The following is a 72089-nucleotide window of genomic DNA, read 5'->3' on the forward strand; positions in this document are numbered from 1 at the left end:
CTGTAATGTTGTAGGTACAGTATAAGCTACAGTAGGATTAAAGAGAGATTGGCAGGGGTGCCTGCTAGCCTAGCGGTCCAGGTGCTTAACACATAGGCTCTGATGCCTGACGGTGTGTCGTGTTTCGAGTCCCGACGGCCTTTGCTGCATCTCTCCCCATCTCTCTCCCTGTTTCCTGTCTACAGTACTATAATAACGATAAAGGCAGAAAGCCCCAAAAATACCTTTAAAAGAGAGAGAGAGATTGGCTAGATGATAAACAGTAACATACCGGTATGCATTTTAACTCAGGCAAACAGCTGTACTCAAACATTTGACACTGTTTAAGACATACATTCCAGTTGTTCGATAATTATATTTTCTACCTTCATTGATAATAAACTGAAGAGAGACAGTTCTAGCTTTGTTTTTGTTTTTACTGTGAAACACTCATTCTCTTCTCATGTGTACACATTTACTCATTGAGAGAATTATTTGTTTTGGCATCTCTATCTAACCCTATTAAACAGTAACATGGCATCTCCACTACTGTGCATAGTGAATGAATATTCAATCTAGTTACACTTTGTGGACTTTAACTTCTGGCCCACTGGCAAGAAGTTGCAGAGTAGCCTAAGCCTACAGTAGCCATATCAGACTCAGAAGCTGTCCCATACATGTCAGCGTTGTTCAAATCCCTAAAAGAAACTTTTCAGTACTTGTCAGTACTTCTACTTCATCTCAAGCAATATCTTAGTATTTTCCATCTTCAGACAGTAGCCATCTCTGGAGATAATAGCCCACGTAATGGCAACTTTCGATGATATCTTGGAGGAGGTCGGCAACTTCGGACGCTGCCAGAAACGCCTCTTCGCGTTATTGTGCCTCGTGTCGCTGCCGTTCACGGGCTTGTACGTTGGCGTGGTGTACCAGGGCTTCACCCCGGAGCACTGGTGCCGTGACCCGACCGTGGTGGAGATGAGGCAGAGCTGTGGCTGGAGCCTGGCGGACTCACGCAGGCTCACCGTCCCCCTGGTCAACACCTCTGGAGAGCTGCTCCACAGCACCTGTGAGCAGTACGACCTGGACTGGAACGCCACCGGACTCACCTGTGACACGCAGAAGATGGACCTGAGCAGAGCTGGCCTCACGGCATGTAAGGTTTGTACCGCTTTCCTTATCTGTTCTACTAAATAAAACCCAGTTTTCTTCCTCTAGGTCTAAGATACAGAATAGTATGTTTTTTTGTACATAGTTTACCTGCTATTCTATAGAGGGTATGCGCATGCATAAAGTGAATGGCAAATCGAGTGGCAAAGTGAGTGGCAAAGTGAGTTTAACGTTGTTTAACATCGTTTAATGCAATCAGATAGGACTTTTCTGTCTGGATGTATGGGCTGTCAAGGCCATAAAGTAGTTTTTTGCTACTCAGTACTCGTTCCAGCATAACTTCCGGGTGGGAGGCTCTCTCCATTCCGACATGTCGCCACTCCGAAATTGACTTCTTATTGTCGGAGTGGCGACACTCCCATGGGGGTTCGGTTTAGGGTTAGGGTTAGATATAGGGTTAGTGTCGGAATGGAGACATGTCGGAAAGGAGAGATGTCGGAGTGGAGAGATGCACTCCTTCCGGGTATGATGATGATGTCACGCGCATACCCTCTATAGCTACTATGATGGTGTGATTAAATGGTGAGATTGGTATGTGTGCGTGTGCTCATGTCAGCTGTTGGCTGTGGGGCAGTGATACCTGCTGTTGCTATGGGAACCAGGTGAGCGAATGGCGAAAACCCTGCAAATTTCATTGGCCACTGCGTGGGTCACACCACACCTGTATGTGCCGCTGCAAATCCAAAGGCGTTTCCCGTGGCGGGTGACATCATAAAGAGATTCTAAAAGTGAGACAGAGACAGTGGGGGTGGACAGGGAGGCAGGGAGAGAGAGAGGGAAGATGGAGATTGGAGAGAGAGCCTGTTTGACCCATGCAATAACCGCTGCTGGGTACCAGAACCTGAACACGCTGCTGTCTGCTATAACACTGGGCAAGATGAAAGATGGACAAAATATTAAAGACTTTTCTCTAAACACGTATTGCACTTCTTCCTTCCTTCCTGAAAAATGCGCTATTGTTTGGAATTTTACATTGACCTCTTATTTGTTGGAAGATAGGCTAAGCTACAGTAACCAAAAAGTGTACCTATACCTTTCTGTAACAGAGACATTTGTAGCATTTGTGGCACCCCTATTTGTGTACTGTAACCATAATCGCTTTTGGCTTTGTGTTTGAGGCCCCTCAATGTGAGGATCATGTCCAGGGACATGCTGGGCCCCTGATTCAGCCCGGGAAAAAGAGTTGGAGAGGCCCTCATTGCGCGCTATAGAGAGAGATCTCTCTCTCTCTATAGCGCTGCTGCTACTCAAAGATTTGCCATTTCAGATCATGACAAGTGACAAGCCAGTGGGCCAATTACATGAGTTATATTTTGTCGTTGTCGGGTGGAAACCTTGTATGTCCAAAACCGTTTGTTTTGTATTTATCATTTAAAAAATGATTTAAACTAGTGAAAACAGCCGATCTCCTGTTTTCACTACTTTTGTGCAACGGCCTTGTATATGATGAAGCAGGGCTTTTACAAATTTGAAACTTGGAGATACAAGGTTTCTGCCCGACGAGTGACGATTTACTTTGTTGGCCGCCCAGCCCCCAAAATGGAACGAAGGCCGACATTTTATTTATATTGTTTTCCTAATGGCCGGCCTGGATCGGCCGGGAATGAACCGGCCGTTCGGGAGTTGTCCCGCTTTTCCCAATGGCCAGCACGTCCCTGGTCATGTCTTATTGAAATTTGGCCTCTATGTGCGTTGCAGGCTCATCCTTGGCGCTGTGAGCTTGTATATCTGCTATTTTTCAATAGTTAACATTCATGGGGGGCCCGCAGTGAATCCTTGTACCCAGGGCCCAGAATTTGGTGTGACGCCCATGTGAGTGGATAAGGTTGTGGGTGCCAGGCTGCCGGCAGGGCAAAGTTTACACAGTTTCCTGCTGTAGGCTCTTTGATCACAACAAACTGGGAACTCAAAAGGTTGAAGTTGAACTCACAGACTACGGTAGGTTAGAGACTTTTTGGACATTTTGAAAAGACACAAATCTTGTGAAAAGTACAATATTACATTATAGTCATATTGGTACCACTGTGGCACCATATAACTACACTATAGGATAGGGGTGGCACTGGCACTGCAAAGCATTCATTAGGCTATAGTTGGGTCCATTGTACTTCTTGAAATCTTCTTAAATGAACGAATGTTTTTTTTTTCTTGTTTTTTTTTTCATAAGACCCATCCCTTGCAAGACATCAAAAACAAATAATATCACATTCACTTCTTGGAAAATAGAAATGAATTCACCCATTTCCCCAACACACTATGGTGTGTGTGTGTGTGTGTGTGTGTGTGTGTGTGTGTGTGTGTGTGTGTGTGTGTGTGTGTGTGTGTGTGTGTGTGCGTGTGCGTGTGTGTGTGTGTGCGTGCGTGCGTGCCTGCTTACATTGGACTGTCAGAATCCAGGAGATTAGAATTGTAACTTTACTAACTGACGGCTAAGATGAAAGGACACATTAGCAAAGTGATGGTGTGGTGGTCTAATCATCAGACTCCATGCACAGAGATTCCATGTTCAAATCCAGTCTTCCTGGAGTTCACCGCTGGAGTCTTTCAGCTTAAGTTTAATAATTGAAGGTAACATACTAAAGAACACTTCAACATTACTAAGAGATGTGTGACTGAATGGTGTAGTAGTCTAATTATCACACTCACAGCACATACATTCCACTTTTAAATCAGCAGTTTAATTTAATCTTAATAATTGAAGACCAACATAAAATAGGACTAGATTTAACCTGAAGAATGTGTTTGAGTGTTGCTGTAATGGTCTAAGCAACTGATTTTATGTGCAACCAGTCCTTGTTCAAATCCCACACCTCCTGTTATTTAATGCTGGAGTTTCAACTTAACTTTACTAACTGAATGCAATCAATTCAATTCAATTCAAAGGAGCTTTATTGGCATGAGAAAATACTTCAATTTCAATCCAAAAGCCGTTGTTGCGACCGTAGGTCGCATTTACTATCAAACCCTGCACAAACTGTGAGTGAGTCCGTCAGTCTGTCTGTCACACCTCACACGTCACACTCTTGCCCTGCTCATATCTCCGCAACCGTTGCCCCGATCCATGCCAAATTTTGCACACACACTCCTTACCTGCCAAACTACAACCTCCAAGAACCTCCGGAGCTCCAGGGACCCAGGTCCCTGGGGGACCCCCAGATGTAAAAAATGACCAAATGTGCTAAACTGACCAAATGACCACCCCAACGGGGCTGCTCACGGGGAATTCCCGGGGACCACCGACTCCTGGTGCTCCAGAACGGATGCAAAAGTGGTGGCGCCCCCAGTGGAGGACCCCCTACACTGCAGCTCACATACAATGCCGTAACTCCGGCTAGGAGCGACCGGGACAGCCGGGGCCGGTACCTATTCGTCCGCCTTGCCGGCGCGGAGACCCCACCCCTCATTTCTCACATGGCCCTCTTCTAGCGCCACCATGAGGCCGATTCTTGCAAAACACATTTTTGGACACTGCTCCTACAATTTTTGCCCTAAAATCACGCAAATCGGTACACAGTATGTCTACACTCATCCCATCAACATGAATCTCTCCCATATAGCGCCACCTCCAGGCCGATTTTTAAAAACACATTTTTGGACACTGCTCCTACAGATTTTGCCCTAAACTCACGAAAATCACTACACAGTATGTCTACACTCATGTCATCAACATGGATCAGGAAGATTTTGGCAAAACACATTTTTGCCCTATTTGTGGAGATAAGTGACCTACGGTCGCTTATCTCCCGATTAGGGAGCCTTACTGGTGATATTGCATCTGCAATGGCTTGGAATTAAAGAAAGATAGAATATGAAATTTAAAGATATAAGTGGTTATTTAGGCCAAAACCATATTATGGACCAATATTAAATATATTTTGAAAAGCATGGTGGGACATGCAACCTCTATGCTGGGAGTCTGACCTTCAGACCGCTACACTGTCCCTAACTGCAGCTAAATATTGGTGCTTGTGAAAAAAAGTCTATAGTTACAACCAGTGTGGATAAGAGGTCGTCAAGATACAGGCCTTGAACACAGAAAGTGATGATTCAAAACCAGTATTACATTTTCTCCATCGTTTTCCTGGCTTTTATTTTTTATCTATGATTTCAATAAATAGCAAGACAGAATACACTACAACTATGCACCACAGTAGTGCAGTGGTAAAGATATAGGAAATATAACTCAAAAGTCCTCAGTTCAAATCCAGCAAAGACATCTTGACAATTTTTACCTCTATCTAAAATTTTAACATTAAATAAAAATGTCTATGATTGGAATCCACTCATTCTAGTTGAATAAAACATAATGATTCGGAGAATGATACCTGAGTGTAACTCAATTTTATCGAGTAGTTTATAAGGCTGAAATATTGTTTGAATCCAACTCAGTTTTATAAAGTACTTTTTATAGAGCTGAGTAGTTGACTCACCCCTTTCCCTTGATTGGTCAAATAAGTTGGTTACCTGCTATGCAAAGCATGCTGGGAAAAGCATGCTTCTATGTTTCCAGGGGCATTTTCTAAGCGTTTGTGAGCTAAAAATGCTATATGTGTTTGCCTTGGCAAGCTGACTGACACACGTCGGAATTTGATTTGTCGGTATTTGAGCCTAAACCCTAACCCCAGCTGCTAGGGTGCTAGGTTAGGGTTGAGCTCCCTCACCCAGTATTTGCAGACAAGAATAGTGCCTTGTCACCTTAATAAATTGATTATATTACATTTGTCTGAATTAACTCAAAAGATATGAACTATTCCATTGATAATATTATGTATGATTTTAGCCATAAAATGGAACACTGCCTATACCTGGATTTGGTCCTTGAAAATAAACCTAAGACAATTTGAAATGTGGATATACAAATGACTTATATTGAAAAAACACAGGATTAGAATATAAATTACTCACATTAAGCGTGTAAATTAAATTAATTAATATGAGTTATATAAATTGAATTACAAGCCAAGAATATTATTCAGTAATACTGATTGTAAATACTGGCCATAATTGTATTAAGTAGCTTATGTGTAATGTTTTAACTGTAATTTTTACTACAAAGTGCAAAATTTAATAGAACATGATAAATTCAGTGATTAAGTAACAGTCCTTGCACATAGAGGGTTCTGAGTTCAAATCCAGCGTCAAGTTTTCTCTAACTTTTACATAGCTCTTTTACCCCATGAAATACAAACTACAGGTGGTGCAGTGGTAAAGGCATAGAATTAGCAAAGCAGCATGAACATTTTCCCAAGTTTTACCTGTCTCTAACCCAATTCTTTTGCTAAAATTACAATTTAAAGTCATAACTTCAATGGTAGAGTGGTTAAAAACCAGTCCTTGAGTATAGTAGGTTCTGAATTCAAGAGATGGAACCATGAGGTAAAGTGGTACTAAAATTGGCTTGAATGGATTGACTATGTAGGTTCTTTCTAAGTACCTTACCAATCTTCTCTGTATTGTTCCAATTTTAGCCCAAATATATTGTCCTGTTGCCAACAAAGGGCATTTTGGCGTGGCATCCGAAATGGCTTGAAATTAGAGACAGTCAGAACATATTTAAATATCTGAGTGGTTGTTAAGGCTAAAACCTGTATACAACTATATTATGATACTTTAGTACCCTGACCAATATTTATATAAGATATTTTGATAAGCATGGTGGGGCCATTTTAAAAAACTTACAAGATTAGTTTCATTGAGTTAACCTTGATGTAGTCATGGTTATCATGGCAACAATCACCAGAAACCATGGTGGAGTAGTGGTTAAGAAACAAGTCTCTAATGGTGGTGGTTCTGGGTTCAAATCATCTGAGCATGTTTTTCCAAGTTCAAACTGGAACTACCACAAGCAGAACTATTTGTTGATTACTTTTTATTTTATTCTAAAGCAGTGGTTACAAGCCCTGTGGCTTGCAATCAGTATGTTCTTGGTTTGAAACCAGCAAGAACATTTTCCCAAGTTTTACCTGGCTCTCAAAACCCAATCTTTTACAAAGATATCCACATAGCTGTAGAAAAGAAATAACTTCAATGGTGTAGTAGTTCAGCTGCAGCTCTCTAGTACAGAAGGTTGTGAGTTCAAATCCAGTAGTGACTATACTCCAACTTTTACCTGGATCTTTTACATTTATCTAAACTTACACTGAAGAACACACAAGAGAACAATATAATTGTGGGCTCGCCAGTACCTGGCGAGCACACTTTAGATATTGTCATTATTGTGGGCTCGCCTATAAGGCGAGCACACTTTAGATATTGTCATTATTAGTGTGGTTGCCCTTACAGGGCAACACACTATAGTTCTAGGGAAACTTTATTTATAGTGTAACCAAAAGTTTGGCGCGAATCTCCTCCCACAGTTTTTGCGCCACACACTCGCGCCATATGTCAAATTGACCGGGTTAATCGGGAATCGTGTGCTATTACTTTTCTAAGAGAAAGGTTGTATCGTTTAATTGATATGAATTTATTAGTGAATTAATTTTCCCCATTGACTTATAATGGGAATCGCTAAAACTCAAATTCAATAATTTTTCTCTCGCAAACCATAGGGGCTACAGTTTCAAAACTTGGAGAGGAGATTCATAATAAGGGTAAGAATTAATAAAAAAATAATTACATCAGTCGGCCACATGGTGGCGCTATAACACCCCACTTTACCTTTTGCCCTATAACTCTTGAACCGTAGGTCGGAAAATTAAAATTCCTTTTTCCCTGGATTCCTTGGGTCATGACGCATCTCCTCATATAGGCCACGCCCATTTGCGTCAGGATAGATTTTCCGCCATTTTGAATTTTCTTCAAAACACACTTTTTGCTCCTTTTCCTACATATTTACTCCAAATGTCACAAAAATCAGTACACATGATCTCTGGACCCATGCGATGAACATATTCAAGCGATATTTCGATAGTCCATACCGTTCGTCCGTAACAGGGTTCCAAAGTTAGCGGGAGGGGCCAGTTTCGCCAAAAATAGCCATAAATAACAAACGAAACATCCAGTCAACACCAAATTTTAAACACAAGTCGCGGGTGGGATATTCAACAAATCCCCAGAAGCATTTCCACTTCGACCCTTAGGGGGCGCCACAAATGCGCAAAACGTAACCGTTTCAGGCCAAAACGCGTTTTTCAGGGGGAACAACCCTCTCAAAACGAAACACAAATGATCTCGGGAGCGACGTGACAACATAATCGCCTTGTGAAACTGGGGCGGGGCGGGCAACCACACTCGCAATTTCCCAAATTGCACATTTTCTAGTTGTGGGCTCGCCAGTACCTGGCGAGCACACTTTAGATGTTGTCATTATTTATTTATTTAGTAAGTAGACGGGATTTTCGGTTCCTTTCTACTCCTACATACTTAGTGAGAAAATGAAAATAAAAATATCAATGTGTTCAGCTTACAGTGGGGAAGTGTGCTATTACTTTTTACAGCAATCGGCCAAATGGTGGCGCTGTAGGAAGCCTTCGAAAGTACGATCTTTGAACAGGTATAGCTCATGCTGTGTTATACATACAGCCATGAAACCTGTATACACGTATGCGTCTCCTCATGCCGAACAACTTTTACCCTCTGACTTTTGACCTCTGACCTTTAGGTCTCCCACAATTTTGAATTATATGAAATACAGTAAAAATCTATCTCCTCCTGGGATTTTTGAGTTAAGCGCACAAAACTTTTTTCACATGGACTTTGGACCAATACCTATACAGTCTATGTGGTGAGAAGTTTGTACGTTAAACCATTAATTTTTAATAATTCAATTCATATTGCGGTTTTATGCAAATTATTATTCTGCCTCTAAATCAAACATGCAAAGTGTTACTTTCATGGCATTTGGCAAACATGTAGAGGGTTAGTCCAAATATCCCTGAAACCAATCTTATTCCAATTGGCCAAAGGGGGGCGCTATACGAAGCGTTTGAAAATTCAAACTTCAAACGGACATAAGTCTTGACTCGTTTCGTTTGAAGACATGCAACTTGTTACACGCGTGCTTTGACTCAAGCGGAAGACATCTGTGTCGTTGTTAAGTAAGCTCCGCCCTTCGATTTTCCGCCATTTTGAGCAGTTTGTAAAACGCGTAAACCCGCTTTTATTCTGGAATTTTCGCGTCACGTGCACAAAACTTTTTTTTACGTGAACTTTGGACCGATATCTAAAGATCTGTCAGATCGGATTTCTTTAACATTGGAAACATGCTTTTTTAAATAATTCAAACAATATTGCATTTTTATGCAAATTATTCTTCTGCCTCTAAAACATACATGCAAAGTCACATTTTCATGACAAAATAGTGTAGAGGGTTAGTTCAAATATCACTGAAACCAATCTTACCCCAAATGGCCAAAGGGGGGCGCTATATAATTTTGAGCAGTTTGTAAAACGCTTAAACCTGTTTTTATTCTAGGATTTTTTTTGCAATTTGCATGAAACATTCTACACGCAATCTAAGGACCTTTATCTAACATGCCTATGAAGTGCACACAAAAAAATTATAATAATAATAATAAATATAGCTGCAAGCAGCGATAAAGTGTCCAAAGCCAAAAACACCTCAAATCATGAACACAGCCTGGGATGTGCGTGAAATCTTGCAAGCACATTCCCGATAGGTCAAGGAACAGATACCAACCTTCTCACATTGGCCTGTTATAGCGCCACCAGCGGGTCAACTTTTGCATAACACATTTTTGGAACAAAATGGACCAATCTTTGATGTCAGTAACGTCAAAGAGAGCACTGCCTGCGATCTTGACATTTTGTGCTTTTATAGCCATTGTTTTCTGGCTTGAAGCGAGCCCACAATTGTTTCGAAGGAACAATATTTTTCTAGTTTCTATACTATACTAGTCATATCAAGTTCTCCTCAAAACTTCGGTTCCTTTCTACTCCTACATACTTAGTGAGAAAATGAAAATAAAAACATCAATGTGTTCAGTTTACAGTGGCGACGTGTGCTATTACTTTTTACAGCAATCGGCCAAATGGTGGCGCTGTAGGAAGCCTTCGAAAGTGCGAACTTTGAACAGGTATAGCTCATGCTGTGTTTGAGGTACAGGCATGAAACCTGTATACACGTATGCGTCTCCTCATGCCGAACAACTTTTAGCCTCTGACTTTTGACCTCTGACCTTTAGGTCTCCCACAATTCGGAATTATATGAAAAACAGTAAAAATCTATCTCCTCCTGGGATTTTCGCGTCAAGTGCACAAAACTTTTTTCACATGAACTTTGAACCTATATCTACACAGGCTATGTGGTGAGAAGTTTGTACGTTAAATAATGATTTTTTAATAATTCAATATATATTGCGGTTTTATGCAAATTATTCTTCGGCCTCTAAATCATACATGCAAAGTTACACGTTCATGGCATTTGGCAAAGATGTGGAGGGTTAATCAAAGTATCACTGAAACCAATTTTATTCCAATCGGCCAAAGGGGGGCGCTATACGAAGCGTCTGAATATTCAAACTTCAAACGGGCATAAGTCATGACTCGTTTCGTTTGAAGACATGCAACTTGTTACACGCGTGCTTTGACTCAAGCGGAAGACATCTGTGTCGTTGTTAAGTAAGCTCCGCCCTTCGATTTTCCGCCATTTTGAGCAGTTTGTAAAACGCGTAAACCCGCTTTTATTCTGGAATTTTCGCGTCACGTGCACAAAACTTTTTTTACGTGAACTTTGGACCGATATCTAAAGATCTGTCATATCGGATTTCTTTAACATTGAAACATGCTTTTTTAAATAATTCAAACAATATTGCATTTTTATGCAAATTATTCTTCTGCCTCTAAAACATACATGCAAAGTCACATTTTCATGACAAAATAGTGTAGAGGGTTAGTTCAAATATCACTGAAACCAATCTTACCCCAAATGGCCAAAGGGGGGCGCTATATAATTTTGAGCAGTTTGTAAAACGCTTAAACCCGTTTTTATTCTAGGATTTTTTTGCAATTTGCATGAAACATTCTACACGCAATCTAAGGACCTTTATCTAACATGCCTATGAAGTGCACACAAAAAAATTATAAAATAATAATAATAAATATAGCTGCAAGCAGCGATAAAGTGTCCAAAGCCAAAAACACCTCAAATCATGAACACAGCCTGGGATGTGCGTGAAATCTTGCAAGCACATTCCCAATAGGTCAAGGAACAGATACCAACCTTCTCACATTGGCCTGTTATAGCGCCACCAGCGGGTCAACTTTTGCATAACACATTTTTGGAACAAAATGGACCAATCTTTGACGTCAGTAACGTCAAAGAGAGCACTGCCTGCGATCTTGACATTTTGTGCTTTTATAGCCATTGTTTTCTGGCTTGAAGCGAGCCCACAATTGTTTCGAAGGAACAATATTTTTCTAGTTTATTTATTGTGGGCTCGCCAGTACCTGGCGAGCACACTTTAGATATTGTCATTATTTATTTATTTATTTATCTAGTAAGTAGACGGGATTTTCGGTTCCTTTCTACTCCTACATACTTAGTGAGAAAATGAAAATAAAAACATCAATGTGTTCAGTTTACAGTGGCGAAGTGTGCTATTATTTTTTATAGCAATCGGCCAAATGGTGGCGCTGTAGGAAGCCTTCGAAAGTGCGAACTTTGAACAGGTATAGCTCATGCTGTGTTTTAGGTACAGCCATGAAACCTGTATACACGTATGCGTCTCCTCATGCCGAACAACTTTTACCCTCTAACTTTTGACCTCTGACCTTTAGGTCTCCCACAATTCGGAATTATATGAAAAACAGTAAAAATCTATCTCCTCCTGGGATTTTCGCGTCAAGTGCACAAAACTTTTTTCACATGAACTTTGAACCTATATCTACACAGGCTATGTGGTGAGAAGTTTGTACGTTAAATAATGATTTTTTAATAATTCAATATATATTGCGGTTTTATGCAAATTATTCTTCGGCCTCTAAATCATACATGCAAAGTTACACGTTCATGGCATTTGGCAAACATGTGGAGGGTTAGTCAAAGTATCACTGAAACCAATTTTATTCCAATCGGCCAAAGGGGGGCGCTATACGAAGCGTCTGAAAATTCAAACTTCAAACGGGCATAAGTCATGACTCGTTTCGTTTGAAGACATGCAACTTGTTACACGCGTGCTTTGACTCAAGCGGAAGACATCTGTGTCGTTGTTAAGTAAGCTCCGCCCTTCGATTTTCCGCCACTTTGAGCAGTTTGTAAAACGCGTAAACCCGCTTTTATTCTGGAATTTTCGCGTCACGTGCACAAAACTTTTTTTACGTGAACTTTGGACCGATATCTAAAGATCTGTCAGATCGGATTTCTTTAACATTGAAACATGCTTTTTTAAATAATTCAAACAATATTGCATTTTTATGCAAATTATTCTTCTGCCTCTAAAACATACAAGCAAAGTCACATTTTCATGACAAAATAGTGTAGAGGGTTAGTTCAAATATCACTGAAACCAATCTTACCCCAAATGGCCAAAGGGGGGCGCTATATAATTTTGAGCAGTTTGTAAAACGCTTAAACCCGTTTTTATTCTAGGATTTTTTTTGCAATTTGCATGAAACATTCTACACGCAATCTAAGGACCTTTATCTAACATGCCTATGAAGTGCACACAAAAAAATTATAAAATAATAATAATAAATATAGCTGCAAGCAGCGATAAAGTGTCCAAAGCCAAAAACACCTCAAATCATGAACACAGCCTGGGATGTGCATGAAATCTTGCAAGCACATTCCCAATAGGTCAAGGAACAGATACCAACCTTCTCACATTGGCCTGTTATAGCGCCACCAGCGGGTCAACTTTTGCACAACACATTTTTGGAACAAAATGGACCAATCTTTGACGTCGGTAACGTCAAAGAGAGCACTGCCTGCGATCTTGACATTTTGTGCTTTTATAGCCATTGTTTTCTGGCTTGAAGCGAGCCCACAATTGTTTCGAAGGAACAATATTTTTCTAGTTTATTTATCTAGTAAGTAGACGGGATTTTCGGTTCCTTTCTACTCCTACATACTTAGTGAGAAAATGAAAATAAAAACATCAATGTGTTCAGCTTACAGTGGGGAAGTGTGCTATTACTTTTTACAGCAATCGGCCAAATGGTGGCGCTGTAGGAAGCCTTCGAAAGTACGATCTTTGAACAGGTATAGCTCATGCTGTGTTATACATACAGCCATGAAACCTGTATACACGTATGCGTCTCCTCATGCCGAACAACTTTTACCCTCTGACTTTTGACCTCTGACCTTTAGGTCTCCCACAATTTTGAATTATATGAAATACAGTAAAAATCTATCTCCTCCTGGGATTTTTGAGTTAAGCGCACAAAACTTTTTTCACATGGACTTTGGACCAATACCTATACAGTCTATGTGGTGAGAAGTTTGTACGTTAAACCATTAATTTTTAATAATTCAATTCATATTGCGGTTTTATGCAAATTATTATTCTGCCTCTAAATCAAACATGCAAAGTGTTACTTTCATGGCATTTGGCAAACATGTAGAGGGTTAGTCCAAATATCCCTGAAACCAATCTTATTCCAATTGGCCAAAGGGGGGCGCTATACGAAGCGTTTGAAAATTCAAACTTCAAATGGACATAAGTCTTGACTCGTTTCGTTTGAAGACATGCAACTTGTTACACGCGTGCTTTGACTCAAGCGGAAGACATCTGTGTCGTTGTTAAGTAAGCTCCGCCCTTAGATTTTCCGCCAATTTGAGCAGTTTGTAAAACGCGTAAACCCGCTTTTATTCTGAAATTTTCGCGTCACGTGCACAACACTTTTTTTACGTGAACTTTGGACCGATATCTAAAGATCTGTCAGATTGGATTTCTTTAAAATTGAAACATGCTTTTTTAAATAATTCAATGAATATTGCATTTTTATGCAAATTATTCTTCTGCCTCTAAATCATACATACAAAGTAGCATGTTCATGGCATTTGGCAAAGATGTAGAGTGTTATTCCAAATATCACTAAAACCAATCATACCCCAATTGGCCAAAGGGGGGCGCTATATCATTTTGAGCAGTTTGTGAAACGCTTAAAACCGTTTTTATTCTAGGATTTCTTTTTAGCAATTTGCATGAAACATTCTACACGCAATCTAAGGACCTTTATCTAACATGCCTATGAAGTGCATACAATAAAATAATAAAATAATAATAATAAATATAGCTGCAAGCAGCGATAAAGTGGCCAAAGCCAAAAACACCTCAAATCATGAACACAGCCTGGGATGTGCGTGAAATCTTGCAAGCACATTCCCAATAGGTCAAGGAACGGATACCAACCTTCTCACATTGGCCTGTTATAGCGCCACCAGCGGGTCAACTTTTGCACAACACATTTTTGGAACAAAATGGACCAATCTTTGACGTCAGTAACGTCAAAGAGAGCACTGCCTGCGATATTGACATTTTGTGCTTTTATAGCCATTGTTTTCTGGCTTGAAGCGAGCCCACAATTGTTTCGAAGGAACAATATTTTTCTAGTTACAGACTACAGTTGGTGCAGTGGTAAAGACAGAGTTTCCAACTTTAACATCCTCGGTTCAAACCCAGCATAGATATCTGCCTTCTTTTACATTACTCGTGCGCCTTTATTTACTCTTGTAGTGAAAAACATGCAAAAGACACTGCAAAGTGTGAATCTTGATGGAGTAGTGGATATGAAATGGGTCTTGTTGACAGGAGGTTGTTGGTTCAATCCCAGCAAGAATCTTTAGTTTAGTTTTACCAGCCTCTTTTACCCTTGTCTGATCTTTTAATCAATAACATGCCAAAGACAAACAAAGCAGTGTGGTGGAGCAGTGGTTAAAGAGCAGGTCTTATCATCTGTGGGTGGTGAGTTCAATACCAGCAGGTATATTTTTCAAGATTGAACCGGCATTACCACAAGCAAAACCATTTGTTGTTTATTTTATCTTTCTTTATGTCCTCTTTTTACCTGGATTTCTGATATAGTGGCTAAGATACCGGGCTTGCAATCAGGATGATTTATTTGAAACCAGCAAGAACATTTCCCATGTTTTGTCTGGCTCTAGTAACTTAATCTTTCATTAAAAACTACAAAATGCAAATAAAATGTTAAATTCAGTAGGCTAGTGGTTAAGCTGCAGCCCTTGTATGTACAGGGTCGTGGGTTCACAACCAGACAGGAATTTTCTCCATCTTTTATCTAGTTCTTTTACCTTTATGTAAGCTTGAAAGAAAACAGATTAATAACTCCAGTGGTGCAGTGGTAAGATCCCTGACTGGCAATCCATAGGGTTCTGGTACGACTCCAGCAAAGGATTCTGTTTAACATTTATCTTATTCTTGCACCTTTATCTGATCTTTTACTGAAAATGTGCAAGAGAACGGAACCTGTACAAATCTTCATGGAGTAGTGGTTAAGGTGAAGGCTTTGTGGCTAGAAGGTCATCAGTTCAAACCTGGCAAGGATGTTGCTCAAAGTTTTAACTGGCTCCTATACCTTTAACTAATCTTCAATTAAAATTGTGTAAGAAAACCATTACTGCATGAGCTGTGGTGGTGCAGTGGACAAGATGCAGGACTACCAAGTAGAAGGTTCCTAGTTCAAACCCTGAAGAGGGGTTTTCCGAAGTTTTACCTGGCTCTTGTACCTTTACCTCTGATCTTTCACTTAACAGCTTGCCAGAGAACAGATTAAGTAAGATCCGCAGTGGTGCAGTGGTTAAGAAAATTGCCTCAGAGTTCAAACACTGCAAGTTCAAACCTCACCAATGGTGAAGGGAACAGTCTGAAAGATGGTTCAAGGAACGACCCTGAAAGATGGTTCAAGGAACAACCCCGATAGATGGTTCAAGGAACAACCCCGAAAGATGGTTCAAGGAACAACCCTGAAAGATGCTACGAGGGCAAACATGCAAAAGAAAAACCCGAAAGTTGACACAATAGAGATTCCCACAATACAAACCCCCGAAAGATGGTAAAAGACAGTATACATCAGAGTGTAAAGATCAGCGACACTAACGAGATTCCGAAAGCAACATCTCAAGCTGCGCGGTGACGAAGGGAAAGGTGGCAGAGAAAAGGAGACAAAGGGAAAAGCAACAAAATAAATATTTTAATTTTATTTAAATTTTAAGCCCCTCCCTCTACCACCTGAAGGAGGCGGGCTAAATCCATCCAACTCTTCTTATGGCCAAAAAAAAGAAGCTACTATTGCCCGGATTCAAACCCCCAACCCTCTGCTTTCAAGTCCTGTGTGTTACCTCTACACCACCAGGTCTTTCACACTGAATATATTCTGGGTCATATTTGAAGTCGAAGCAAGAGACGGCAAGTCAAAACATAAAAATATTTAAATATTCGCATATTTAATGTGGTGTTCTGTTTTTTCCATCATAAAGCTCATTGGAGAAAGGTGATATATAAATGCACCATTCACCATTTATATTTAAGTAATTTGATAAGTTAGCAAAAATAGAAAAGTTATTTTCTAATCAAACAGATAAGCTCTTGGGTTTTTACATACATTTTGGTCGTTACATTAAAATAATGAATGGCTATAAGGTTTCAGGCGGTGTCGTACTACACCCAAGCGTACATGTTTAACTGAAAAAACATCAGTCATGGCATGCAGCATATCACATTAATGAACAATTATAAGCTGAGCCACATAGTTATCAACTGCATTCAGTTTTTTAACAGATTTAAACAGCATCCCGTTTTTTTTTTACTGATTCTAGACAGCATTCTGCCTGTTTGACTTGAAACTTACATAAAACAGATTCCAACCGCTTCCATTCCATGACTTTGTTACAACATAAAAATCTCACCTCAACCATTAATAAAGGCTATGCGCATGCATAAAGTGAATGGCAATTTGAGTGGCAAATCGAGTGTCAATGTGAGTGGCAAAGTGAGTTTAACATTTTTTAACGTCGTTTAATGCAATCAGACCTTTTGTTTGGATGCATGGGCTGTCAAGGCCAGAAAGTAGTTTTTGCCACTCAATAGGCGTTCCCGCGTAACTTCCTGGTATGATGATGATGTCACACACATACCCTCTATATAGTAAAAAAAAACTCATATCATAAGACACAACATATCCTGTGACAACATACTGTAATAGTACTGTCAAAAACATGAACCAATAATACTGTCAAAAACATAATAATAACTCAGATTTATATAGCGCTTTTTAAAGTACCCAAAGACGCTTTACATGGGGGCAATTGAAAACTAAAAACTAAAAACAACTTTATTAGAGAAAACACCTTAAAACTAAAGGATAAAACCATTTAAAAACAATAAAGAAAACATGAACCTAACTAAACCTATGTCGTCAAAAATCACGACAAGGTGGGTTTTGATTTAATTTCTTTATTGACACAAATGTATATTAATAAACGCCTGTCAAAAGGATTTAGTAGTGTGTGTGTGTGTGTGTGTGTGTGTGTGTGGGTGTGTGTGTGTGTGTGTGTGTGTGTGTGTGTGTGTGTGTGTATCTGTTGGGAGGAGAGCAGATATAATTATTACAGGAAAACAAAATCAATAATACATTAATTAATAACATTTCCAATTAAAGGAGCTATAGTCAACGTTTTCATTGCAGGGCCGACACTTTGTTTACATCCTAGTCTATCCACAAGTTTCCAACATCCCATCGTGCATTGCGCAGAAATTGGACGGAGCTTCCGGCGCCGCAGCCGAGTGTGATCTACAAGCTCACAACGGCTGCATCTGCGACACGACGTGAGCTTGTATGTCTGCTGTTAACCGGAAGTGTGGTGCAGTGTGGTGCAAAACATTCTCCAGTAAATTCCCGCGGAAAGAGGTGGATAGACTAGAATGTAAACAAAGTGTCGGTCTGACAATGGCCAAAATGATTATTTTATCATGATTTTACGCTTTTTGTGGTCATTTTTTAATAGAAACACATATATGAAGCTTATTTTTTTATAAAATATTTTCGAAACATTTTTATTTTAGCATCCGTTTTTCAAGAAAAAGTTGACTATATCTCCTTTAACCATTCAATTAAAATAACATTAACGATATGGGCGTATAGAACCCATTTTCAATGTCCGAAATTGTTTTGTGGTGTTAAGGGCAGTTCACACTGAGCACCATGAAATACAGTCATAGTTATAGTGTGAATGGCCCTTTGATGTTAGGGTAAGTTCTTGTGGTGTATGGTGTGTGGGTTAAATTCATACCCTCTGGTAACACTCTTAACATGGTGTGGTCTAGTAGAGAAGGTGGGCATGAGGATCCTGATCCACTCCCTCAACAGTGGATCCACCCTGAACGTCAAACACAAAGGCCACAGATCACAAACTTATGCACAGTGATATTTATTATCACTTCATTTCAACAGTAGAATAATGATCAGATCCTATAGCTATAGACAGTTATATCTATAATCCATCTGAGGACAAAATTTGAGCGCTTTGTGCCAAGATGTAGGCCAGATGTAGGCCAGATGCAGGACAGATGTAGGCCAGATGTAGGCCACGCTTCAGAGCCCGGACAAAGCCAGATGTTGGAGCTACATCTGTCCTACATAGCCTGCACTGGGGCCGTAACGCTACAAAATAACATCACAATCAAACAATAGATGAAAACCTGGCAGCTAGCAGATACTCTAAGAGCGACTTACATTAAGCAAAGTAAACACATACATACACACACACATAGAACGTGTAGTGTCTCAGTAAACTAGGATCACATAGAGACGGCGTAGTCATGTGTCAGTAAACTAGGATCACATAGAGACAGCGTAGACATGTGTCAATAAACTAGGATCACATAGAGACAGCGTAGTCATGTGTCAGTAAACTAGGATCACATACAGTAGAGACAGTGTAGTGCTAAACCATGGGTCTTCAACAGGGGGTCCGGGACCCTAAGGGGGCCACAATGTCTTTGTGTGATAACAACTTCTTTTTGTTTTTTTACATTAACCACCTGAACCCAATAGCATCCCTATTCTGGTGGGTCCCAAAAATAGCCAATTTACTCACAACACGTCGCAGAGATTTGGTGAAGAGGGGAAAACCAATGTGAGAACGAATACAAGTAGCCAAAGGTCATGTTAAATGTCTGAGAAAACACATGAACATGAATCCTACACAACAACGATGACAGTGCTGTCAAACAAGTCTATGAAATCCATCAGAAGGTTTGATCTGTACACTGAAACTATGGGATAGCAGGTAAACAATGAACCTAGCATCAGTCTGAATAACATGCTTTCTAAATGACAATTCTAACATTGTGGTCAAGAAAAACAAGCCTAAGTAACAAAAACAAGAATGACCAGCATAGGCGATTCTAGCCTCTTCTAGCAGGGGGTGCAAGACTGGGTTCCTCATGCAGGCACGCTTGCACGCGTACGAACATTTTCGGATTTTGGTTTATTTTTTACCTAATTATAACACAATATAAACTGTGCTTTTTCTAGACACCAGGAGCATATGTCTGTATGATTTATGTACTTATTTTTCCAACAACTTGTGTGTAAAATACATTTAGGAGAGAGGTCTTTAGGAGCAGTTCACCACCAAATTCGCCACCAGAGCTAAGATACAGACACCTTTTTGCACTCCCTGGCGGCCAGGGGGTGCAAGTGCACCCATAGACTATGATGACCAGCATACATGTACATCTGCATGGTCGTCATATCTAGGTCAGTCACTAACATCAATCCAGCACAATGTGGAAGGGAAACGCTCTCTTCTCCTCCAGGCTAGTTTGTTAGTCCAGTGGTTCTCACCCGCGACACCCAAAATAATCATATTTGAACTGGGGATCCCCCACCCTGACAAGCACTTGGAATTGTAGGAGTTGAGGCATTACATTTTGTTTGACTCGGTTCCACAGATATTAAATATTGTGAAAATAGCAGATCGACAAGCTCAAAACGTTGAGCGTGTCAGCGTGGAGTATTGGGCGGGAGGAGTAGGACGAAGACTCTACCTCTAGTTATCAACTGGCATAATACAAGTAATCTTGTAGATTGGTTATTTTCACAATATTTATCTGTGGAACTGAGTCAAACTAAATGTAATGCCTACAATTAAAGTGCCTGTCAGGGTGGTGAGGGCCCCAGTTCAAATGTGATTATTTGAGGGTCACAGCCTGAAAAGTTTCGGGGACCCTTGATATTGAGTGTAAACCTACAGGATCTGCAATCCTGTGCCTTGCAATGTGTGCCTTGAGTGAGAGCTGACTGTCCAGGACAACACCAAGGCTCTGAATGAATGAATGACTGTCCAGGACAACACCAAGGCTCTTGGCTGTTGGAACGGAAGTCACCGGAGATAGAAACAGTGAGATCCTGCATGGGGCAGGACTTACCTGGGAAGAAGAGAAGCTCAGTCTTGTCAGGGTTCAGCTTGAGGTGGTGAGAAGAAAACATCCTCTGTGAGATGCCAGCCAGACATGCAGCGATGCACTCTTCAACCTGAGTGGTAGAGGAGTGGAGAGAGAAAAACTGTTGACTTACAATCAACTAATTGTGACCGTAGGTCGCATTTAATAAACAAAATCCCCTTTATGCCCATATATGGAGATTTCTGATGTCATCAATCCCAGGCCCTTCAACCTGAGTGGTGAGTGGAGAGAGAAAAACTGTTGACTTACAATCAACTAATTGTGACCGTAGGTCGCATTTAATAAACAAAATCCCCTTTATGCCCATATATGGAGATTTCTGATGTCATCAGTCCCAGGCCCTAACTGACCTAACCTGCTTTACTGAAAATGTTAATATTAAGTCCATATATGTATATGGATATATATATTGATAAAGGATAAAATAAATAAAATGAAGTGCCCATATATGGAGATCCCCAGGCATCAAACCCAGGCCCTAACTCGCCATGGCCCTGCTTGGCTTTACTAATTAACATATGTTTTATGCCCATATAAGGAGATCCCTGTCCCAATGTCATCAATATTAAGGACATATCTGGGAATGTCCATATTTGGTAACGCCCATATATTGGCATGTTTTGACAACATTGTTGACTATCATGCAGGAGTCTCCATAAATGGGTAACTGGTCAGATATACATCACTGGCCAGATGGCCAAGAATTCACTCTTTGTCAAGTCCCGCCCCATGTCGCTCTGTTACTAGGTGGGACAAAAAAAGCCAGGGAAGACTTTTTTGTCCATTCACTTCCATTATAAAAACAAGATTTTTCATAGCCTCATTATTGTTACTTAAAGTACCAAAAGAAAAACATCTAGGTGATATTAATTAAAAAGGAACAAAAAAGTACAGTAGTTACATTGCAAAACTGGCGTTTTCCCCCGAAAATACATGTTTTAATTCGTTTAACCAAAATAAATGCTCTGACACAGGCAGAGGGAGAGAGCCCCATAGTGCATTGCGCAGACGTTATACCGAGCTTCCGGCACCTCAGCCGAGTGTGATTTACAAGCTCACAACAGGCTGCATCTGCGACGCGACGTGAGCTTGTATATCTGCTGTTAAACCGAAAGTGTGGTCCAAATAATCTCCAGTAAACTCCCGCGGAAAGAGGTGGATAGCCCTGCCCTCAACATAAAATGTATTTTAATTGTAATTCTGCCCATTTAAAATATATGTACCCAATCGAATATCTTAGTTACATCGAATATCTTAGTTACATCGATATCGTTCATGTGAACTAGTTTGTTGAAACATATTCATTATAATTCCGTCTGGAATTCAGCCTTCAACCACCAGCAGCGGGGGTGAGACTTCCGCATCAGTCACAATGCAGAAGTCTAGCAGGAGATGTCTATGCAAGACTAGTAATCTACATAGCGATTTTTTTTTATCATTTCAACACATATTCACTGTGTATTCACTCCATTGTGTTCCAAAATGTTACTATTTATCAAGACAAAGAAAAAATAAAAATAAATATCAATATCAATTTAAAACTACACTCTTTCCATGTATGTGAACGAAAGAAAGAGGACTTTGTCCCACTGCATATCTCCACCCCCTGTAGCAAAAGAGAAGGATTTTTCTGGTTGGCCAGTCAGGGACCAATCAGAAGGCTGACAAAGGGTGAATCGGCGCGACCTCACCCTTTAGGGCGAGGTTGCATGTCGCCCTGAGGCGTCTTACTAGTTAGTATGAAAACCTGCAGATCATGTGCGTGCGTGTGTGTGTGTGTGTGTGTGTGTGTGTGTGTGTGTGTGTGTGTGTGTGTGTGTGTGTGTGTGTGTGTGTGTGTGTGTCAGTCAGTCCGTAACCCTCCATATGTGGCCAAGACAGCCTTATATGGAGGTCCCTGATGTCATCAATATTAAAGGAGTAGTTCACCCCCAAAATGACTTTTTTTCTGTTAAGTATGACATCATTTTGTAGGCAGTGGAGAATTTCTGCCCCCAGTTTCCGTGAATCTTTTTACTATTTTTACTATTTACACATTTTTCTTCTCTTTGTTGTTGAAAGGAAAGTGTTAGAATTATACTTTAGTCGTTATTTCTTAGTCGTCGTTTTTTTAAACTAGCCCTTAACCGTTCAAAGATATGAGCTCCGAAATGATGTGCAGTGTGTGGGTTATACGATGTGCACTGTGCACACAGTATATGAGGGATGGAAAGTAACTTTAACTGGTGCTTGCATGCTAATATGTAGGAGCATCAATGTAAGAAATACCCGTTCCATTTAACGGCTACAGAGATACTGTGTACCGATCTGCATGATTTTTTGACAACATCTGTAACAGGGCCAGAACCCCCCCCCGTGTGTGTGATTGTGCATGGCCTGAACAACAGCGCCCCTCCCTTAACATGTGTGGTCACAAAAGGTACTGTAGGCTAAATAGATATAGATACAGCATAAAAATGCTAATATACAGCATACGATTTGTGAAAGTGACAAACGGGCTTCACAGTTATGTCAGGTGTGTTCATATGCTAATGGTGATGCGATTTCAGATCAATTGCTCCAGCCACTGAGGAGAAACGCTGTGACAGACACTCACTCACTCACTCACTCACTCACTCACTCACTCAGACAGACATTCGCAAAATTATAGTATAGATAGCGAGGGACAGAAAATGCTCTGGGGGCAGATTCTCCTCTGCCTACAAAATGATGTCACGGCTTAAAAGCCCCAATGATTACTCATGCCATGGAGAGTAGAGTTCAATAATATTTTTGGGTTTTTGTCACATTCCTAAGACAAAAATTTGATTCAAGTAAATTTACCCCCATTGATTCCGGATGGGGACCCGTTTCGAAACGGGTCCCCATCCGGAACGAATGGGGGTAAATTTATTGTTATCACATTTTTGTCTTAGGAATGCGACAAAAAACTACAAATATTATTGAACTCTACTCTCCATGGCATGAGTAATCAATAGGGAAAAAAAATCATTTTGGGGTGAACTACTCTTTTAAGCCCATATCTGGGAATGCCCATATATGGACATATGTGTCAGTCTGTTGTTTCAGCACAACCTCGTTTCTCGCCCTTAGGGCGTCTTACTGGTAGTAAGGAGTATACGGATCAGATTGTAGATCAGTGTCACCATCGTGACATTTTGCATAATTGCACAATAATTTAATTGAATTTGTCCTTGATCATTGGAAGGAATATATAAATGATGTTTCTGTTTAGCTTTTCAAAATAAATAATAAGCTACGGCCAAAATAGGCCATATTTAATAATTAAAAGTAGTGGATATAGCCGATCTACAAGCTCACAACGTGACGCATTGTGATGCATAGTGAGCTTATAGATCAGATATACCGGTACATAGCAACATGGAGACGATTATGATGGTGATTAAATCATACTTGTGACAGGCCTATCAGTGACATTTCAACCAACCAATAGTAACAATAACATCTAATGTAACTGACTGATTTACGGCAGCATCACAGATGTAAGAGAGAATCACTCTGCTTTCATTTCTTAATGATTCTGACAGGACATGAAGGACCCATCCAGTCCAAAAGAACATTTTAAACGTTAGCTTCACAAACCACTTTTGTTTTTTTGTCCTGAATGCTTGGATTTTTAATCCTCAATGAAAGTATTGTCTGTGCTCAGAGTTCCTCTGAACTGAAAACTTTAGACAGACTGCTGCCAGCAACCAGTTTACCAACAAGATGAGGGCTGAGCTGGAGAACCAGGTACTGACTGACTGACTGACTGACTGACTGACTGACTGACTGTCTGTCTGTCTGTCTGTCTGTCTGTCTGTCTGACTGACTGTACCTGGATCCTCTGATATGCAGTGACAAGTCCTGATCACCTTTACTGCACTGCACAGCTTTGGTAGCAGGTCCTATAAGCACACTATCCAAAACACCACAACACTGTTAAAGGTCCCACTGTAATCCTAGAGTGGCTGTGATATTACATTCATTTAATGTATTCCATATACCATATAAAGCCACAGCTCACTCCTATGCCCTCCTGTGTTGGTGACATTGTGATATGTAAGTGATATCATCACAGCCATTCTAGGGCTGAATTATCAGATAGCCTCCATACTCACTCAGAAACCTGTTGAAATGTCTCCCAAACACTCTCTTCTCCTCCAGGATAGTGTGTGTTGGTTGACCAGCCAAAGTCCATGTGGTAGTTATTAATGTCAGCTGGTTATGGTAGAAATACTGAGTGAAACCCCAGCTCCAAACACACAGACATGCTAATACATCCACACTGGTTTATTATCCCTTGCCCGCTTCATTTGGTAACATTTACCAGATTATTTAATTCATAAACATCTCTGTTTTCAAAGATTGTTTCCCTTCCTGCTTCTTTTAGCCCCACCCCCTCTTGTACCTGCGAGGTTGTCTAGAGTTGATTGACACCTGAATACCCAATGACATTGACATTGCTTCCATGATCTTGGAATAAATCTAACACATATCTGACCAAGTATGCATGTGTGCCCCCTAGTGGACATGGTGCTTTAGAGCAGCTGCTGACCAACCAATCCTGGCCGTGACATCATTTTGTAGGCAGAGAAGAATCTGCCCCCAGAGCATTTTCTGTCCCTCGCTATTTAAAAAAATAACGACTAAAGTATAATTCTAACACTTTCCTTTCAACAACAAAGAGAAGAAAATGTGTAAATAGTAAAAATAGTAAAAAGATTCACGGAAACTGGGGGCAGAAATTCTGTGTGTGTGTGTGTGTGTGTGTGTGTGTGTGTGTGTGTGTGTGTGTGTGTGTGTGTACGACTCTATGATCGTATTCTGTTTCTGGACTAATCTCTCGAGACAGACCAGACAGACAGACCGATAGGTGTCGCCCTTTCTTTGACGATGGGTTCCCAGATTGCTGGACGTTAGAATCGAGACCCGCCCAGGCGCCCACTGACACACTGTACAACTATGTACAGTACACTTCGTACAGTGTTGGAACTGTATTGGCACCTGGTCAAGGATCTCTGCTGTTCGTTTACATCAACCAACATGCACTGCGGGTTGACTTTCTGCAGTTTCTGGCGACGGAGTGGACTGACAGTTGACACCTCAGTCCTGTAAAGTCCTGGGCAGTGAACTGGACAGACGCTGGGACAAGTAAGACAGATTTATGCACTATAAAACTCCCAACCGTTTTATTATTTATTTATTTATGTATTTATTTATTTGACTTTAGTCCAACTTTGTGAGCTTTAGCTTTAATGTATAGAATGACTAATGCGCTTGGTAAGCCTTGAATCAAGGCTATCACAGATTTATCGACTATCGAGTCTGACTTTTGCATCTATGAAAGTAAAAAAGTCAGTAGGCCTACACGATAAAATACATGATACTAGTAGGCCTACACGATCAAATAGATTCCTACAACCTAGATTTGACAAAGTGCATCAAACAGAACCTGTTTCTCAATTTCTTCAGTCACACTAGAAATGTAGGCTAAGCTTTCCTTTAAAAATAATGCATGGAAAGGGAAAAATACAGTAGGTTAATGTAATGTACAGACGAGATAGTCTACTTTGTTTAATAGCAGCAATGCAATCTGGAGATCCATCGTCAAAAAAAGGAAAACAGCGCCCTCTGCTGTTAGCAGCAATGTACATCACATTGCTGCTAACAGCAGAGGGCGCTGTTTTCCTTTTAATAAACAAAGTATCTTTGAGTCTTTTATGAGGAAAATGTGAGTGTTCATTTGCCTTCACTTCCTTCTCCATCACCCGTCGTTTGAATTGTTTAATTTACTTGAACTTGGTCTATAGACTGTCACTAATGTCTACCTACTAAAGGATCTATTCTACACCCACCTGGAGTGGGCCCTGGCCCGGAGACACAACAAATCATATTCTGTGACTTTCCTGTGCCCTCAACTTTAACACCATCCAACCACTCCTGCTGGCTATCTGCTGTACAGGTGGACCATAGCCTGGTGGCCTGGCCTGGATCACTGACTTGTGTACCTCACTGCTGTCTCCCCTCCTGTTCACCCTCTACACATAGTCTACACCTTCCACTTCCGTGTCAACTCAGAAACGTGTCACCTCCACGGGTTCTCTAGTGACACCATCGTTGTCAGCATCACAGGGCACAACACGGACCAACACGATGGATGAGAGCTGGAGGAGAGCTTCGTGAGGTGGTGTGACTGACAGTAACCACTTTTGGCTTAACGCAGGCAAGACCAAGCTCCATCGCCCTGGCTGGTCTCCAACAAGAGGCTGCTACCCTCGCTCTTGGAAGCAATATTTGATTGGGGTCAAATTACATTTAGGAATGAACACTGGAAGCTGCCTACTTTTCATTAGGCAATATTAATTAATGAGTTAACACTTAATTACAGCACTAATAAAAAATCTAATCAGAAATCAATTTATTGCCACATCCCTATTTTCCATCTTCAGACAGCCTCTCAACACACTGCGGTGATATTATATCCTATACGTGATGACAACCTTTGATGATATGCTGGAGGAGGTGGGGACCTTTGGACGCTGCCAGAAGCGCATCTTCGCGATGCTCTGCCTCGTGTCGCTGCCGTTTGCCGGCGCGCTCATCAATGTGGTGTTCCAGGGCTTCACCCCGGAGCACTGGTGCCGTGACCCGGCCGTGGCGGAGACCAGGCAGAGCTGTGGCTGGAGCCTGGCGGACTCACGCAGGCTCACCGTCCCCCTGGTCAACACCTCTGGAGAGCTGCTCCACAGCACCTGTGAGCAGTACGACCTGGACTGGAACGCCACCGGACTCACCTGTGACACGCAGGACCTGAACCTGAGCAGAGCTGGCCTCACGGCATGTAAGGTTTGTACCGCTTTCTTTTTATATATGGATACACGTATACCTGTGTAGTTACTAGTATATATTATATTAGTATAGAAATGTACTTATGCGGTGTCTAATGGACCCTAGCTCCTTTCGGAACCCCTCACTCCACTGCTACGCAGCTCCGAGATGGGGTTCCTACTGGTCGCATGCTAGAATCTTCCGGCTGGGTGGACGATCCACCGTTAGCGATCACTTCTTACCTTTGGTGAACATTCTATCCAAAAAGTGACGGGTTTCTGTTAATCTATAATCATTTTACTTCTTTATCGTGGAAGAAAATCGAAGCACTGGGATGAAATAAAGACTTTATATCGCTCATTAGGTCAGTCGGTCCCATGTTTTTTAGACATTCCGGAAGTTGCGGCCGCATAGGAAAACATTACTGCCTCCCCTGGTCACGTGGTATATACACAACGGGGAAAACACAGAACCGGCTGACCTAATGAGCGATATCCTTCCACGATAATAAAGTAAAACGATTATAGATCAGCAGAAACCAGTCACATTTTGGATAGAATGTTCACCAAAGGTAAGAAGTGATCGCTAACGGTGGATCGTCCACCCAGCCGGAAGATTCTGGCATGCGACCAGTAGGAACCCCATCTCGGAGCTGTGTGTAGCAGTGGAGTGAGGGGTTCCGAAAGGAGCTAAATGGACCCCAAATTTGAATTGCATGTTGAGGATTCTCCAAACAACGCAGAGCCAATCATAAGGGCAGACAGATTTTTCCCCCCTTTATTTATTTATTCACCAAATTAGTTGCACATGACTGGGAAGGGTCTATTATGGCGTTCTATTTACGCCATAATCATGAACACATCATTAAATCTATCCCAACTTGGAACCGCCTGTTGGGGGGCCTCTAAAAAGTAAGTAAGTAAGTAAGTAAGCCTTGCCGAGCCATGAGGCTCATAGGGTAGGAGCCTATCTCCTGTTTCTGTAGCGTGAGGCAGCTTGATGTACAAGTACACCCCCTGGACATGACGCTAGTATGTCGCAGGGACTTCTAAAAAGTGCACCGCCAAAACTGCTTTCACTTCTACCAATATAGGGGGTCGACACGAATGTGAAGTTGAAATGTATGTTGTAGAAAAGCCATTTCCCATGCAGCTGCCTTGGGTCCTGATGGCTGCGACGACTTGCACAGCCCTGGGAAGGCCACCCGGCCTGGCGTTGATATGCTAGTTATACCCTGTTACTGAAAACCTTTTATCCTGGCAGAGGAAGAGAAAGAAATGTGAGTCACATGACACCGAAGAAATAACATCTTCACGTGACTTCAGTACTAACATTATGGTTATTTCTCTTTTCTGTTTTCCATATTATAGCGAACGAATTAACAGAGGGGAGATTATTCCTCAGTCTGAAAGGACTTTGACTGTCTGTCAAAGGTCATGTACAGTAGGCCATGGAATGTCATGGAATGTATTGTTAATTAATTGCAACCCTGTTACTGTAAGTAGAGTAATAGGATCGGGTCGCACTACAGCAGTCCTTAGAAAAAGGAAAAAAAAATAACAGTATTGAACTTGATATAAAACCATTTGTGACGTGAACATGCAGATTTGGGGATTACATGGGATGTTTTTCAAGCTTTTCATCATCATTTAGTTTACATTTCTGACATTGTTGTTTAATTATCATTCTAGGAGCCATTAGAAGAAACTTAACTCGAAGCAGATGACAGAAGAACATGCTACCTGAAAGGGGCTTCAGTTTGGGATAGGGGACAAGAACTGCGGCCAAAAACCTATTCTGTTGTATTGCTCAGCATGTTATACTGTCCATGCCTAACAGAAACAAACTTTACAGTATTACCCGTATTGCGTCCAAGATCATCGGACTTCCCACACCCACACTTGCGGAGATGAATGATAAAGCCATCACACGCTTAGCACTCTCAATAACAAATGACACTGATCATCCTCTGTATCGCTACTTCGACCTCTTGCCATCGGGCGTAGATAATCTGCTAAGCAAGCGCCCCCGTCGCTAGGATGGTTTTCTGTGAATAGTGGGGACCTGATGATCTGTCTTGTGATGTTTTGTATTATATGGTTTTGTGTTGTTTTTGTGTTGAACAGAAGACAAATTTCCCCTCGGGGACAATAAAGATTATTATTAAAGGGCAAAGAGTGAGCATAGTTGAACATACAGTAGAGCTTCTGTGTGAAGTCAATGTTATTAACTTTGTATTTCCTGTTGCCATAATCAAATGTGTGATGCCACAATGTTGACATCATACTATAACTGAAATCTTCATCAGGGGGTGACATTGTTTTGATGTTGTGTGCATACTGTATAAGAAAAGGCACAGGGGAAAGAATGGTGAAAACCGAGACTGTCTGAGAAGCTGAGAACACAAATCAGGGCAAGAATGCAAATGACAGCAGCCTTGTCTGTAACAGTTTACATAATTATAAAGTAGTTAAAGCAGGCAAGCAAAGCATGGCAACAGCTGATCTGTCTGATACGATGGTTGTATTCTTTTCAGTCTGTGAAAGTAATATACTGTAGACTAGACATTTTCAAGGACATGCATGTGTGGTTGGTTGGCCAAACGTCAAGACCTGAGGAATCTGCGGATGAAAAGTAGTGTTTCTGTGGAATACGGTTCGGCGTCACATTTGTGGTGCTCCCAAGAGGGTCAGAAGTGACATTGCTTTTGGAGGTGCTTGCATGCACGTGGATATTGTTTGTGCTTGAACGTTAATGCGCCTGTGTGTGTGCGTGCGTGTACTTGATGTGTGTGTACAGTACTATATCTGTGTGTGTACTTATGTCTACAGTACAGTACATTTGTGCAAATGGCTACATTGTAGCTGTTACCTGGATATTACAACTCCATCTTTCTAATAAACCAAAGGGACAGGTTGCAACTTTTCAATGGTGACTGGGAATCAATGTGCAGAAATCATCAACAAAATGAATGGATATTGGAAAATGCAACACTGTAATGATATATACCATACCTGCATTTAACGTGAGCTTACTGGTTGCTTAGTATAAATCAGGCTTTAGCCTCTGAGTGAAGTTGTACTTAATGTAGGCATTAATCACATTAACGACCCACATTGGAGAAGTGATACTTTCACTGTCCTTTTTCATTATACCTGCCTACGGCATAGATCTTCTTTGATAAATCAAGGTCTATTGCTTAATTGAATTGAATGTTTTGTTGTCCTTGAAGGATGGCTGGGAATACGACTATGAGGGGAGGCAGTCCATTGTGACAGAGGTGAGTGACAAACTGTGACCTGACTGAAATGCACTATTGATATTGTGACAATGAGTAAAACTATAATTGCACCATAATTCTTCCTATGCCCATTTTCTTCCTTCTATTCTGTATTTCTATTTAAATGCCTTTGTAATGCCTTATGTAAGAACTTTGAATTGTCTTTGTGTATGAAATGGAGGATACGTTAGTACAGTGTTTCTCAACTTTTTTTTCTGCATGGGCACACTTTTCATGTCCCAAGAATCCATGGGCACACCAACATAATACGGGGGTGTAAATATCGTCACTGTCGGGAAGAAACCTTGCATCTCCAAGTTTCAAATGTGTACGTTTCTTCACAAAGTAAAGCCCTGCTTCATCATACAAGGCTGTCGGACAACAGTAGTGAAAACAGCAGTTCTACAAGCACACAACGCCTCGCACCGCGAGGCGTTGTGTGCTTGTAGATCGGCTGTTTTCACTAGTTTAATTCATTTTTAAAATGATAAATACTGGCTTTCAAGCAGTTTCAAGGGGCACACTTGACCCTTCTCAGGGGCACACCAAAGGTCCCCAGGCACAGTGGTTGAGAAACACTGCATTAGTAGTATGCAAATAAACCCCATGTTCTCTTGGTCCCAGTTTGACCTGGTGTGTGTTCTCTTGGTCCCAGTTTGACCTGGTGTGTGTTCTCTTGGTCCCAGTTTGACCTGGTGTGTGTTCTCTTGGTCCCAGTTTGACCTGGTGTGTGTTCTCTTGGTCCCAGTTTGACCTGGTGTGTGCAGATGCCTGGGTGGTGGACATGTACCAGGCCACTCTTAATATGGGCTTCCTGGTTGGTGGCATCGCTACGGGCTACCTGGCTGACAGGTATAACTGTCTATCTATGACATACGTATAGCTTTATACATTGAGCTTTGTGTAAAAGCATTCTCTTTAAAATGAAGTATTCTGCATTGCGTACAATTTAACCCATTTTCAACAATTTTCAAATGTAAGGGGTACATTATATAACATATCAAATAACACATTCATTTTTTATTGACCTGCATTATTATAATTCTACGATGTATCTACTTACATATGAATGACTCCGGTTCGATTCCCAATTCCCGGTTCGATTCCCGCCCGCCAGTAGGCCAGCGGGCGCCCCTGAATGACTCAGTTTTAACAGCCAGTTTTATGCACCAGAATGAGTTCACACCATCAACAGTGTTCTGCAGACACAGAAAGACAGCATTTGAGACACAGTTACATTCTATTATGAAGACAAATGCCTGGTTTCCATTAGCTAAGAGGTTTACAATAACTTGTCTGATGTATGCTGCTGAGCCTACTTGTATGGTGACTGAAGGTGAATCACACAGGACTTTCATATTATAGTATAGATACACTTTTTTTTGCCACGCTACTCTCACCGTTTTGGTGGAATTCGGGCTTCATTGGGAATCACTTCCTTGCATTTTGCTAAGAGTATATTAATATAGTTTAATTTATATAAACTATATCAACTAGTCCTGTGCCCGGGTGGGTGTGCACAGGGAAGTGCACAGTATCTGAGGGATTGAATGTAGGAGTCTCAGAAGTAATGTTGGGCAGATCTTTATGCCCATATAATGTCTCTGTGCAGGTATGGCAGGAAGATGGTGTTCCTGGTCTCCAACGTGTTCAACGGGGTAGCAGGCATCCTGGTGGCCGTGGCTCCTAATTACACCTGCCTGTTGGTGTTCAGAACCATCTGCGGCTTTGGTGTCAAAGGAGGCTGGATGGTCACATACGTATTACGTAAGGACAACGATCGTCTATAGCTTAAAGATTTAGCAGGGTTTTACTCACAAACAGAGCCAGACTAATGAACTCCTCACGGTACATGAACAGACAATAACAATTACAAAGTACCTACAGTATGCTGCTACCAACATCTATGCATTCTATCACTCTTTTTGCATTGAGAAATGTCATTGTACACTTGTGTTCCAAGTGTACAATTAATGTCACATCCCATGATTAAATTAGTAGTAGCCTATTCATTTACTCTCCAAAAGCTCATCTGCTGTGTCACTTTGCAGTGACAGAGATAGTTAACACTTTAAGCACGTGTGCTGTGTCACATTCCAGTGACAGAGATAGTTGGGGTGGAGTACAGGAGGACGGTGGGCATTCTGTACCAGATGTTCTTCAGCGTTGGCATCCTCCTCCTCCCTCTGTTGGCCTACTTCATCACAGACTGGCGCTGGCTGCAGGTGGCCATCGCTGCACCCTACTTCCTCTTCCTGTCCTACTACTGGTGAGAAAACAGTCTCGCGTAGCCAGACAACTACTCCACGATCTCCGAATGCTATATACAGGGTTCCCACAAATTTTTTACCAATTCATTTCCAAAACTTTTCCAAAACCTTTCCAGAATATTTAACCCAATTTCCAGGACTATATATTATAACAATAATTCAGCTCAATAACTAGTCCTATGCGCAATGCCCAAAGACAGGTAGTGTATGCCAGTGGTTCTCAAAATGTTCACGCCGTGACCCCCGAAATAATCATATTTTAACTGGGGACCCGACACCCTGACGAGCACTAAGAGTTGAGGAATTTTGTATAACACTGTTTTATTGTGAAAATAGCCGATCTACATGCTCACAACGCCTCATGTAGATCTGCTATTTTCTCAGCCTATTTTTTCTGCCTTTAATATTTGACAATTTGGCCAATGTTTAATTTGTCATTTCAGCGTTATTAACAAAATCAATAACCAAAGACAATGCATAGCTATTTATTCCAGGACCTTCCAGGACCCTTGATCAATTCCAAAACTTTTCCAGTACTGGAAAAATGTGTCTAATTTCAAAATATTTCCAGGAATTTCATGACCGTGGGAACCCTGTATATAGAGCCTGGAACTACAATTCCCAAACGGCGAGTATTGGAAGTAGCCACTGCTGCACTGAACTGTAGTCCCATTGGAAACATAACAGAAACACACTAGCACAGACAGAGTCCGTCGAGCGGCATATTCTTGTCATGCGTGTATGTATAGTTTAAGAAAACATTTGAAAACGTCATGGAAGTAGCACCAACAACACTAGCTCTGGTCCATAGCGTTAGTGGAGTTCTCCCTAACGCTATGTTCCTCTACCTCCGTATTCCTTGGCAAAACCGGAAAACCCCGCCGTCTGGTCCAAAAATAACAAAAACTGTTTCGCCCCTCACCAAACCAAAGGTATCAGTGGACAGTTGAAAGCTTACTCTACTTAGTGGACGCGGTCTGAGCCCCCCACCACACGCTTAAAATACATTTCTAGGACAAAATGAAAAATATTCTACCGGATGGAGACACTATTCCTGGTTGAAGACTGTTTTACGAAACAGCGCTTCCAACGTCGCAGAGTTGAATAACACCCAACAAGACTATATGCTCTGTGTAATTCGGTCCTCTGACCTGCGCGGCAGTAGTGAGTTGGCGATGTGATGGCGATGACAAATAGTGAAAAACGAGAAGAAATGGATTCTCCATCCGGTGGAATATTTTTCATTTTGCCCTAAAAATGTATTTTAAGCGTATGGGGGGCTCAGACCGCATCCACTAAGTAGAGTAAGCTTTCAACTGTCCAATGATACCTTTGGTTTGGTGAGGGGCGAAACAGTTTTTGTTATTTTCGGACCAGACGGCGGGGTTTTCCGGTTTTGCCAAGAAATGCGGAGGTAGAGGAACATAACGTTAGGGAGAACTCCACTAACGCTATGGACCAGAGCTGCAACAACACCAGAGAAAGACAAAATAACGCCCCAAAAAATATTGAAAGATGACATAACGCTTCCAGTAGGACATGTTATCGCTACTGGGCCAAGGGAGCGGGTGCGTCACATTTATCTCGCACTCGTCGTTAGAACTTCCGTCTCCCAGACTGTATGCCGGGAGCATTTGCAAATTGCGGAGGCAACACTCTGGCCACGCAAGACTAGTGAGAAAACTCCTTCACACACAGTTCTTCTTCCTGTACAGTGCATGGATGATGACCTCCAGGCTCCAATGAGTCTTGTTTCATGAATTGAAGATGTGATGGTGGGTAAAAGAGTTGAAGTGGGTAGGAAAGCGGGACTGAGTTACCAGGGCCCAAGGTGGAGGGGCCCTAGTAACTTTAGCTATTGAAAAATAGCAGATATACAAGCTCACAGCGCGGCACCGAGTGCCGCGCTGCGAGCTTGTAGATCTGCTATTTTTGAAAAGTTGTGAAAATGTGCGCAAATCATATGTATTTCTTAAGTGAACGTTTGTAACTCAAATTTTGCTTCTGGGGGGGTCCCTGGAACTAAATATTTTGAGATGGGGGGGTCCTTCACATGAAAAAAGTTTGAGCATCACTGACATGGAAACACTTGGCACACATTTTCACGATTTTTCAAAAAATAGCAGATCTACAAGCTTGCAGCTGTGAGCTTGTATATCTGCTATTTTTCAATAGTTAACATTCATGGGGGGCCCGCAGTGAATCCTTGTACCCAGGGCCCAGAATTTGGTGTGACGCCCCTGACTGGGTCTAATCTAATGCATAGTCTTTGTCTGATACTGTAGGTTCATCCCAGAGTCTCCCAGGTGGCTCTTCTCTCAGAATCAGCATGCTAAAGCTGTGAAGATCACTGAGGCCATGGCCAAGGAGAACAAGAGAGAACTCTCAACGAAAATAGAGGTACGTTAGTGAGAAACCAAACCTCTCGTCTTTTTGCACTGAATTAAGAAGGTTAGGGACTTTTTGCATGTAATTTACAGAAGGCTCTCGTGCTGTGTTTACAGTACTGTAGCGCCCCCAACAAGGTCCAACAACCAAGTGGTTATGTTAATGTTTACTGTTGGTGGTTGGGGTCTGGGTATGCCTAACCTCGCCCACCAGGCTTTGTTCGTTCACAACAGGCCGTTTGGTTTCCGCCTAAAGCGCGGAAACCACTAGAAGAAGCGGCATCGCTTTGATTTGGTTCCCCCCCGTTTGTTTCCCCAATCCCTATTAAAATGCTCGAGTAGCCTAGTGTAGTCTTGCCAGTCGCTACGAGTTGGAATAAAATATGCATATCCCAAACAATTTTTTCAAAAGCAAAACTACTCCGCATCAAGGAGTTTATTAGGTAGGCCCTAAAAGTGTGTCCTTGAGCGCACGGGAATTATTTTGGGTTAAAACTGTTTCCGGTGGATAGTTCCGGCCAAATTGTAGTCTTTGAGTACTACAACATGACGTGTTGTGGTTTCCGCTCCAGACCGGTTACAAGCCCGAAAAGTGAAGTGATCCCAGACTAGGGTATGCCAATTCTGACAAAGGAATCAAGATTTGTACCTGCCTAAAGGGCCATTCCCACTGGGCCAGATAACAGATTAAAAAAAAATCTCTTTCTCCATTCAAGTGGATGGTAAGATACAGATAAAAAAAATATATATCTGTCACAGATTAAAAAAAATAAATATCTGTGACATATTTCTTTTTTATCTGTATCTTACCATCCACTTGAATGGAGAAAGAGATTTCTTTATCTGTTATCTGGCCCAGTGGGAATGGGCCTTAGGGGGGATGGTTTTCCAAAAACCTGTTCTGTTCTGCTGATGGAGTTGTGTTGATTTTGGTGTCTAATAATTATGTTTGCGACAGAGGGATGATTCATGAGAAATTGATTGAAAGCACACAGGAAATACAGTACCACTCATGGTTAGAGCCACTAATGCTCTTGAATAGGAAAAACAACATATACATGATGGAAATAATGACAGGTGGCATGTCCTGATTTTATAAATCACGTTCTCTATCTTGTTTTTGTAATCTTGCTTCCAGACTCTGACAGATGACGACGCAGACTCCCCTACTGCCTCCTTCATGGACCTGATCAGAACTCCAAACATGAGGAAACACACCTTCATTCTCATGTTCTGCTGGTGAGAGCCTTCATAAATCACAGCTCTTTAAGTCAGGCTGATCTATAGAGGGTTTGAGTATGACATCGCTGTTGCTGGAAGTTATGTGGGAACGCCTACTGAGTGGCACAAAACTAATTTCTGCCATCAACAGCCCATACATCCACACAGAAAAGTCCTATCTGATTGTATTAAACAAAGTTAAACTCACCAACATTGCGGCTGTACTGAAAGCTTGAATTATCCTCTTTCTATCTGCAAAGTTTTTGGAGCAGTGAAAGCGCTCCCAATAGACAGGTATGTCCGTGGGTATGTGGGTGGGTGGGTGGCTGGCTGGGTGGCTGGGTGGCCGTGTCCGTAGCCTGGCAATACCTTGAGTGGCCACACACAACACACTAGTTAAAGGAGGGGCGCTGTTTTGTGCAGGCCAGGCACACTCACCACTCACTCACACGCGCATGCAACACACACACACACACACACACACACACACACACACACACACACACACACACACACACACACACACACACACACACACACACACACACGGTATAGCTGCTCAGATTCACCGCTCCACTTCGAACCGAGGTTTGATTTTTGTTTCCACCATAGGCATCCCATCCACCATAGGCATGTTATGAGCTACTTTCTGTCAAGACTCTGTCAAGTCTGTGCAGGTTTTACATTTTCCGTCGGAGTTTGGAAGCACTTGTTTTCAACAACACAACATCCTGCTGCCTCCTGCATTATGTGCAATTTAGAAACAGGTGGTATGCAGGGCCGTTGAGTGATTTGCAACAAGCACTTCTAAACTCCACTGTTCCATGCTGCGCAATGTTTTGCCACTCAGTCTAGATTAGGGGGGCGTGTCTCAGTGGACGTGCATAGCCTCTATTTACGATAAATGGCTTCACTGACCCACTGCCTTGTGAACACCATGGCAGGGTACCTGTATGTTTGTTTGTTTGGTTGTTGTTTGCTAGCAATATAATAATTTGAGAACAGATTGTCGTGATACTTCGAGAGAATAAAATAGTGTCCCGTCTCAAAGGGATGATTAGCCTTTGGGTCCAAATGTTCAATGGTCAAGGTCAACAATCAAAATAAATTAAAGCTATTTGTAGATATGAAACTTAGGTCAAACATATACTGTACATTTTTGAATTATAATTAAAAGGAAACTTCAGATCTTCTGATTTCCATGCTTGTAGGTTCACCAGTGCTGTGGTGTACCAGGGGCCTCATAATGATGTCCCTGCTTGTAGGTTCACCAGTGCTGTGGTGTACCAGGGACCTCATAATGATTTCCATGCTCGTAGGTTCACCAGTGCTGTGGTGTACCAGGGCCTCATAATGTAGGTTCACCAGTGCTGTGGTGTACCAGGGACTCATAATGATGTCCCTGCTTGTAGGTTCACCAGTGCTGTGGTGTACCAGGGACTCATAATGATGTCCCTGCTTGTAGGTTCACCAGTGCTGTGGTGTACCAGGGCCTCATAATGCGCGTGGGGATCGTAGCAGGGGGAAACGTCTACGTAGACTTCCTGATCGCAGGCCTGGTGGAGTTCCCCGCCGCCTTCCTCATCATCTTCACCATCGAGCGCGTCGGCCGGCGCCTGCCTTTCGCCACCGCCAACATCGTAGCCGGAGCCTCTTGCATCATCACCGCCTTCATTCCTGACAGTGAGGAGCCTATGGTCAATTTGTTTTAATTTGTTTATTTCTTCAGTTGTATAGTTTCAAACTTATTGTGTTCTTTTCCCAACATGTGTACAGTACCCTAAGTGGTGGATAGTAACTAAGTCCTGTACTTAAGTACAGTTTTGTAGTATTTCTTTTTTGTTTTAGATGTTTTGCAAGCTGATGACTATGCTACATTACAAATAGAAATTATTGTACTTTTGACTCTACGGCCAGGGACTTGGCTACGATCTGCTACTTTAACTATTTGTGAACATTTATGAAAATGTACTTCATAATTTGTACCTTTGAATGCTTCAGTATTTCGTCACTGTCGTTGCAGAAACCTTGTATCTCCAAGTTTGAAATGTGTACGTTTTTGGTAAAGCAAAGCCCTGCTTCATCATACAAGACCGTAGCACAAAACTAGTGATCTACAAGCACACACCGCCTCGCATCGCAAGGCGTTGTGTGCTTGTAGATCGGCTGTTTTCACTAGTATGGTACATTTTTTAGATGATAAATACAAAACGAACGGTTTTGGACATACACGGTTTTCACCCGACAACGACGATTTACTTGAGTATATACTTTGTCCACCTGTGGCTGTAGCACTATAACGTCTATAAGGAACGTGTGCTTGGCTTTTCCATCAGGTATTTACTGGTTGAAGACAGCCGTGGCCTGCGTCGGCCGGCTAGGGATCACCATGGCCTTTGAGATGGTGGTGTTTGTCAACATTGAACTGTTCCCTACCTCAGTTAGGTGAGGTTTCATCACGTTTCTATCTTCTTCAAGCTCACATACTTTTTTTTGCGAAGAGAATTGATGTAGATTTGTTTTAGTATATGAGAAGATTGTTTATCCAAATCGTCACTGTCGGGCAGAAACCGTGTATCTCCAAGTTTAAAACGAATTCATTTTTCCGCAAAGTAAAGCCCTGCTTCATCACACAAGGCCGTCGCACAAAAGTAGTGAAAACAGCTGATCTACAAGCATACACCGCCTTGCGGTGCGAGGCGTTGTGTGCTTGTAGATCGGCTGTTTTCACTAGTTTAAATAATTTAAAAAATGATGAATACAAAACAAACGGTTTTGGACATACAAGGTTTCCACCCGACAACGACGAAAAGCAAGCATGTGTACAGAGAATGCTGTAGTTTGAAGTTAACCAATGAAACATCTCCACTCTCTGGTTTCCCCCAGGAACCTGGGCGTGTCCGTGTGCTCCACTCTGTGTGACGTGGGAGGGATTGTAGCCCCCTTCATGCTCTACAGGCTGGCTGCTGTCTGGCTGGAGCTCCCACTCATCATCTTTGGTGGGTCAAATGTTAAGGTCACGAAAGTTCCATCAGTAATTGCTCAGGTGGAAAATGTCATGGTGTTGGTGGTGGAGGTATTCAATGAGTGCATCTCTCCATTCCGACATGTCTCCATTCCGACACTAACCCTATCTCTTACCCTAACCCTAAACTCTATGGAAGTGTTGCCACTCCGACAATAAGAAGTCACTGTCGGAGTGGCAACATGTCGGAATGGAGAGAGCCCCCCGTATTCAATGTAAGTAATTCATTAGTTCAATCTACCTAGTTGTATTATAATTTAGGTTTTGAACTGATTCCATAACTTTTCTTTAGAGCAGGGGTCTTCAACAGGGGGTCCGGCACACCCAGGGGGTCCTCAGAGTTACTACAAGGGGTCCTCCAAATCTTTGAGTGACTTTTTTTTCCTCCTTTTTTATATTAACCACTTGAACACCACTTGAACCCTAGTGTCCATATTCTGAGAACTTTAGCCAAAAATAGCAGACGCTGCGAGGCGTTGTGAGCTCGTAGATTGGCTATTTTCGGCAAAGAGGTTTGGTGTAGAGGTGAAAAAGAGCTAAGTACAGAGTGAAAGGTCAAGTTTATTAATGAATTAGGTTCAAGTTGTTCAATATCTGAAAACACAAATTGACATGAATCCAAAATACACTGATTGTGCTGCCAAACGATGAAACTATACAGTATGGAATCTATGAAAAGGCTGAGGTGGTCCCTGCTTCATCTCTCTCTCAACTAAGGGGTCCTCTGCCTGAAAACGTTGAAGACCCCTGCTTTAGGGGCTACAGACTTATTTGTGAATCACTAACGTATCATCATCTTTGGTCTCCATACAGGAATTGTAGGCCTCATAGCCGGGGGTTTGGTTTTATTGCTACCGGAGACTAGAGGAGTCCCCCTCCCTGAGACCGTTGATGACGTGGAGTTCCCTGGCAGGTTAGACCTTTCTCTCAACACTCAGCTACACTCTAGGACAAGGTGTAAAGAGATTCCAGCAGTCAGTAACATGTGGACAAACATACACATCTTTATGTCCTTTATGTTTGTAACATTTGATGAACATTTGAATGAATTTAGTTATTCGTCTCAGTTGATCTCCTTAGCCAATCAAATGGGTGAATTGAATACCATTGCTTTTTCAGGAAGGAGGATGTTCTGAAAAACCAACGCTTGAAGAACCTTTTACAATCAGATCTGACGAATGACGTAAAGGAACCGTCAGTAGTGTGATTGCATCATGTCTACACTTGTGACCGATTTTCTCAATAGAATATTCACTATTATTATAAAGATACACAGCTGTGATGTACACGTATATTTTTATACATTTTATTAAAGCACAACTTCCTCTTGTCTGGGGTTTAATTTTTATTCTTCAGGAACATTTACACTTTCAGATCTGCCCCAACAGAACCAGACAATGAACGTGGCAGACAAACACAATAAAAACACTAAGAAAATGCAATCGAACAAATAACTAAATTAAATATTGTGTTGTGTGGCATACCAAACAACAGTTACAGGAAGAAAGAAAAATCATAACTTTAACCAGATGAACCATCATGTCACTATTCTGCACATTCAATGGAAATGGCAGTATGGCACATCTACAAGCACACAACATTGTCTGACATGTCGTGAGCTTGTAGATCAGCTAATTCGACAGAGATTGGGTGTGAAGGGAAAAAGGAGGGGACCAAGTATAGACCCCAGTGGTGGGAGTCCTGTCAAAGTATAAGTGGTTAATAAATGTAACTGGAGGACTGGGTCTGGTTGTGCTGTGCTAAGCAGCCTTCAAAGCCAGATGTATTGAAATAAATAAATGTCCCTTTGTCCCAGTTTGCAACCTGTACTGGTTTGGAATATCCATCTGCACACACCAGTTCAATCTTTCAACAATGAGAACAGGACTGGGAATAAAAAGGCAGAAAGCAACCTGAAAAACAAACAGATTAGGGAAAATGCAACCATATAATATACTGTATAGCTGGCCACTTCAACTCTCAAATACCTGGAACGCGCCTGAGTCGCGTTAGATTTTAACCACTTTAACCATTATTTAATGCTTTAACTATTGAAAAATAGCAGATATACAAGCTCACAGCGCGGCACCGAGTGCCGCGCTGCGAGCTTGTAGATCTGCTATTTTTGAAAAAAAATAAAATAAATTGAAAATGTGTTCAAGTCTTTGAATATCTTTGACCCGATCATTGACCCGACTTCTAAATCCCTCCTCTAAATCAGCTGTTCTCAAACTTTTTCATGTCAAGGACCCCCAAAATTACATTTATTCGGCCGCAGACCCCCCATCTCAAAATATGTTGTACCAGGGACCCCCCAGAAGCAGAGATTTGAGTTACAAAAGTCTGCTTTGAAAAATATATATTGAAAAATGTGCACACATTTTCACGATTTTTCAAAAATAGCAGATCTACAAGCTCGCAGCGCGGCACTCTGTGCCGCGCTGTGAGCTTGTATATCTGCTATCTTTCAATAGTTAAAGCATTCAATAATTGTAGGCCTAAATGGGTTAACGTGGGCTTATTTCCATGGGCCCAGCTGACAGGTAAGACTGATTTCTAACTTGATAACCAAAAAATGATTTGTGTAACAACCTAGCGTAGAGGTGATGAACTACTGTGCAGGGAGACAAATGTTGTATTGACCATTTTGTCATCATAAAAGAAAAGGAAAGAGGTTTGCGTCAAAGCAATATTAGTATTCTAAATCGTGTACCAAAAATTCCAGAAATCACGTTCTGGTATAATAGTCAAGAGTATTATAAACACATCTGCATCTTTCACTCCATTCCTTCAGGAGTCATTATTCTGCCCATTCTTCTTAGCTCAACAGAAAATATTTTAATGTAATGTTTCAAAGAGCAGCAGGCCATCTACCTTTTATTTAACTTAACAATGTAACTGCTACTTGCTGAAACGTTAGCTGGCAAAAATATTATTGAATCAGATAAATAATTAGTAATTGGTTTTACTAGAAAAGATAAACCCACAAGACAATTATTGGGCACTAAAATCGAGTTGAATAATCTGTGCATAAAATGGAAGTTTTAGGTGAGATTTTTTTATATTTGTTCCTCTTATCTGGCAAATTCTACAGAACAATCACTCAGAAACTCCAATCCCCTCTGGCTGTCAGATAACCAATACTTCAGACTTAAGATCTTTTTTACAGCATTAAAATAAATGAGGGGAAGGATTCTCTCTCTCACACACATGAGCCTAAGCTCAGGTAGCATTTAAATAGCCAATGATGTGTAAGGCTGCACCTCTTCTTACATACGGTCACTCCGTAGAAAAAAAACAAAACCTTAGCTTCAGAAAGTGCAGTAAATATATATGTTACAGTATGTTCAAGAAACCAGTAAAAGTTGTCAAGGAGCACTCGTTTTGACGTTCACCACACACTAATCACCACCAGATGGCGACGTCAGCCACTGCTCTGCCATTCACCAGAGTGTATATAAGAGAGTTACGTCACGCTTTGAACTCGCCGCAGACCGGAAGTGTTTACTCTTTATTTACTAGCCTAGCCTAGCCTAGCCTAGCCTAGCCTAGCCATTAGCTCCATTGTAGTCACTTGGACAGGGCGTTTAACGTGCGCTTGCCCAGGCCTTACGGCCTGGGCATAAATATAACGATTGCATTCACCACGGCTTCGTAACTCGCGCGGCGCTCCGCCGGCCGCGCGGCCCTGGCCCGCTCTTCGCGGCCACTCGCGCCTGCGGCGCTCGGGGGCGAAGAGCAGGACCAAGGTCCGCTGGCCTTCGCGCCGCTTGGGGCTTCGTGGACCCAGGGGGGCCTCGTAACTCGTTTGGGCTTCGTGGATACAGGGGGGCTTCGGTAGCCGCTCGCAGTGTCGTGGACAATAGAGCGGCGCACCGCCTGGAGTACGTTGTTGTGGCGACCGCTTGCTCCGCCCCGTGCCGCACCACGAGTGCTCCGCGTCTCGAATGTGCTATACTATGACATATACATTCAAATAAACATTTCACAACTGTGTCAACACAATTCCAGCCCTGTACACACAGCCTAGTTTCCTTGCATTATAATAACTATCCAGCCGAGTTGCACTGAATCAACCAACATGCATATTATTTTAAATAAAAATGGCAAACTAAAAATGGGTATTAACAGAAAAATGCTGTTTCATACAACATTGTCACTCTGGTCCTGACTACTGCACATCACCTGGTGTTCCAGATCTAAAATTAGTCCACCGTTTGATCGCAACTCCAAAATCCAACTGTATTTTGGGTCTCTATTAATACAGGAACTGAGGAACCCCTGAAATACAGGAATTGGGAAACTCAGCTATAAATTCAGCGATATCAAATTGGACTAGCGGGTTAAATTCTGTGTCCCAAGTTAGCCGACAACACACTGAATGGGAATTTGTCAGGTCTTGTCAGACCTTTGAATGTTGCAGTAGATGGGATACTGAGCTGAACCGGGTATGTTAATCACAGCATTGATTGGGAGACAAATGACCTGAAGAGAGTTAAACAAATCATTGTTACACCAGGGAAGTCGGGGAACAAACAGGTCTTTGGGCCACTTCTGAAAGAGCCCAACTCAAATGAAAATAATACCTGATGTTATGAATATTTAGATTCTCCATACTGGAGAAGTTCATAGGACCACAACACATACAGATCCTTCTCCAAAAAAATCACACCCGTGTGAACTGAGCGGTGTTTTACCCACCAACCCTGTACTGTACTGTACATATTCTGTGTTCTATATCTATGAATTCTATGTGTTCTAGATCTATGAATTCTATGTGTTCTATATCTATGAATTCTGTCTCCCCCCCCCCCCCCCCCCGCCCAGGCTAGTCTCAACAGCACCCTCTTACCCCCCCCCCCCCCCCCTCCCCCCTTCCCCCCTGTGTGTGTGTGTGTGTGTGTGTGTGTGTGTGTGCGTGTGTGTGTGTGTGCCTGGCCTGAAAACAGCGCCCCTCCCTTAACATGTGTGGTCATAAAAGGTACTGTAGGGCAGGCTACATACAGACAGACAGACAGACAGACAGACAGACAGACACGGACGGAGACAGACATACCCACACACACGGCCACGTATAGGAGCGTTGTGACCACCGCTCAAAAATAGAATATTGTGTGAAAGTAAATCAGAATCTTCTTGAAACTTTCATATATTTCTTTAAACTTTCATATATTCTAAATACATTGGACATTCAGTGAATTATTCCAAACCTTTTTTTGTTAAAACTTTGAATTTTTATGGCATACATCTCATATCAAAAGTCCATATTTCAAAATATTACAATATTATACGAGACCACTCAACACAAGGATTTATAATAGAAATGTCAACCTTCTGAAGTCAGAGTTGTTTGAAGTCCAGTGGGAAGTTTCCAAAGTCTGTTATGATTTGGGTTGCTATGGCATCTGCAATGCTTTTTTACACAATATTCTAATTTTTCGAGAAGGATCTTTATGCTTTGCTTGCTAATTATTTTAATTTTCAAGATCATAAACGTGCACCGCAAATATTCACACCAGGAGGCACACCCCAATATGTGTAAGAAATATGTTAATATGTTATGTATAATATAATAGCATGACAACATAGCAGCTATAGGGGCAGTCAGATGTGGGATTTAATCGATCTCTCCCGTGCACATGCATCATAGGTGATGCCATGTAGCCTGGCCAGCCAGCCTCATACTGTGCATTCACTCACTCACTCACTCACTCGTTCCTTCCCAAAATATAATTGGGCTAATAGGCAGCTTGAAAAGTGGGCAGGAGTACTTGCCTTGACAGACAGACTCCTCTAACCAATCAGCGTAGCAAAACATCTCTCAGCCAGTCGGCAGAACGGCAAACAAACACGTCTTTTCGGCCGATGAACTCCGCTAGCGCATCCCCCGTGTTCCTTTGTAATTGTTGTAATTGATTCCAACTCTGAAATAACTTCACTTGTTGCTTGTTTTATTGTTTCAGTGTTAAAGCCGGTTGCACGCTGCACGGCGTGTTTTCGTTGCGTTTTGGAAATCCGAAATCCGGAGGCCAGGAAGAGAGAGAGGAAAGAGAGAGAGCAAGGGACTCAGTGGCAACAGTTGCGAAAATCGGGGAAAAAAAAATCAACCCTGGTCCGAAAATAAATATGAAACGGGCGGCAGTGTGCAAACGTGATTGACATAAGGCGAGGTTGATTTTTTTATTCACGTGTTCCAAAATTCACTCCGATATTCGGCCCGAGAAACGCAGCAGTGTGCAAAGACCTGAACTGTTACACTTGTTGCATCGAGGGCAGCCATGTCGTTTTGAAAATGCTGCAGCAAGCATCTACGTCACCATCTACACATGGACCAATCAGGGGAAGCTTTTCACTTGTTGTGCGAACAGCAGTTGAAACGCAGTCACTGATTGGCCCCGATCGGAAAATGATCGGGGCCAACTTCTCATACTCTGTGCCTCTCTGCTGAAGTCCAGACCTCATAATGGGAAGGAGGAATGAGTGAACGCAGTATGAGGGATGGCCCGCCATGCAGCTAGATGCCATGGTCCCGACGTGGTCTGTGCACTGCTTGCGTATGCATGCACATCATAGGTGTGGCGTTATCTGCATGAGTGAGGTGCACGCAGCACAGGTGCGCTGCATGGAACAGACAGATGTAGAGATCCTTATGAACTTACTGTGCACCCATGTTGGTGCAATTAAGAGAATCTCTGGAAAATACATTTATGTTTTACATGAACTGATTGTAAAACCACGAGGCAACAGTTGTACAGCTTCAATTGAAGAGAGGAATTCATTACCTTTGGATACTGTAGATCTCATAAAGTGGATTAGACTAGCCTGGGATCACTTCCCTTTTCGAGCTTGTAACCGGTCTGGAGCGGAAACCACAACACGTCATATTGTTGTACTCAAAGATCCACCGGAAACAGGTTTAACCCAAAATAATTCCCCTGCGCTCAAGGACATACTTTTAGGGCCTACCTAATAAACTCCTTGATGCGGAGTAGTTTTGCTTTTGAAAAATGAGTTTGGTATATGCATCTTTTAGTCCAACTCGTAGCAACTGGAAAGACTACACTAGGCTACTCGAGCATTTTAATTGGGATTGGGGAAACAAACGGGGGAACCAAATCAAAGCGACGCCGCTTCTTCTAGTGGTTTCCGCGATTTAGGCGGAAACCAAACGGCCTGTTGTGAACGAACACCAGGCTTTTCCCCCAGAAAGCCTGGTAGGCGAGGTTAGGATTAGACAGCATGCAGGAAGGAGTTTGGTGTTTGATTGGCACCTGCAAGCCAGCTAGAAAGCCTATAGCAAACTAAACTCTTATAGCAGTGTTTTGCAAATGGGGGTATGTGTACCCCTAGGGGTACGCGGAGGTACTGCAGTACCCCAGGCATTTTCTGGAGGTACTCCAGAAAATGCCCTTAAAAAGGAAAACTAGAATAAATCATGCTTGTTCATAGTTAAAGAATTAGGAGGGGAACAAACATTTACTGTTATGTTTAATGAAGACACATGGAGAAACTTGATATTAGCCTGAGTTGCCAACCCAAATGACATGGTACCAGGCAACTGGGATACGTTTTAAAGTGACTGAAAGTTTATGACCCCAGTGTTGAAAATGAGAAAAGGAGAAACCGTTTGAAACTCTTTCACTCCATTTGTTATTTTCATATTCTTGAAATGGGGGGTTATCATAGCATCATATACCACTAATCATTTATATTTTAATTGCAGTTTTATAAGCAAAATGCTGTCGGGTAAAGGGGGTACTTGGATTCAGAAATCATGGAAAGGGGGTACTCAAGCCAAAAAAGATTGAGAAACACCGTCTTATCGCATGATGTTGTGAGGACAGTGAAGTAAGCCATTTACCATGAGAGGGAGTGGATTGTTGGCTGATTGTTGATTGTTTGACACTCGGCTTCGCCTCGTGCCACAACCCTGAAACAGTGGTAAATCAGCCAACAACCCATGACCCTCGAATGGTAAATTGCTTTTCTACCACTTCTACATATAAATGAAAGAAAACACAGTTGTAACTTGCAAGCTTATTTAGTTACAATCAACTGCAACACAACAGTGGGCGGGGTCCATGAGCCAACTAAAGGTTGTTGACTGATTTACCACTGTATTTAGCCAATCAGAATCCAGTATCTGAACATGTGACCACAACAAGTGGTAGAAAGCGGCTCTCGCTACCTGACTGTGTCCAGCATGCGCGTGGCGATGTTCTGCCGCCGCGCCAGGCTGAACACCCAGATGCGGCTGATCCCACACAGCGCCCTCTCTGGCGTGGAGGAGCAGCACCAGGCCCTGTGGTGCTCCATGAAGTCCTCCCGGTTCATCCTCTGGTCGGCCTGGTCCAGGACACGGAACGCCTGGCGCAAGGAAGACAAAGAGACGCACCCGTTTAAAACCCACACAGCATTACAGCCACACTGTACATACTGTAGGTCTGTGCACATGGTTACTCATTACCTTTAACAGGGTTCCCACCCATTTTTACCAATTCATTTCCAAAACTTTTCCAGAATATTTAACCCAATGTCCAGGACTATATAACAATAATTCAGCTCAATAACAGGTCGCTTACTCCTATGCGCAATGCCCAAATACAGGTAGTGTATGCCAGTGGTTCTCAACCTTTTCAGGCCGTGACCCCCGAAATAATCATATTTTAACTGGGGACCCCGGCACCCTGACAAGCACTAAGAGTTGAGGAATTTTGTTTAACACGGTTTCATGGTGAAAATAGCCGATCTACATGCTCACAACGCCTCGCAACGCGAGGCGTTGTGAGCATGTAGATCTGCTATTTTCACAATTTCTGCCTCTAATATTTGACAATTTGGCCAATGTTTCATTTGGCATTTCAGAGGCATTAACAAAATCAATAACCAAAGACAATACACAGCAAATTTTTCCAGGACCTTCCAGGACCCTTGATCAATTCCCAAACTTTTCCAGTACTGGAAAAATATTTTTCTAATTTCAAAATATTTCCAGGAATTTCATGACCGTGGGAACGCTGCGTCTTGCTGTGGCATCCTTTCTTGTTTTTTTTGTTTAGTTTTTTTATTCTTGATTATTTGCATTGACAATGGTCACTTTTCTTATTGTTGGCCCTGCACTGTTGGGTTGTGTTGGTAGTATTGAGTACTATTGCTGTGTTGATATGGTGGTGTGATACTTGTGTTGCTCTGACTAGCATTGACTGTTATGAATACTTTTTGTTTGGCACTGCTTTGTTAAGTTGTGCTTTTAAGTATTGCTCTTTTTGTGTGTGAGCGTTGAATGTTTCTTGGTTTATATTCTTCGTATTTTTTTTACTGTACACAACGGTTTTCTTACCTCTTTGTAACTTGTAACGTTTAACTGCTGTGCTGCCTCTGGGCAACTGAATTTCCTCTGTGGGATAATAAAGGTATCCATCTATCCATCTGTCTACCTTAGAGCTGTACTATACAGTACACTATCTATCCATCTGTCTACCTTAGAGCTGTACTATACAGTACACTCTATCTATCCATCTGTCTACCTTAGAGCTGTACTATACAGTACACTCTATCTATCCATCTGTCTACCTTAGAGCTGTACTATACAGTACACTCTATCTATCCATCTGTCTACCTTAGAGCTGTACTATACAGTACACTGATGAACTGTCTACCTTAGAGCTGTACTATACAGTACACTGATGCATTTGTTGTAAATCTGTCTAATCTAAAGTTGTGAGAAGGAATGGAAACCCCTAATCTGTGACATGATGTCACAGACATTATTATTCACGATGCACATTAAAGTAAGCCTCCAGGATCGATGCCCGTTTAATTAGCGTTCTCATTTCTTGTCATCCTGACGAGAGAGATTCAATATGCATCTCCATACGCAATGATCGATCCGATATATCTCACACACACACACACACACACACACACACACACACACACACACACACACACACACACACACACACACCTGTCGTATGTGTTCAGCGACGAGGCAGCCGACCACCTTTTGTTCCGTGTTGATGAACAGATAGGTGGTGGCCTGTGTGACGCTGCTTAGATTCTGGAAGCCCAGCTCGTTGTCTGCGACGCGACGCACATCCTCAGCCTGCCAAAAACAGATGGGAGCCTTTACAGGTCAATCTTTTACTCTAAAACAAATGTCAATCTGATCATCATTGGCACACAAACAATGGCATTAGGAGAAAAGTGCTTATCCGTGGTAATCATATGGGCATTCCTAACACTAGATGCAAAAAAAAAAAAGAAGGAAAAGAAACCATTTTTGTGTATATCAAAAGGTCCCTAAATATTTGTGTATATTCAAAGGTCCCTAAATAGGCCATTCTTCATTACTTCCAGTGAACAGAAATTCAAAAAGTGATGACATCGACAGGTCCGCTTGCATATAAATGAACCTTTGATTACATTCACCTGTTTGTTTCCCATTGCTGCCTCCCATTACTCAGATTTTAAATCCCATCCCCTGAAGGGCTGGTCCCCTCGGATTGGTTCAGAAACACACAGGCTTCCTTTTCAAACTGAAACTTCAAAATAAAAATACCCTAAATAGTCATTTCATTGGGTCTTTAAAGCCCCACCTTTTTAACAGCGTATTTGGGATCGTCTGGTAGAACCAGGATGATTTTTCCATCCCAGAACTCGGCAACGACCCTCTCCTTCTTCCAGCCCTGCCAACGCCAGACAACAAAGACACAGACAGACCGGGAGAGAGAGAGAGAGAGCTATGGTGACAATTCAGTACAGGTTGAGCCCTGGTTCCAAAATGTTTTCAGCTGAGACCCAAAAGATACATTGTTGTCTCCTCCGGTTCCAAACTTAACAAAATCATGAATTACTTTCTGGGATGTCACACACTCGGTTATATGTGAGGTTCTGGGATATGAAATTCCCCATTCATGTCTGGTACTATACAGTACATGGGTCATATGGAGGGGTCTGGTACTATACAGTACATGGGTCATATGGAGGGGTCTGTACACACGACTAAGATCCTTCTGGTTGCTGCGAAAAAGGCAATTACCAGGAACTGAACATTCTGGACTATAAACAGTGGAGGACAACATTCAGGACATGTAACATTTGATTTAAAAAAAAAATGGTTATTGTACAAGTTCAAAAAAGGAGAGATATTAAAGAAAGCGTAGGGTAAGTAAAACCTTGTTACCACCTAATCTCAGTCACCGTTGGCCCGGTCGCTGCCAAAATGAGCACACACACTCCCTGGATGCCAATTCAGAACCTCTGAGTCTGACCCACATTTTTCCACCATGAGGCCAATGTTTGCAAAACACATTTCTGTGCACTACTCTTACAGATTTTTTCCAAAAATCCTACAAATCGGTAGGCAGAATCTCGACAGTCATGTGATCGACATGGATCTGTCCGATTTTGCATATTCCATCCTGATTGGCTAAGATTGGCTTCCAAAGTTTGTAGGATTGAGCCGTTTTGAACAAAACGCCTCAAATCACAAACACAACGTGCAATTTTCATGAAATCGCACACACACATTCCCACTAGGCCGAGGAAGAAATGCCACTTAATTTTTTTTAAATCAGCCTCATGGTGGCGCTATAACAGGCCGATTTGTCGTTTTACCTATAACTCCACCGATCAGTTTCAAACTTTGTAAGCGCACTCCCTAGAGGCCAAGGAAAAACCCTTTCCCTGCATTTTTCACATCAGCCTTTTATAGCGCCACCATGAGGCTGTTTTTTTGACAAACATTTTTTGACACTTCACTGTCTCTGAAGCTAACTTGTCCACTCACCTTGGATTGCGTTTGACCCCGCTCATTCATAACCACCTAATTCAATACCACCCAATGCACACCCACAACCAACATACCACACCTGGTGGAGACCTGTGCTCGGAAGAGCACTGCTTCTAGTTTTGATTGTGTGCTAAAGCTATATTTAGCAGTAAATTGTTCCTACCTAAATTAATTGTCCCAGTTAGGATAAGAACAGCTGTGTATGCTTTTTCTCCATATCCTCATGTTTATTATTTATGTTATTTCAGACACCATTCATTCATCACCATGCATGTTTGTGTATTTTGGAAATAATAAAATAAAAGTGTACAAAGTGTCTCTTGTATATTCGATAACAACTGATCTGTGAACAGTAAGTTAAGTATGTGTTAATAGTTGATTATGTTATTGGGACGTTATTCTAAAGTTAACCCTTAACTAATTATTAACAAATTATTAACAAGTCGTTAACAAACAGTTTGATAATGGTCTATTAACTACTTATAACGGATAGTTATTATAAAGTGTTACAGCATTTTGTGTGAGGTTTTCAGTTTTGTGTGTGCAGTTTTGAGAAAGCCGTTATTGTAGTGAAAAATGTGTGTTAACAATTGTGGAAAAACTGTGAAGAGTCCTTAAATTGTCACTTTAGAAATGTGCAGATACCCATACATTTAAATGTTATGTTGGTTTGTTTACTGTTGAGTGAGAAATCATTCTCTTCTCTCACATTTCAAAGACAATCTTTTTTCTCCAAATAGCCGATCTACAAGCTCACAACCTGACGATGTAAATCGACTATAGTTAAACTATATAATTTTTTTCAAAATAGTAAGATGTTTAGGGATAAGGAGTAAGACATGGACGAAAATATAGCTCAATATGTATACAGGGTTCCCACACATGTTTACCAATTCATTTCCAAAACTTTTCCAGAATATTTGACCCAATTTCCAGGACTATATAACAATAATTCATCTCAATAACAGGTGGCTTACTCCTATGCGCAATGCCCAAAGACAGGTAGTGTATGCCAGTGGTTCTTAACCTTTTCAGGCCGTGACCCCCAAAATAATCATGTTTTAACTGGGGACCCCGGCACGGTTCTATTGTGAAAATAGCAGATCTACCTTTGTGTGTGACGTGACACGAGCGTTGTTAACTAAACTAGTGGAAACAGCCGATCTACAAGCACACTGTAGATCTGCTGTTTTCACTACTTTTGTGCGTCAGTCTTGTATGATGAAACAGGGCTTTACTTAAAAAAAATCAAACCTCGTTTCGAAGTGAAGCGGTGAACTGTTATTCTATGTGTTCTAGAGTTATGAACTCTGTGATCTGTACATTCTTTATATTCTGAATGAATGAATGAATGAATGAATGAATGAATGAATGAATGAATGAATGATTTTATCTGGAGGGCCGAATTGTCATGTGAAGCTTGACCAATCCTCAAAGTATCCAATCATCAGACCGGGACGGACACTACACACATATTCTGGACGTACGGGACAGATAAAACCTGTTCATTCTGGACTGAAATGACCATATATGGACATGGGACACACATTTTGTTTTTCCAAAAAACTTCATTCTGGACTGATATTCTGGTCGTACGGGACAGATAAAACCTGTTCATTCTGGACTGAAATGACCATATATGGACATGAGGTGACAGTTTTGAAAAAACCTGTTCATTCTGGACTGAAATGTCCATATATGGACATGGGACACACGTTTTGTTTTTGAAAAAACCTGTTTATTCTGGACTGAAATGACCATATATGGACATGGGACACACAAAGCCACTCATACAAATTTGAAACTTGGAGATAGAAGGTTTCTGCCTGACAGTGACAATATATTAAAAGTCTATATTAGCTATATCAGCCTACTGTCAAAATGACTAAGTAGGCTACAAATACATAATGAGCATTACATTTAATATTTATTCTATACATTTCTACAGCATTGGAAAGCATTAAGAATGTTTGTGTCATGTTTGTCCTCCTACAGGAACCTTATTAAAACCAAAAATATATATATGTCACAGTTAATTTGAGATTCAGTTAGATTGAGAACAGGAGCGCTCGTTTTTGGTCACAAGGTGGAGCAGGCGGTGCCTCCTTCAGGGAACTAGGAATAATTTGACTGAGGTTAGGGTTAGGATTAGGTTTAGGCACAGTTTTACTGAGGTTAGGGTTAGGTTTGGGGTTAGGTTTAGGGTAAGGGTGAGGGTTGAACATCCAGGTGAACAAAAACAAGCGCTCCTACCCCAATCTAACTGAGTTACCCAAACTAACTGTAACAATGACTTTTTTTCTATTGATTAGTCACGCCATGGAGACTAGAGTTCAATAATATGTTTAGTTTTTTGTCGCATTCCTAAGACAAAAAAATGTGATAATAATAAATCTACCCCCATTCGTTCCGGAATCAATGGGGGTAAATTTACTTGAATCAAATTGTTGTCTTAGGAATGTGACAAAAAACTAAAAATATTATTGAACTCTAGTCTCCATGGCGTGAATAATCAATAGAAAAAATGTCATTTTGGGGGTGAACTACTCCTTTAATACATTTTTGAAAAAGCTCCAGGGAGCCACTAGGGCGGCGCTAAAGAGCCGCATGCGGCTCTAGAGCCGCGGGTTGCTGACCCCCGGGATAGGGGAAAGACACGCCCTCTACAGAGGTCTTAAAAGTCTTTTAATGCAGCTGGGTGCAGATTCTAGACAATTTCACCAATTTCTACTACTTAAACCGTCAATACCAAACCTCCTCGCCAAAAATAGCTAACAAGCTGAGGCTTTGTGAGCTTTTAGATCTGCTATTTTCGACTCGTGGTGTAGTGTAACTTGTACACCAGGCCATTTGGTTGGAAGTGGCGCTCACTTTGTGACAGCTAACTGTCACTGCTGTTTTAACTATGGTCCAAGTCACTGTCTTGATGTCTCAATCATAGACGGTGTGTCCAAGAATACAACAATTAATTGTGATTTTGCCACCCCTAAATCTAATTCCTGGCTCCTTTAATGGGCCGGAGAAGGGGAGCCGTCTGGCTAAGGACTCATGGAAACACATGCAAATGCAGGTAAAACTGTGATGTGCCATGAGGTGCTGTCCAATTAAAACATTAAAGACTCCATATTGGGGCATAGCTGACCCGTAAAATCCATATTTGGGCATGGCTGACTTATGACTTCATCATGATGACAGATGAATTGTATAAATTACCAGTGCAGAAACCAAGGGCATACCATAGCTAGTATTATCCATGATCAAGACCACTGGTTGTCAAGAACCTTGAGGACGTCTATTGTTTGGTATTTTACCGTGTTTGAAATGTTGCACTGGACTTTACATCTGGAAGGAGACATATGTGCAAATGTTAGATTGTATGGCACTGTTGTAACAGTAGGGCTAAAGTTGTACTGCTTTGGAACAGTGGCTCTGCGGGACAGGGATAGCGAGGATAGCGATAGCCTTGAGGGCGACCTATCCGATGAGGACGACCTGCTTGACGGGGTGCTCGTGCACATCTTAGACACAGTGTCTTTGCGCTGGAAGACGTTGTCCCCCAAGAAGATTGGACGAATAGGACAACGTCTTGTGCCCGGCGATGTACTTGGTGTGGCGAGGGGCACAGCTGTGCTGATAGACCACATTATCTATTTTTGGGGTGCGGTTTGCCGTTGGGGGTATATCGCTGCATTTGATATCGACACCCACAGATGGTTAGAGCTTCGGGTTCGTGAAGCTGTTCCAGTGGCCAGGAATGGACACTCCGCCTGTGTCTGGGGGAAGGTCATGTACGTCTTTGGAGGATTGACGCCAGTATGGGTTCAGAGAGGACTCACCAACACCATGTACAAGTTGGACACCTCCACAAAGGTCTGGTCTATAGTGAACACCAGAGGTACTCCTCCACCCCCTGTGCGTGATCACACTGCCACCGTCATCGGGACAAAGATGTTTGTATTTGGAGGCGTGGGAGTGAACAAGGAGGTGTACCAGGACCTCATCAGCGTGTTTGACAAAGAGACCAACTGCTGGCAGAGCGTGACTATTCCACAGCTTGGTTTACATGTACGTTATTACGCGTATTCAGCTTTTGCCTACAATGGAGAGCTGTACATGCTTTGTGGTTTCTACAATGATCTGTGGAAATTTAATTCAGAGACAGCCTCCTGGAGAATGGTAAAGCCCAAGGGCAAAGGCCCGTGTGCATACGATATGAGCTGTGGCATGGTGGGAGATCGTATCTTCTTCTTTGGAGGGAGAAGCGGCGGTATCACTGATGACCTGTGCACCTTAGACTTAAGCCCCGGTCTCAAGGTGTTATGCAAGCTAGCGGTTATTCGGTACGGTCTGGAGAAGTCGGAACTCTTGAATGGCATCAAGGGGGAACTGGCAGCCATGACTAACAAGGAATACTGCATAAACAAATATAAGGAGTACCACGCATGTCGTGGATCTTGCAGTATTTGTCCATATCTGAAGTCACATGGGTAAGTATGAGTGTCCGTATGAGAATGGAACTATGTATGGAGATAGCTGATCTCACAGACAGAACAGTCCATACAAGGAGATATGTACCTGTTTGATACTGTTTGAGCACCGCTCACTTTGCATGGTACAGTACGCCACTATATCTACTTGTACATGAGCAAGAAAGGTCAACTCCGCCCTAAAAAACATCTAGGCTAATTTTCCTGCTTATATTGAGCCCAAATAACTGTCCATGGGGTCTATTAGACAGAAACAATGCCCCTGTTGTCCAGTTTCCCTCAGCAGAACCCAGCAGCCCTCATAGCATGGAGTGGAGCCATCCCGGAGACGCGTCCCCGCAGTGGGGACCTGTTCCCACGAGGGGACGGAGCGCCGTGAGGTAGAACCTGGAGACGGGGACACAATTCTCCTGTGGAGGATTGTGTCCCCACAGGAGGACGGAGCGCCGGCAGGTAGAGTCCCTACGGGACCGAACCCTAACCTCAGTAAAACTCTACGGGACCGAACCCTAACCTCAGTAAAACTCTACGGGACCGAACCCTAACCTCAGTAAAACTAACGCTGGTGAAATGATAACCTGTGGAAGCTGGTGAAAAGCTAACCTGTGCCCCTGTGGCTAACCTGCCGACGCTGGTGAAAGCTAACCTGGTGAAATGCTAACCTGCGTCCCGTGGGGGGACTGGGACGCCAAGAGAGATCTCCCTTGCTGCGGGACCTGCCCTCGATGAAGTAAATGACTATGACAAATTTAAGGCGGCCATCTTGGCCATCTTGACACAACCTCTAAACCAGGGCTCAAAGGTTTCACACATGGACCTATGACCCCACCAAGCCCGTTCGAGCGCAGATCGCAGCCGTGATGCAACTGACCCGTGCCTGTTTGGTCAGGCCATTGATTGAATTGTGATGGATCGCTGCATTCGAATTTTCCCGGCGGATGCCAAGCGACATGCCGCCCAAAGCAGCCCAGCATTACTGGACAATCACCAGGTTACAGTGGACCTGTGGAGAACCCCTGCCCGGCACGTCATGAACACCGGGGAGACAGGCCCAGGCTGAGAAGAGGCGACATGGAGGCCCCAACCCAGTACCAGACTGCCAGGCCGGCTCCGCCCCAATCGCCCCCACGATTGCTACAGCTGACCACTTGTGACTGGCGAAGGTGCTTCACCTGTGGCCAGGAGGGCCATCTACCCTGGAGTTGTCCTGGGAATGATGAATCCATGCCTACAGAGGGTCCACCCATGTCCCAACAGAAAGGCAGCACCTATACCTCACCACCTGCTGGGCACATTCTTTTTTTTTTTTTATATTTTTTATCCCACAGTTTTTTAACCCCTTTTCTCACCCAGTGCCAACTACCTAACCTGTAGTCCTGGTTTCTGCTCTACCCCTGCCGTGCCAGGGGACTTGGGGAGCACCTGGCTGGCTAGGGGGAGATGGTATAGAAACCAGGACTACTGCATGTTTTTGTGAGGGCATCTACCCTAGGAGACACGGGGAGAACATGCAAACTCCACACAGAAAGGCCCTATCGCCAACCCCACCTAGGGTGTGGGCGCTGATGACGCGGAGGAAGGAACTCGCCCCCAGCGGGAATCGAACCAAGGACCTTCTAGCTGTGAGGCGAAGTGCTAACCACTGTGCCACCGTGCACAAACATGGGTGTTGTATGTCTGCATGTGAGACGAATAGGCACAAACATTATTCATTCATTCACCTATGAATGAAAAATATATATTTTTATAGTATTATTTTATTGAATTGTGATGGCCTATTTCTCATAATAACACCGCAACATGTTGGTATGTTATTGCCAGACCCAGAGGGTAGGCCTACATAAGCAAATGTCTGTCGGTCCTGTTTTTCTCCATAGATGGTCATGATGATGACATGATGATGACATGAGGGAGGGATAGACCGACAGACAAAGCCTTCATGTCATCACGATGACATGAGGGAGGGACAGACCGACAGACAAAGCAAAAGGCTTTGTCTGTCGGTCTGTCTGTCCCTCCCTCTTTTCTCCATATTTGGTCACAATGATGTCACAAATGATGATGACATGAGGGAGGGACAGACAGCCTATAAAGGGACAGACAGCCTATACATTTACCATTAAATTTATAGGCCGACCCTCTGGGTCTGGCAACCCAGAGGGTTGGCAGAACCGGGGTCTGGCACAACCAGGTTGACCTGGTCTAGTTTACAATCCACAAGCATTGGGGAGTTGATGTACAAGCTCACAACGCGTCGCTTCGCCCCCCGTTGAGAGCTTGTAGATCGGCTATTATTTATTGCTCCAAAAGCCTCCAAGTAGAGCGTTTTAACTGTGCGACAGCGATGACGCAACCAGATGGCGACGGAGTAGTGTCCACAAGCGTCCGGAATGCGCACTACAATAGTACACTACATCTGGCTCCCTGATATAGGGAGTAGGGAGTAGGGAACGTGTTCCGCATTCGGACACAGCCAGTGTGTGCACAGTGTGAATGGCAGAACTATACAGGAGGATTATAATCGTGGTCAATTACAGAGTGCATTAAGGAATATAACTTTTACATCTTTTATCTGCTGAGGGTTAGATAAAGACTGGAGGAAACTGACGTTTTGGTGCTTTTGTCACGGAGTTCTCTCAGCTCCTGTGTGTTGTGCTGTAGGCCTACTCAGAGGATTAACACATTGGTAAGTGCTTCCAAATCAACAAAGTTAACATTTTTCATTAGCCAAGGCTTAGTTAGGAAATCGAAGTGAGTTTGGAGTGCATGTGTTGCTTATTTTAATTTATTTTAATTTAATTGTGGCCCAAGTGACAGGGCACACAAAGAGAGGAGAATTCATAAAATCATATAATATTGGCCAGTGCCCTAAACACATCAACGTTTACTGTCTTTATCAGCCAGGTATTAGATGAAGCCCTGACAATTATAAATAAATCATTTGGTGCAGTTTCCACTTTGCTGTCATAAAGTTTGTCTGTTAGCCTCCGTTAGCATGTTTGGCTAGCGCCTATGCATATGTACCTTAAATGGAGTCATACAGGCTTCTGGTTAGCCATTTACATCCCAAAAATGCCTCGGTTAGAGAGTCATTGATGTTGTAAATAAATGGGACAGTAGGTGACACGTTTAATGTCCATTTGGAGTGGGGATAAGTGAGGTTGTAATGTATATGATGTGGTATCAGAAACAGATGCAAAAGGGCATACAACGTGATTTAATTTCCATCTCTGCCCATGCAAGACATTTATTGTTTTGAAAATAGCAGATCTACAAGCTCACAACAATGTGAAAATGGCAAATCTGCAAACTCAAATTGTTTTGAGCTTGTAGATCAGCTATTTTCAAATGGCTGAATAGGGTTACTGTTATTGTGTTCATTCTTTGTATGCGAGGGACCGTACCTGTTCCCCAGGTTCTATACATAATGGGGAGAAATTACTAGTGGGTGGGTCAGGGGGGAACTTTAGGGACATCTGGGCACCATATTTGTGTTATGACTGGGCACCTGGACATCTGGGCACTAGGTAGGGACATGTGGGCATTTGGATGAGTGGGCACTGTGGGTTAATCCTAAATTAGGTGCCCAGTTGCCCAGGTGACCACATATCCCTATAGTGCCAAGATGTCTCCACCCCTAAGTGCCCACTTTGTCCAAATACCCACATGTCCCTAGTGCCCAGATTGCCATTTGTCCAGATGCCCAGTCATAACAAAAGTATGGTGCCCCCACTGCCAGGTCCCTAGTCCCCCCCTGTCCCGTTAGTACTCGCAATTTCTCCCCATTATTGAGTGTTTTGAGTTATTAATAATTAGAAATGAATGTTTCCTGCATTTTTGGATGAGTGGGGGAACATAGAACCTTTTTTAAGTCTTGTTTACAGCGTGCCTGCATTGTTCAACCCATGCCAACTGTCACCTAATGTCCTGTTTTCTTTCTTTACTTTGTTTTTATTTCAGAGATTTTGCCTCTTCCACCGACAAAGGCTTCTAGCCTCATGCTGAGGCTGCGCTGTCCATGATGCCACTGGTCCCATTCATGCCCCACTGTCCAATCTGCCGTTCAACACCATGCTGCTACACAACTGGCTGTCCTCTCACGGCTGCTCCAGCAGGCTAATGCCACCGCACAACTCCATGCAACGCTGCTGGCCATCTCAACTCTCAACTCAACTTTTAGCTCTGCTCAAGTTCACCACACCAGACCACTGCGGGCTATAGCCTAAATTATATTTCTATTATTATTCAGATTTCAGATTTTAAACTATTTCTCTTTTTACAATCATTAAATGTTCAGTAGCCTAGGCTATGATGTTCTAAACAAGTGACTGAAGTGAATAAAATGAAGTGAACATTTTACTTCATATCTGGACCTCCATTTTATTTCATTGTCTCTGCCCATGCAAGATGTGTATAGTTTTGAAAATGGCAGATCTACGATCTCACAATTAGTCCATGGGCCAGACGGGTTGTCGGTATCAAAAAGGTGGCAAAGGTTATCATGCATTTTTGAAAAGCTCTATATCTGTAGATTATATTTTGGTATGATAACCCTTTCTTAGACCCAGCTAAATTGGTGTTATCAGCCGCTGGAGTTGGTGTCCCATTAACTTTACATTACAGGGAAAATAAGCAAAAAATGTATCTGCTTTTAGTAGCATAAGAGGGGTGTCAGGGGTCAAACTAGGGGTTTGTCATGATGCTGAATCCATTGCAAGCATCTGTTTTGCACAAACAACATTCCTTGGGCTAAAAAGACTATGGTTTAGTGATGAAAAGTGATGAGTCATCACTTTTGTGGGGGCTGTTTTAGCCCCAGGAATGTTTTTCGTGCTAAACAGATGCTTGCAATGGATTCAGCATCATGAAAACCCCCTAGTTTGACCCCTCTTATGCTACTTAAAGCAGATTAATTTTTTGCATTTTTTCCCTGTAATGTAAAGTTAATGGGACCAACTCTAGCGGCTGATAACACCAATTTAGCTGGGTCTAAGAAAGGGTTATCATACCAAAATATAATCTACAGATATAGAGCTTTTCAAAAATGCATGGTAACCTTTGCCACCTTTTTGATACCGACAACCCGTCTGGCCCATGGACTAAATGCTATTCTCTAATGGCTGAAGAGGCTTAATGTTATAGGCTTATTATTTGTATGTGAGACTTGTGTCTTACTGTTACTGTACATTTCTGTATTCATGTTCAGGGTGTCACAAGGATTAATAATGTGAATAATTATATCACCCAGATAGTGCCGTTATCATCCTTTTGTAAAATATGACAATAACCGTAATAAAAGATAATAAACCTTTCTGTTTTCATTTTTCCACTTCATTGGGAGAGAGGTTGATGTAGTGATGGCTTGATGGCTCACTTGATTAAAGACATTAAGTCTGCTAAATAAATCATTGGTTCTCAAACTTTCAAGACACCCCAAAATAATCATGTGAACTGTGGCCCCTCACACTGACAAACAGGTTTGGAGGAACTTATGGAGTTGCTGGAGTTGAGCCATTACATTTTGTCTTGATTCAACAGATGAATATTGTGAAAATAGCCGATCTACAAGCTCACAATGCATAATAATAAACTAGCTTTTGTTATATCTATATTAAATCTATTGCTGATTACTGGAACACTTGATTCCCCCGATTGAAATAACTAAACTCAACAGAAAAATATTGTGAAAATAGCCAATAAACAAGCTCACAATGTATAATAATAATAAACTAGCTTTTGCATTATATCTATTGCAGAGTACTGAAACACATTTGATTCCCCAGTCTATAGTTCTGTCCACAGATTATATTTCACTGGGAAAATCACAATACACAATCTTTACAGACCATGATTTGTATGTTAATAACACATTTAAAATGTATTACAAAGTGCACATGTAAAAAATAATAAAAGGGCAGCACAGGTCATCTTCTACTTAAAACAAATAGGAAGGAATTGATTAGGTGATTTTTGATGCTGGAGGGAGGGAGGGAGGGAGGGAGGGATGGGGAGAAAGACAGACAGACAGAGTGAGTGAGTGAGTGAGTGAGTGAAAAAAGTTTTGAGCAATTTGTGCACGTTTGGGAACACATGGCTAATTAGAATAAATAGCACATGGCTCATTTGCATATGCCATGCCCTCAACAACGCGTTCTCTGGAGGTCATATGGAGTTCAACTCTGGATTTCGGCAATTTTTTGGTTCCGCTGTTCCCGGACACTAAAAAGGACGGTTCCGAGGGTAGTGGGGGGTCCCAGGAAGCAGGCCTGCGAAAAATCAAGACCGGGGGCGCCCTTAAAGGGTGCGTTTTGTGCGTTTGTTAAACAGAGAAGATCCGCTGGGTGGCTCTAAAATTGGCTTGAATGGATTGACTCTATGTAGTTCCTCCTGAAGTACCTTACCAATCTTCTCTGTATTGTTCCAATGTTAGCCCAAATATATTGTCCTGTTGCCAACAAAGGGCATTTTGGCGTTGCATCCGAAATGGCTTGAAATTAGAGACAGTCAGAACAAGAACATGATATTTAAATATCTGAGTGGTTGTTAAGGCTAAAACCTGTATACAACTATATTATGGATCAATATTTATATAAGATATTTTGAAAAGCATGGTGGGGCCCCTTTAAAAAACGTACAAGATTAGTTTCATTGAGTTAACCTTGATAGGTATCGTGGCAACAACCATCAGAAACCATAGTGGAGTAGTGGTTAAGAAACAAGTCTCAAATGTTGGTGGTTCTGGGTTCAAATCATCTGAGCATGTTTTTCCAAGTTCAAACTGGAACTACCACAAGCAGAACTATTTGTTGATTACTTTTTATTTTATTTTATTCTAAAGCAGTGGTTACAAGCCCTGTGGCTTGCAATCAGTATGTTCTTGGTTTGAAACCAGCAAGAACATTTTCCCAAGTTTTACCTGGCTCTCAAAACCCAATCTTTTACAAAGATATCCACATAGCTGTAGAAAAATAATAACATCAATGGTATAGTGGTTCAGCTGCAGCTCTTTGGTACAGAAGGTTGTGTGTTCAAAACCAGCAGTGACTGTATTCTAACTTATACCTGGATCTTTAACATTTATCTAAACTTACACTGAAGAACACACACGAGAACAATCTAAGTACAAACTACAGTTGGTGCAGTGGTAAAGACAGAATTTCCAACTTTAACATCCTCGGTTCAAACCCAGCATCTGCCTTCTTTTACATTACTTGTGTGCCTTTATTTACTCTTGTAGTGAAAAACATGCAAAAGACACTTCAAAGTGTTAATCTTGATGGAGTAGTGGTTATGATATGAGTCTTGTTGCCAGGAGGTTGTTGGTTCAACCCCAGTAAGGAACTTCAGTTTAGTTTTACCTGCCTCTTTCTCGGTGGCCAGCCGGCGATAGTTGGAACTGAATGACAGCCAATGAAAAAATGCTGTGTCTTTGTTGCCGGGCAGTTTTAGTGCGGTATGCTATGTATTCCTGTAGGAATTTTTTGCCAAAATTGATTTTTTTTGCTGTTTTGGCTTCTATAGGGACCAAACTATCAGAATGTTACTTTTACTTCTAGTCCACTACATCTCGTATCCAAATATTGTACTTTTACTCCACTACATTAATTTGAAAACATTAGTTAGGCGTACTAGTTACTTTGCAAATCTAAATGATTATATTATAAAACATATATGACACGTTTAATGTCCATTTGGAGTGGGGATAAGTGAGGTTGTAATGTATATGATGTGGTATCAGAAACAGATGCAAAAGGGCATACAACGTGATTTAATTTCCATCTCTGCCCATGCAAGACATTTATTGTTTTGAAAATAGCAGATCTACAAGCTCACAACAATGTGAAAATGGCAAATCTGCAAACTCAAATTGTTTTGAGCTTGTAGATCAGCTATTTTCAAATGGCTGAATAGGGTTACTGTTATTGTGTTCATTCTTTGTATGCGAGGGACCGTACCTGTTCCCCAGGTTCTATACATAATGGGGAGAAATTACTAGTGGGTGGGTCAGGGGGGAACTTTAGGGACATCTGGGCACCATATTTGTGTTATGACTGGGCACCTGGACATCTGGGCACTAGGTAGGGACATGTGGGCATTTGGATGAGTGGGCACTGTGGGTTAATCCTAAATTAGGTGCCCAGTTGCCCAGGTGACCACATATCCCTATAGTGCCAAGATGTCTCCACCCCTAAGTGCCCACTTTGTCCAAATACCCACATGTCCCTAGTGCCCAGATTGCCATTTGTCCAGATGCCCAGTCATAACAAAAGTATGGTGCCCCCACTGCCAGGTCCCTAGTCCCCCCCTGTCCCGTTAGTACTCGCAATTTCTCCCCATTATTGAGTGTTTTGAGTTATTAATAATTAGAAATGAATGTTTCCTGCATTTTTGGATGAGTGGGGGAACATAGAACCTTTTTTAAGTCTTGTTTACAGCGTGCCTGCATTGTTCAACCCATGCCAACTGTCACCTAATGTCCTGTTTTCTTTCTTTACTTTGTTTTTATTTCAGAGATTTTGCCTCTTCCACCGACAAAGGCTTCTAGCCTCATGCTGAGGCTGCGCTGTCCATGATGCCACTGGTCCCATTCATGCCCCACTGTCCAATCTGCCGTTCAACACCATGCTGCTACACAACTGGCTGTCCTCTCACGGCTGCTCCAGCAGGCTAATGCCACCGCACAACTCCATGCAACGCTGCTGGCCATCTCAACTCTCAACTCAACTTTTAGCTCTGCTCAAGTTCACCACACCAGACCACTGCGGGCTATAGCCTAAATTATATTTCTATTATTATTCAGATTTCAGATTTTAAACTATTTCTCTTTTTACAATCATTAAATGTTCAGTAGCCTAGGCTATGATGTTCTAAACAAGTGACTGAAGTGAATAAAATGAAGTGAACATTTTACTTCATATCTGGACCTCCATTTTATTTCATTGTCTCTGCCCATGCAAGATGTGTATAGTTTTGAAAATGGCAGATCTACGATCTCACAATTAGTCCATGGGCCAGACGGGTTGTCGGTATCAAAAAGGTGGCAAAGGTTATCATGCATTTTTGAAAAGCTCTATATCTGTAGATTATATTTTGGTATGATAACCCTTTCTTAGACCCAGCTAAATTGGTGTTATCAGCCGCTGGAGTTGGTGTCCCATTAACTTTACATTACAGGGAAAATAAGCAAAAAATGTATCTGCTTTTAGTAGCATAAGAGGGGTGTCAGGGGTCAAACTAGGGGTTTGTCATGATGCTGAATCCATTGCAAGCATCTGTTTTGCACAAACAACATTCCTTGGGCTAAAAAGACTATGGTTTAGTGATGAAAAGTGATGAGTCATCACTTTTGTGGGGGCTGTTTTAGCCCCAGGAATGTTTTTCGTGCTAAACAGATGCTTGCAATGGATTCAGCATCATGAAAACCCCCTAGTTTGACCCCTCTTATGCTACTTAAAGCAGATTAATTTTTTGCATTTTTTCCCTGTAATGTAAAGTTAATGGGACCAACTCTAGCGGCTGATAACACCAATTTAGCTGGGTCTAAGAAAGGGTTATCATACCAAAATATAATCTACAGATATAGAGCTTTTCAAAAATGCATGGTAACCTTTGCCACCTTTTTGATACCGACAACCCGTCTGGCCCATGGACTAAATGCTATTCTCTAATGGCTGAAGAGGCTTAATGTTATAGGCTTATTATTTGTATGTGAGACTTGTGTCTTACTGTTACTGTACATTTCTGTATTCATGTTCAGGGTGTCACAAGGATTAATAATGTGAATAATTATATCACCCAGATAGTGCCGTTATCATCCTTTTGTAAAATATGACAATAACCGTAATAAAAGATAATAAACCTTTCTGTTTTCATTTTTCCACTTCATTGGGAGAGAGGTTGATGTAGTGATGGCTTGATGGCTCACTTGATTAAAGACATTAAGTCTGCTAAATAAATCATTGGTTCTCAAACTTTCAAGACACCCCAAAATAATCATGTGAACTGTGGCCCCTCACACTGACAAACAGGTTTGGAGGAACTTATGGAGTTGCTGGAGTTGAGCCATTACATTTTGTCTTGATTCAACAGATGAATATTGTGAAAATAGCCGATCTACAAGCTCACAATGCATAATAATAAACTAGCTTTTGTTATATCTATATTAAATCTATTGCTGATTACTGGAACACTTGATTCCCCCGATTGAAATAACTAAACTCAACAGAAAAATATTGTGAAAATAGCCAATAAACAAGCTCACAATGTATAATAATAATAAACTAGCTTTTGCATTATATCTATTGCAGAGTACTGAAACACATTTGATTCCCCAGTCTATAGTTCTGTCCACAGATTATATTTCACTGGGAAAATCACAATACACAATCTTTACAGACCATGATTTGTATGTTAATAACACATTTAAAATGTATTACAAAGTGCACATGTAAAAAATAATAAAAGGGCAGCACAGGTCATCTTCTACTTAAAACAAATAGGAAGGAATTGATTAGGTGATTTTTGATGCTGGAGGGAGGGAGGGAGGGAGGGAGGGATGGGGAGAAAGACAGACAGACAGAGTGAGTGAGTGAGTGAGTGAGTGAAAAAAGTTTTGAGCAATTTGTGCACGTTTGGGAACACATGGCTAATTAGAATAAATAGCACATGGCTCATTTGCATATGCCATGCCCTCAACAACGCGTTCTCTGGAGGTCATATGGAGTTCAACTCTGGATTTCGGCAATTTTTTGGTTCCGCTGTTCCCGGACACTAAAAAGGACGGTTCCGAGGGTAGTGGGGGGTCCCAGGAAGCAGGCCTGCGAAAAATCAAGACCGGGGGCGCCCTTAAAGGGTGCGTTTTGTGCGTTTGTTAAACAGAGAAGATCCGCTGGGTGGCTCTAAAATTGGCTTGAATGGATTGACTCTATGTAGTTCCTCCTGAAGTACCTTACCAATCTTCTCTGTATTGTTCCAATGTTAGCCCAAATATATTGTCCTGTTGCCAACAAAGGGCATTTTGGCGTTGCATCCGAAATGGCTTGAAATTAGAGACAGTCAGAACAAGAACATGATATTTAAATATCTGAGTGGTTGTTAAGGCTAAAACCTGTATACAACTATATTATGGATCAATATTTATATAAGATATTTTGAAAAGCATGGTGGGGCCCCTTTAAAAAACGTACAAGATTAGTTTCATTGAGTTAACCTTGATAGGTATCGTGGCAACAACCATCAGAAACCATAGTGGAGTAGTGGTTAAGAAACAAGTCTCAAATGTTGGTGGTTCTGGGTTCAAATCATCTGAGCATGTTTTTCCAAGTTCAAACTGGAACTACCACAAGCAGAACTATTTGTTGATTACTTTTTATTTTATTTTATTCTAAAGCAGTGGTTACAAGCCCTGTGGCTTGCAATCAGTATGTTCTTGGTTTGAAACCAGCAAGAACATTTTCCCAAGTTTTACCTGGCTCTCAAAACCCAATCTTTTACAAAGATATCCACATAGCTGTAGAAAAATAATAACATCAATGGTATAGTGGTTCAGCTGCAGCTCTTTGGTACAGAAGGTTGTGTGTTCAAAACCAGCAGTGACTGTATTCTAACTTATACCTGGATCTTTAACATTTATCTAAACTTACACTGAAGAACACACACGAGAACAATCTAAGTACAAACTACAGTTGGTGCAGTGGTAAAGACAGAATTTCCAACTTTAACATCCTCGGTTCAAACCCAGCATCTGCCTTCTTTTACATTACTTGTGTGCCTTTATTTACTCTTGTAGTGAAAAACATGCAAAAGACACTTCAAAGTGTTAATCTTGATGGAGTAGTGGTTATGATATGAGTCTTGTTGCCAGGAGGTTGTTGGTTCAACCCCAGTAAGGAACTTCAGTTTAGTTTTACCTGCCTCTTTCTCGGTGGCCAGCCGGCGATAGTTGGAACTGAATGACAGCCAATGAAAAAATGCTGTGTCTTTGTTGCCGGGCAGTTTTAGTGCGGTATGCTATGTATTCCTGTAGGAATTTTTTGCCAAAATTGATTTTTTTTGCTGTTTTGGCTTCTATAGGGACCAAACTATCAGAAAATGACGGGGGTCAAATTTTCAGACCCCTCCCTCATTTCCTGGGGGCGGGTCACTTCAGTTTTGGCCCTTTTCGGCCTTGTTTTCCCAATTTCCCATAGGATTTTTTTGCCCAAATGGCTTTTTTTGCTGTTTTGGCTTCTATAGGGACCAAACTATCAGAAAATGACGGGGGTCAAATTTTCAGACCCCTCCCTCATTTCCTTGGGGGCGGGTCACTTCAGTTTTGGCCCTATTCGGCCTTGTTTTCCCAATTTCCCAAAGGATTCTTTTGCCAAATAGATTTCTTTTGCTGTTTTGGCTTCTATAGGGACCAAACTATCAGAAGATGATGGGGGTTACATTTTCAGACCCCTCCCTCATTTCCTGGAGGAGGGTCACTTCAGTTTTGGCCCTATTCAGCTATGTTTTCCCAATTTCCCAGAGGAGTTTTCTGCAAAAAAATGATTTGTTTGCTGTTTTGGCTTCTATAGGGACCAAACTATCAGAAAATAATGGGGGTAAAATTTTCAGACCCCTCCCTCATTTCCTGGGGGCGGGTCACTTCAGTTTTGGCCCTATTCGGCTATGTTTTCCCAATCTCCCATAGGATTGTTTTGCTAAAACATATTTTATCTTTTGTTGTTTTGGCTTCTATAGGGACCAAACTATCAGAAAATGACGGGGTAGACATTTTCAGACCCCTCCCTCATTTCCTAGGGGGGGAGGGGGTCACTTCAGTTTTGGCCCTATTCACCTATGTATTCCCATAGGAGTGTTTTGCTAAAATTGATTTCTTTGCCGTTTTGGCTTCTATAGGGACCAAACTATCACAAAATGACAGGGTTCCAATTTTCAGACCCCTCCCTCATATCCTGGGGGGAGTACTTTACAGTACTTTATACACAACTTCACAGTATATTCTGAGGATATTCAATAGTTTAGGTAGGAACAGTTCAAGTGAGGAGGATGGGGTAGCATTTATACTTCTGACCTGTTATTATTCTAGTCAAATACAGGATCTATTCATGATCACTGTTATCTATGTCCTCCCTTAAGGCTCATTCCCACTGGGCCAGATAAACAGATACAAAAATATCTTTCTCCATTCAAGTGGATGGTAAGATACAGATAAAAGAAAATATCTGTCACAGATATTGTTTTTATCTGTGTCTTACCATCCACTTGAATGGAGAAAGATACTTATTTATCTGTTAATCTGGCCCAGTGAGAATGGGCCTTTATACTGTTGGCAAAGTCTCCAGTCCAGTGCCATAGCACTTGCAGAGACTGACTGTCCCTTGCAACCTGCTTTGCACCCACATTACATGTGATGAGCTCAAGTATTGCCTTTGGAGCAGGGAGGGCAAGATACCTGACTGGAACATACCCTCCACTCTCTGAATTCCACCAATTCTCTTCAATTGGTGGAAGCTCAGGGCTCAGGGCAATTGGAGATTGGTGTCAGCAGCCTCTTCAATGTGTGCACCTCCTCAAAATCATGTCCCTTGATGAAGGTATCATATATGACAACGAGCTTGAAAGAACTGTCCCTTGAGAAATACTCAAGCAGTCCCTGGCCTAACACATGTCAACTTCTCCTTGGTTGATCACACAGTCAGGAGTTCCTTGATGGACATAGTGAGCTTCATCTCTGGATGAAGACTTCGTGTTTTTCGACTGATCCATATACCTAATATTACCTATCAAAGACAACTTGACCCTCAACATAGCCAGCCATCATCGTTATGATGCGTTTGTTGAATGCATCCTGAAGATCTGACAGCTTTTTGTCTTTTTCATGCTCTGAAGCAAACCCATGGCATCAACAATAAGAACTTTGATAGAATAATCGTCCTCCTTCAGATCATGCTATGGGACACATGGAAGATCTTCCTACAGGGGCTCTGCCCTGGCATCTTCAATTGCATGCAAAATGTGAACCCCCTCATTTTCTGACAGTTTGGTCCCTAAAGAAGCCAAAACAGAAAAGAAGAAAAAAAAAGCTATGGGAATATAGAGCCGAATAGGGCTAAAACTGAAACCCCCCCCTCCCCGCCTCAGGAAATGGGGGAGGGGTATGAAAATTTGAACCCTGTCATTTTCTGATAGTTTGGTCCCCATAGAAGCCTAAACAGCAATCAAAACAATTTTAGCAAAAAAAAAATCCTATGGGAAATTGGAATGCATAGCTGAATAGGGCCAAAACTGTGACCCGCCCCCAGGAAATGAGGGAGGGGTCTGAAAATGTGACCCCCGTAATTTTCTGATAGTTTGGTCCCTATAGAAGCCAAAACAGCAAACAAATCAATTTTAGCAAAAAATACTATGGGAAATTGGGAATACATAGCCGAATAGGGCCAAAACTGAAGTGACCCGCCCCCAGGAAATGAGGGAGGGGTCGGAAAATTTGACCCCCGTCATTTTCTGATAGTTTGGACCCTATAGAACCAAAATCTGCAGAAAAATCAATTTTGGCACAAAAATCCTACAGGAGCTGTATTTTGGACATAGCATACCACACTATTTTGCCATACCTTCCACCCAATCAGAATTTTACACTTTTCTTGGTCGGCTATTTGGAGACCAGAGTTCGATTCTCACTCACGGAAGTCGGCAGATATTATAATATGCTATATTATTTCACTATGAAGAACAAGATAGTTATTGATCAGTTAACTGCATGTTAATAGCATACCTGGGCAGAACATAATAAAGATAATTTGAGTTATACGTGTACTACTGTGTTTGACTTCTGTGTCCTCGATTTTGTTTTTTTTCATGAACACAGCTTATTTATGCTTTCTTTTTTAAATAGTGAATAATTTGACATTTTATTTAAGCATACAACAAGACAACGGTGACATTAAGCAGGGCCATGCGGGGAGTCGAACCCCGTTACACGAGTGGAAGTACCACAAGTGGAAGTATCCTACCACAGCCTGGTGTGCTTTGAGAAACCATGTCTTTAGTTGCATGTATTGTGTGAATGCAGTTGTTACAACCCAGATCAACATTAAACGTTAGATAACATGGTGGATATTCTGTGTTACTCAGTATTAACATCTTTCAGATGAACAGCTGTGTCTCTTGTCTCTGTCTCTGACACATTTCTCATAACCCATTTTATAACACAGATCTAAAAGTTAATCCATATATGTTCACCAAATCACCAGACACCTGGGCATTAAAACGTTTCATTAGCAATCTATTCATTCCCTAATGGAGCCATTAAACGTCTTCAAACGATTATGATAATGTGCTGATGTAATTAGCATCCCTCCCTTTGTCAAACATGTTGACTGTTGTGAATATAGTTGTTACAACCCAGAGATTTCAGATGAAAAGCAGGGTTTCCAGTGTTCCGGAACATACAGTGCAATATAATATAATAATACAGTATGAAACAGAGCTACTACCTTTAAATGCATTTTGAGAAAGAACAATGCTGCAATTTGCTCCAAAAGCTTTATACCCTCTATTATATAAAATGTCACAAAGCGACATAGCTCTGTTTACACAATGCTGTACCCCCTCCAACTGTATGTTCCCCATGTTCAACAGTTTTTATTTTATTTGTAACATTTGCTTTGGCAATGTAAACGCCTGTTTTCTCATACCAATAAAGCTCCTTTGAATTGCAATATGACATATTTCTCATAACCCATTATAATAACACAGAGAGTTCTAAAAACTAATCCACTATGTTCACCAAATCACCAATACATCTAAGCATTAAAATGTTTCCTGGTAAAGTGAGAAGGTGATCTATTCACACCCAATGGAGCCATTAAATGTATTTTAACGATTATGCTAATGCACTAATTTAATTAGCATCCCTCCCTTTGCTTTGTCAAATATGTCCATTGTAAAATCTGCCATTGTAAAACACACATAATAGTTTAGTGGCGTGTCTGTGGTCAAGAAAAGGCATTTTACCTGTCAGTTGCTGCTCCCCTGTGTGTCTCAATCCAATAATGTATGTGGCATAAACAGGCATAAATGGTGTAAATCCAGGCCATAATTTCGTCCAAAAATATAAAACTAAAACCGGAATGTAATCGTGAAGCAACTGGACACCAAGATACATCCATTGTTTACTTGCTGTGTCCATAATTAAATAAATTAAGTCGCATATTAGACTCCCATATAGTGTCATCCTCTGTCAAAATGTAAACAATATGGTGGCTG

General features: G+C 41.8%; 2 protein-coding genes across 3 annotated transcripts; one reads left to right on the top strand and one right to left on the bottom strand.

Annotated features, from left to right (window-relative positions):
• The first annotated feature begins 632 nt into the window (after positions 1–632).
• On the top strand, positions 633–40829 carry LOC308301249 (solute carrier family 22 member 2-like). 2 transcript variants are annotated; one of them, XM_080745165.1, is made up of 12 exons: positions 633–1140; positions 30601–30648; positions 31397–31500; positions 32261–32415; positions 32749–32917; positions 35204–35318; positions 36444–36544; positions 37992–38209; positions 38863–38971; positions 39413–39525; positions 40365–40464; positions 40671–40829. In XM_080745165.1, exons 1-12 carry the CDS (start codon positions 787–789, stop codon positions 40756–40758), a joined length of 1674 nt encoding a protein of 557 aa, XP_080601291.1. In that variant the 5' UTR covers positions 633–786; the 3' UTR covers positions 40759–40829. The 2 variants fall into 2 exon arrangements, with proteins under 2 accessions (XP_080601291.1, XP_080601290.1); XM_080745164.1 differs by lacking the exon at positions 633–1140 and adding an exon at positions 26530–27386.
• Positions 40830–47735: 6906 nt separating this feature from the next.
• Positions 47736–54989, bottom strand: LOC308301170 (N-acetyltransferase ESCO2-like; the record flags this gene model as incomplete). The annotated part of the gene is made up of 5 exons (XM_080745063.1): positions 47736–47918; positions 49519–49656; positions 50150–50239; positions 54657–54687; positions 54820–54989. 5 exons carry the CDS (start codon positions 54987–54989, stop codon positions 47736–47738), a joined length of 612 nt encoding a protein of 203 aa, XP_080601189.1.
• Positions 54990–72089: the final 17100 nt, after the last annotated feature.

This window comes from Nannobrachium achirus (genome assembly GCF_963921795.1).
Source record: "Nannobrachium achirus genome assembly, chromosome: 16".
Classification (NCBI taxonomy): domain Eukaryota; kingdom Metazoa; phylum Chordata; class Actinopteri; order Myctophiformes; family Myctophidae; genus Nannobrachium; species Nannobrachium achirus.

Excerpts from the sequence above, each read along its gene's own strand:
- LOC308301249 (XM_080745165.1), top strand. The coding sequence starts at position 787 with ATGGCAACTTTCGATGATATCTTGGAGGAGGTCGGCAACTTCGGACGC. Across the intron at positions 39,526-40,364 it reads GCTCCCACTCATCATCTTTG|GAATTGTAGGCCTCATAGCC; the intron begins GTGGGTCAAATG and ends GTCTCCATACAG. Across the intron at positions 40,465-40,670 it reads GACGTGGAGTTCCCTGGCAG|GAAGGAGGATGTTCTGAAAA; the intron begins GTTAGACCTTTC and ends TTGCTTTTTCAG.